Genomic DNA, 72,089 nt, shown 5'->3' on the forward strand with positions numbered 1-72,089 from the left:
ATTGTTGATTTGTCAGAATTATTTATATATTCTAGACACAAGTCCTTTATCAGATTTGCAAATATATTCTTCCATTTTCTGAGTTGTCTTTTCACTCAAATACTATCCTTTCAAGTACATTTATTAAAAAATTATGTTCAAATTTTCAATTTTTTTAATTTGGTTGCTTGTGCTTTCGGTATCATATCTAAGAAACCATTACCCACTTTAATGTGACAAAGATTTAAATTTATGCTTTTTTTTTAATAAGTTTGGAGTTTCAGTTCTTATATTTAATGTATTTAATTCAGGTGTATTGTTTTTGTATATTAAGTGGTAGTCCAAATAAGTGGTAATCCAAGTTCATTTCTTTGTATGTGTATGTCCAGTTATTGCAGCACCATGTTGAAGCCTATACTTCCCACACTGAGTGCTTTTGGCACCTTGAAAATGAAATGTAAAGTGATATTTCTGGACTCAATCCTATTTAATTGAGAATTATCTCCTTGTGCCAGTACTGTCATACATTCTTGATTATTGCAACATTGTGGTCAATTTTGCAATGGGAATTGTGAGTACTCCAATTTTGCTCTTTTTCATGATTGTTTTGACTTTTCTGGGTCCCCTGTATGTCCATATCAACTTTGCAGTCAGATTGTGAATTTATGAAAGACAAAAAAGGCAACTTTAATTTTGGTAAAGATTACATTGAAGCTATAAGTAAATTTGGGGATTTTTGTTATCATAAAACATTACATTTTAAATCCATGAACCCAGGATTTTTCTACATATTGAAGTATTTTTAGTTTCTATGATATTAGTTTGCAGTCTTATACTTCTATTATTTCTATTTATTTTACTATTTTTAGTTTTATTGTAAATGTACTTTTTCCTTTGTTTTAATTTCTTAATTATCATTAGTGTTTAGAAATATAAGTATTTTTTTATATTGATATTGTATCTTTCAACCTTGCTGAACTCTTTTATTAGGTCTAAAATGTATTTTTGGTATATTTTTTAGAATATTCTATGTGAAAAACTATGTCATTTGCATGGAGGGATAGTTTACTTCCTAGTTTCTTATATAGACAAGTTGTATCTCCTTTTCTTGACTAATCATCCTTGCTAGAACTTTCAGCACAATATTTATAGTGCTAATCTCAAATGGAAAGTATTAGTTTGTCATAATTATGTATCTTAGCTGTAGATTTTTGTGTGTGCTCTTTACCAGGTTGAGAGCTTTCCTTTTTACTCCAAGTTTGTTGAGAGTTTTAAACATGAGAGTCTTAGATGCTCATTTTGCATCTATTGAGATTATCATGTGATTTCTGTTCTTATTCTATTAATAGTATGTATTGTATTGATTGATTTTCATATATAGAAACAATCTTCCATTCCTAAAATAAATTCCATTTGGTCATAATACATTCTGAATTTTGTCTGCTGGTATTTAGTTGAGCATGTATAGGGGACATTGGACTGTACTTTTTTCCCCTTGATATCTGTCTGATTTTGATATCATATTTGCCACATAAAATAAGTTGAGAATCATTTCTTCTCTATTTTCTTGTAATAGTTTGTGAAAAATTGGTGATAAATCTTTAAATATTTAATAGAACTTGCAGTGAAGTCATAGGCTCCTAGACTCCCTTCATTGATGTTGTTTAGGCACTAGGTTGTGTCTGACTCTTTGTGACCACAAGGACTGTAGCCCACCGGGCTCCTCTGCTCATGGAATTCCCCAGGCAAGAATGCTGGAGTGGGTAGCTATTCCTTTCTCCAAGGGATCTTCCAAACCAAGCATTGTACCCTCATCTCCTGCTTCATAGGTGGATTCTTTACCACTGAGCTACCTGGGAATCCCAGATTTCCTTTAGGATTTTGTTTTTGTTTTAATTAGCAGTTCAGTATCTGTTCTTATTATAGGTCCTTTCATATTTCTTGTTTCTTTTTGAGTCAGTTTTGGAACTTTGTATACTTTTTTAGGAATTTGTACATTTTATGTAGCTTTTCTAATTTGTTGGCTTAGTTCATGTAACTAACACCCTATATGATGTGTCCCTCTATGAGCCATGTTGTGTAGGGCCACCACCCAAGATGGACAGGTCATGGTGGAGAGTTCTGACAAAACATGCCCTGCTGGGGAAAAGAATGGCAAAGCACTCCAGAATTCTTGCCCTAAGAACCTCATGGATAGTACAAAAAGGCAAAAAGATATACCACTGAGGATGAACTCCCCAAGTCAGTAGGTACACAAGATGTTACTGGAGAAGAGTGGAGAAATAGCTCCAGAAAGAATGAAGAGGCTGAGTCAAAGCAGAAACAACAGCCACTGGTAATGAAAGTAAAGTCCAATGCTTTAAAGAACAGCATTGCATTGGAACCTGGAATGTTAGGTCCATGAATGAAGTTAAATTGGAAGTGGTCAAACAGGAGATGGCAAGAGTGAACACTGACATTTTAGGAATTAGTGATTTTAATTCAGATGACCATTTCATCTACTATTGTGGGCAAGAATTCCATAGAAGAAATGGAGTACCCCTCATAGTCAACAAAGGAGATTAAAATGCAATACATGGGTGCAATCTCAAATATGACAGAATGATCTCTGTTCATTTCCAAGGCAACCATTCAATATCACAGTAAAAAAAGTCTATGTTCCAATCACTAATGCCAAAGAGCTGAAGTTGAATTGTTATATGAAGAGCTACAAGAACTTCTAGAACTAACACCAAAAAGAGATGTCCTTTTCATCACATGGGACTGGAATGGAAAAGTAGGAAATCAGAGATACCTGGAGTAACAGGCAAGTCTGGCCTTAGAGTTCAAAATGAAGCAGGGTAAAGGTTAACAGAGTTTGGCCAAGAGAACACACTGGTCATAGCAAACACCCTCTTCCAACAACACAAGAGATGACTCTGCACTTGGACATTGCTAGCTGGTCAATACCAAAATCAAATTGATTATGTTCTATGCAGCCAAGATGGAGAAGTTCTATAGAGCCAGCAAAAACAAGACCAGGAGCTGACTGTGGCTCAGATAATAAACTCCTTATTGCCAAATTCAGATTTAAATTGAAGAAAGTATGGAAGGACACCAGACTAGTCAGGTATGACCTAAGTCAAATCCCTTACAATTATACAGTGGAAGTGACAAATAGATTCAAGGAATTAGATCTGATAGACAGGGTGCCTGAAGAACTATGGACAGAGGTTCATGCCATTGTACAGGAGGCAGTGTTCAAAATCATCGTCAAGAAAAAGAAATACAAAAATGTAAAATGGTTGTCTGAGGAGGCCTTACAAAGAGGTGAGAAAAGAAAAGTGAAAGGCAAAGGAGAAAAGAAATGATATTTCCATCTGAATGCAGAATTCCAAAGAAGAACAAAGAGCGATAAGAAAGCCTTTTTAAGAGATCAATGCAAAGAAATAGAGGAAAACAATAGAAATGCAAAAGACTAAACATCTCCTCAAGAAAATTAGATATACCAAGGGAATATTTCATGCAAAGATGGGCACAATAAAGGACAGAAACAATATGGACCTAACAGAAGCAGATGATATTAAGACGAGGTGGCAATAATACACAGAAGAACTGTACAAAACAAGATCTTCACGGCTTATATAACCACGATGGTATGATAACTCGCCGACAGCTGGACTTCCTGGAGTGTGAAGTCAAGTGTGCCTTAGGCAGCATCTCTATGGACAAAGCTGGTGGAGGTGATGCAATTCCAGCTGAACTATTTCAAATTCTAAAAGATGATGCCGTGAAAGTGCTGAACTCAATATGCCAACAACAAATTTGGAAAACTTAGCAGTGGCCACTAGACTGGAAAAGATGTTTTCATTCCAGTCCGAAAGAAAGGCAATGCCAAAGAAAGTTCAAACTACTACACAATGATGCCCATCACACATGCTAGGGAAGTCATGCTCAAAATTCTCTAAGCTAGGATTCAACAGAATGTGAACTGAGAAATTCTAGATGTTCAAGCTGGATTTAGAAAAATGAGAGGAACCAGAGATCAAATTGCCAGCATGTGTTGGATCGTCGAAAAAGAAAGAGAATTCTAGGAAAAGATCTACTTCTCTTTTATTGACTATCCTTTTAAATCCTTTGACTGTGTGGATCACAACATACTGTGAAAAATTCTTCAAGAGATGGGAATACCAGACCACCTTACCTGCCTCCCGAGAAATCTGGATGCAGGTCAAGAAGCAACAGTTAGAACCAGACATGGAACAATGGACTAGTTCCAACTTGGGAAAGGAGTATGTTAAGGCTGTATATTGTCATCCTGCTTGTTTAAGTTATATGTAGAGTGTACCATGTGAAATGCCTACCTGGATGAAACACAAGATAGAATTAAGATTGCTGGGAGACATATCAGTAACCTAGATATGCAGATGACACCACCATTATGGCAGAAAGTGAAGAGGAACTTAAGAGCCTTGATGAAAGTGAAAGAGGAGAGAGAAAATGTAGGCTTAAAACTCAACGTTCAAAAAATGAAGATCATGGCATCCGGTCCAATAATTTCATGTCAAATAGATGGGGAAGCAATGGAAGTAGTGACAGACTTTTTTCTTGGGCTCAAAAATTACTAAAGATGGTGACAGCAGCCATGAAATTAAAAGGCGGTTGCTCCATGGAAGAAAAGCTATGACCAACATAGACAGCATATTAAAAAGCAGAGACATTACTTTGCCATAAATTTCTATCTAGTCAAAGGTATGGTTTTTCCAGTAGTCATGTATGGATGTGAGAACTGGACCATAATGAAAGCTGAGCACTAAAGAATTAATGCTTTTGAACTGAGTGAGGTTTTGGAGAAGACTCTTGAGAGTCCCTTGGACTGCTAGGAAATCCAACCAGTCCATCCTAAAGGAAATCAGTCCTAAATATTCATTGGAAGGACTGATGCTGAAACTGAAGCTCCAATACTTTGGCCACCTGAAGCGGAAAAGACCTGTCATTGGGAAAGAACCTGATGTTGGGAAAGATTGAATGCAGGAGAGGAAGGGGATGACAGAATATGAGATGGTTGGATGGCATCACTGACTCGATGGACATGAGTTTGAGCAAGTTCCAGGAGCTGGTGATGGATATGGAAGCCTGGAATGCTGCTGTCCATGCACAAGAGTCAGACTCAACTGAGCAAGTGACTTGAACTGAACTGAATACCCTATATTTTAAAATCTGTAAATTTGATGATTTCTCTTTTATTTCTAGTTATAATAAGTTGTCTTCTTTTATTTATTTCCTTATTTGTTGATGTAGCTAATTGTTTGTAAATATTCTTCATCTTTGCAGAGAGATTTGTTTCTGTTTATTTTCTCTCTTGTTTTTCTACATCCATTTTCATTTACATCTGGTAAAAATCTTTGTTTTCTTCCTCCTACCTGGTTTTGGTTTAGTTTGCTCTTATTTTTCTAGCCTATTAAGGTGAACTTAACTTGAGACTTTCATTTCAAGAAAGGGATTTTATATAGGAATTAATAATAGAATTTATAGCTATAAATTTCTTTATAGACATTGCTTTAACTTCATCCATAAATTTTGATGATTTGTGGATTTGTTTTCATATATCTGAAAATATTTTAGAATTCACTGTGATTTGTTATTTAACACATTATTTATTTAGTAATGTGTTCTTTAATTTCCACATACTTGTAGATTTCTCAGATTTCTTTTTGTTACTGTTTTTAATTTCATTTCATGGTGCCCAAAGAAAATGCTTTAAAATATTTGAATCCTTCAAGTCTACGGTTCAGTTCAGTTCAGTCACTCAGTCGTGTCTGACTCTTTGTGGACAAAGATTTGCCTTAAATCTTTCCCAATCAGGGTCTTTTGCAATGAGTCTGTTCTTTGCATCTGGTGGCCAAAGTATTGGAGTTTCAGCTTCAGCATCAGTTGTTCCAATGAATATTCAGGACTGATTTCTTTTAGGATGGATTGGTTGGATCTCCTTGCAGTCCAAGGAACTGTCAAGAGTCTTTTCCAACACCACAGCTCAAAAGCATCAATTCTTCAGCACTCAAATTTCTTTACAGTTCAACTTTCACATCCATACATGACTACTGGAAAAACCACAACTTTGACTACACAGACCTTTGTCAGTAAAGTAATGTCTCTGGTTTTTAGTATGCTGTCTTGGTTGGTCATAGCTTTTCTTCCAAGGAGCAAGTGTCTTTTAAATTCATGGCTGCAGTTACCATCTGCAGTGGTTTTGGAGCCCCCTAAAATAAAGTCTGTCACTGTTTCCATTGTTTCCCCATCTATTTGCCATGAAATGATGGGACTAGTTGCCATGATCTCAGTATTTTGAATGCTGAGTTTTAAGCCAACTTTTTCACTCTCCTCTTTCACCTTTTATCAAGAGGCTCTTTAGTTCTACTTCTCCTTCTGCCATAAGGGTGGTGTCATAGTCATAAGGGTTGTGTCAAGTCTACAAAGGTTTGTCTAATGGCCTAACATATAGTTTATTATGGGATGCATTTCATGCACTTGAGAAAAATGTATATTTTGCTGTTTTTGGGCACAGTGTTCTTATTTGTCTATTAGTTTTTTTCAAACCTTTTATTCCATTCTGATTTTAGATGTAGTTATTTAACCCATTATTTAAAGTGGAATGTTTAAATATCTATCTCTATTTATATATCTGTATCTCTCCTTAGTTTTGCCAGTTTTTGCTTCATGCCTAGGGTCTCTATTATTAGTTTCACTTATATTTTTAAGTGGTGTATCTTCCTAAAGGATTGGCCATTTTACCAATATAAAATGTCCTTATCTGTCTCTAGAAACAATTATTGTCTTAAAGTACTTTTTAAATATATATTCCTGTAGCCGTTTGAACTGTTTGGTTACTGTTTATATGGTATGTCTCTTTTCAACCTTTTGCTTTCTACCTATTTGGTTTTTTAAGCATTTAATTTAAAGTATGTTTCTTGTAGACACAATATAGTTAGAACTTGAACAAATTCTGCAAATATCTACATTTCATTTGAGGTTTTAGTTAAATTCATTAGCTGTGATTGTTTTTAAGTTATGTTTTACCTCTGCCATTTTGCTATTTTTTGTCTGTATCTTACATCCCAGTCCCTGGGAGTCTCAAAGAACTGGACACAATGGAGCAACTGAACAAATAGAATAGAATCAGTATATTTTAAATTAGAAGGTTAAAATAGACTTAGGGGTGAATTTGAAATATAGCATTGCTTATTTCCACACTTGTAGAGAACAGCAGCATACTATATCTCTCAAAATTAATATTCATTGTAACCTAGTATATAATCATGTTAAATAATGTTTAACAGTATAATGATAAAAGTAAAAGTATTCATCATTTAGCATAGCACAATAGAAGCCATTTTAGAACTACAGAAAAGTTCTCTTCCAAAGCAAGTAGATCCTCTAAACTGGAATGAAGTTCCAAACCAGTTACTTTGGTTTCATAGATATGAAACATATCTTAATTTTATCTTTGTGATTTAAACTCCTTAGTTTTAAGGAAGTTTATTTTTGTGCTTGTTGTTATCAGTATCGGGATCAAATCAATATGCTATATCATGTTTTAATTTCAAATTATACAAAGAATGTTTCCTAAATTTTCTTTCATTGTTGACAGAATTATATATATATATAAAATTAATCTAAAACTACTGTATATAGTGTATTATATAGAATGCATGTAAAGACAATTCAAACATCATTGTAACTATAATGATAACATTCCACGTATAATATATGTATTTATACACACGTATAATCTTATATCTATTTATTATAACATTGCTTGGTGAGTTATTTATAGCTCTTACCTTGGTTTTAAGAACAGAAATTATCTTTATTTTTCTTAAAATTATTGAAAGTGTATCTGGAAATTCAATGACTTGAAAAGAGTCCAGAGTCTGGGGGAAACAAATGAATAGAAAGAAGCAGACCTGGAGAACTAAAAGCCTAGGAGCTAGAAAAAGAAAAAAATATTCCATGAAGTTAGGAAGGAAGGGAGGTTAACAGGTAGATAGGAAGGAGAAAAAAATAAGGAAATTTATAAATGTAAATTTTTCCTATAAAAAAGTAACTTCTACTTGACTTTCAGAACTTCTCTTCTGTCTGCTGTGTTTAAAATAATCCCTATGCCAAAGGGGCATATTTTTGGGTGACAATTCTGCTCCATTTCACCTGAAAGTGTTTTGATATAGAAAATTAAATATTAAGTTACTTATATACTTTTATAAAAATAACTTTTCTACTAAACTACTGCTGTGAAATTGCTGTTGTCTTTTAATAGTGCTTAGAAAATTTTGTATTGGAATAGAACATTTGATTTTCTATTTACCCTACTGAAAAAGCTTTGAATCTAGTTTAGAAACCCATTTCCCAAGTGATGTTTTAATAGAAATTTAGGACTCAAGTTGTTTCTTCTGGTCAGGTGTTCTTTTTTTTTTTTTTTTTTTTAACTCTGACATTCCACTTAAAATTAATTCATTCAACAGATATTTACTAAAGGAACTTACTCTGTACCCAGCAATGACATAGGAATAGAATCTGCTAAGTTCCTAGTGCCAAGAGACCATTGTTTAAGAAAGAAAAAAAAACTTTCTCATACAGTCTCCATACATACATATTTAAAGTTCTCATCATGGGATTTTAATATGAAAATTAGGATACTTTACTGGAGGGAGAGTTGAAGACTTTGTTTCCTCTGGATTTCTGAGCCTTCCTTTGGCACTAGTTATCTATCTTTTAGCAGTACTCCTAACAACCCATTTCAGATCTGTCTTCACAGGTTTTTTACCTGTTGAGGAATCTTTGCACGTCTGACTCAAAGCACCTACCCTGTGGAAGTTTTGGTTCCTGACAGCAGCCACTAGAACAAAACAAAACAAAACAAAACAAAACACTTTAAGCTACCTAAGAATTTTGAAGTTTGTAGAACATGAAATAATGTCCATGAGAAGAGACTTGATCTATAAACTTTGGTATATTTATATGATGACACAGTCTCAAAAGAACATGTTAAATTGAAAATGAAAGCTAAAAGATGATTCATAAGGCTATAAAATGAGCAATAATATATGTATATATTAATATATGTGTGTGTAAAATGTAAGTAAAAGGATGAACAACAAATTTGTAATTTGTGATTAGCAGAAAGGGTTACTTTTAATAATTTCTTATTTGAGTGTAACTGCCTTACAATGTTGTGCTCTTGCTGCACAGTGAAGCTTATCAGCCATATGTATACATATATCACCTCCATCTTGAGCCCTCCTCCACACCCTCCCCAACCTCATCCCCCTGGTTCACCCGAGAGCACCTAGCTGGGCTCCTTGTGCAGTACTGCAGGCTCCCACTAGCTGTCTCTTTCACTAGTGCATGCTGAGTCTCTTCAGTTGTGTCCGACTCCTTGTGACCCTATGGACTGTAGCACACCAGACTCCCCTGTTCATGGGATTCTCCAGGCAAGAATACCAGAGTAGGTTGCCATTTCCTACTCCAGGAGATCCAGACCCAGGGATCGAACCCACATCTCTTATGTCTTTTGCACTGGCAGGCGAGTTCTTTATCATCATTGCCTCCCGGGAAGCCCATTTTACACATAGTAGTGTTTGTCAATCATAAACTCTCAGTCCATACCCTGCTTCCTCCTCCCCATGACCTGTGTGGTTTGATTGCAGGATTGTGAAAGGGGCTGCTGGGGATCAAGACACAGTCATTTTAAAATCTCTTAACTCTTCATTTCTACTTCTTCGAATCCAGGAAAAGAATCAACAGGTCAGGCAGGGTATCAGATGTGTTCAGTGGAGCGTAAGTCAGGAGTTAGGTTAAACTACCTGGTGATCTCATGCCCATAATTAGGTTCTTCCAGGGTTAGAGGGAAACAGGAATGGGCAACTGGAAAAGGGGAAAAAGAGTTTCTTACAAATCCACACTGTCAAAATCATCCCATTTCTATGGGATTAAGGGTGAAATTCCCTCTTTTGTAACTTCTTCATGATGACATAGGGCACTGTATTCTTTGAGTGGAAAATGTTGGCATTGGTCTCTAACAACTCTTTGCTGAAAATTTTAGTTACCTGCTTACATATATGTCAGAGAAAGCTATAATTATTTTGATGCCCATAAAGATACATTATTGTGAGCAATAATGTTAATATTGTGTAGAAATTCTCCTGAGGCCCGTTCTTAGAATTGTGCTAGCCAGAGATTCAGTATTGGTCAAGATGGTGAAACTGATGACATGGATACAGTCTGGTCATCACAGACCTAGCTCATTTCCTTTGATGGCAGTTATAGTATCTTTAAAGCAACATGGAAATGGGCATCAGACATAAAAGATGCTGTAACTCTGCTGTCCTGATCATTAACTGCTTGAGCCTGCTCTTTTGTGACTCTGGGAGGCCTGAGAGACTTCGGTTTTTCCAGAAACAAGAGGCAGAGGGCAACCTTTACTTTGGTGAAGGGTTGGCCCACAGGGTTCTGCTCAGTCAATTGGGTACATATGTACGTATGTATGTATATATGCATAATGGAGTGAAAATCTTGAGAATTTCCTGGAGGCATTTGCTAATCTATATGTGGTGGCAAAGAGGTTGAGCTGTCCTTTTGGAAAACTTGCAAGCATAGATGGACCAAATTGGAAAACAGGGTCAATTTGTGTTATTATTGCAAGGGCTGTATATTCATGACATTTTGAAACTTTGGAACATCTCAAACTGTTAACAGAGATTAAAGTAATTCTAGATTTCTAATTCTTGTAAGTAGCTGGTGAAAAGAAGCAAAACAGCATCCAAGGGAAAAATCATCTTTGATTAAAGGTAGCACCGTTTTTGACCTTAAAACATTTCTAGAAATGACATTTTGAATCCACCACATCATCACAGATAACAAGCAACAGGAAAACAGTTATTATTATTCCTTGGATTGCCACTAAATATCACTAATCTATGTAACCATTTTAAGAAGTTAAAATACAAGGAATATAAAGCCAGTGGGAAAGAAAAGGATAGAAATAATAAAGGTATGAGTAAAAATTAGTAGAATGAATAAAAATAATTGGCAGATGTCTATAAAAGTGTATATATGTGTGTTTGTATACATATATATATATATATATATTTAAAGAAAAGCACACAATATGAAAATTGTGAGTTTTAGCTTTACTCAGGGTCTTAGAAACATCCACTTAGTAGCTTTGAGTACACTGCTCAAAAGATGGAGGAGCTAGTATGTATATGAGTTTTTTTTTTTTTTTTTTGGATTAGGAAATATATATAGGCAAGCATATGCCTTGGTCAAAGATTACTGCTTATCACAAAGAACAAATATCTTAAGTTAATGATTTTAGTGCTTTACTATATTTGGGAATATGAAAGAAGCTGGGGTCATTGAAATTCCTACTGAGAATTTCAATGAAATTCCATCTAACCCTAGAGGCCTGTTTATCCAAAGCATAGATTGTCTCATCCTCTTTTTTGTTTGTTTATTTCATCCTGAATTCCTTTCAAGGTGCACTGTTGATGGTTAAATGCAATGGGTTGCAACTTAACCCTGGTATAACTGAATGATGAGTCTTGCTGTGTTCTTTTTCTATTCATGTATCATATATATATATATATATATATATATATGCAATAGAAAGAGAAAAAGGCACAAATATTTTTAATAAATGTGATAAATCCTTGGTGTGAGTGAACAAAACAAAGAAAACAAGACAAAAATAACTAATATTAGAAATGAAAAAAAATGACTAAATATCTACCTAAACATTACAAATACAAAAGAAAGTTATAAATGAAATTTATGCCAAGAGTGAAATTTTGAATTTATAGGAATGTAGAGTAAAATGGTCACAAGAAGAAATGGATAATCTGAATATTGTATACTGACTAATAAATTGAAAGAGTAATTAAATGGCCAGTATTTTTCAGTTCAGTTGCCTTCACTAGCAATTTCTAACAGATGTGCATGAAATTTTAAAAATACTGATATTTCATAAACTACTCCAAAAAACAGAAACAAAAAAAGGATATTTGTTTTTGCATTTTTTTTCAGGCTGGCAAAACTTTGGCACTAAAATCTAACAAGGAGTGGTTAAGAAAGTACTATTGTTAGGTAATCTTAGTCGCAGCCACAAATTTAAATCTATTAAGTGAATTGAGAAAGACATATCTATAAACAAACAAACAAGAACTATGCTCACTTGGTGTTTATTTCAGATATTCATGGTTCATTTAACTTTTAAAAAATTAATAACTATAATTTGCAACATTACAAAAAACTCATTATCTAAAGTTTTATCATATAGAAAAATATATTAAATTCATAATCTATTTGTAATAAAAAAAAAAACAAAACAGCAAAGTAGGAAAAGAAAGGAACTTTTCTAATCCTTTAAAAATAACAAAAGTACCTTATATCACTCCACGGAAGACACCAAACTTAAAATACTTAATCTCCCAAAAGAACATTAAAATCTTTACTTTCAAGTACAGGCTCAAGATGTGGGTCCTCAGTATCACTAATGCTGTTTAATTTCATTCTGGAAGTCTTAGAGCAAACAGGCTGGAAAAAGGTATAAAACCCAAAGGAACTAAAGAGAAGATGCCAGCTTTCATTGAGTTGGGTAATATGAATATGTGTTAGTAAATTGTAAAATTTACAAGCATATTATTAAAATTAAAATACTTTAGCAAACTTTCTTAATAAAATATTATATATTATATCCACAGCATACTCTATTGTAGTTAGAATTAATTATCATTCCATGCAATATAGAAATGAATAATAAAAAAAAACCATGGAGTTGAAAACACAGTTAAACAACAATGTTTGAAGTATGCATAACCAGCTAGTAAAACTATAAAAGAGGAGTTAAGAAGGTAAAAGTGAAAGTAGATCTAAAGGCTCAATTGGGAAGAGGTGTAATAGGGAAGATAAGGCACTTCTGGACTGCAGGCATCTTTGCTGTGATAATTACATGGCCAATCTCTTTATAATTATGTGCTAAGCTAATAATTTATATTTTATAAGCTTTCTTCTATGTATTATTTTACAAAATAAAGTCTAAAAAATAACTTGGACTCAGGGATAAGTTTGGAAATGTTATAATATGTAGGTAGACAGAAATGATAAAGTCAACTCCATTTCACAAAGACTACTTGATAAATTAACTGTATAAAGGGTATTTTGCCAATAGCTGTCTTAATTTAAAAACATATTTATATATATATATATACACACTCATATATTTTATATGTATATATACACAATCTTCTGCTGTAAGACCAAGTACCAAAGAGATACAAAATACAAGTAGTTCAAAGATTATTACTTTGATTTGAGATTTTATACCTCATATTTATAAATATTTTTTGGACAAACATATTTGCACCTTCTGGAAACATAGCTTGAGTTTAATTTGTGTCATCTGGGGAAAAGAAAGATAGACACTGAGGTATTATTTAGACATATATATTTGCATGAATTCTTTAATTTTAAGAAATTACATTATCTTTTGAAGAGAGTGTTTACCGCTAAATTGTGTTTTGGTTTTAAAAATGAATATGTTGAAAATAAGCTGTACTTAATATTCTAAAATAGTATTTCTGTTAGATTTTTTAAAAGAATTTATGAAACAATGGAGGCAATAACTTTATTGATAATCCATCTTACAATATGTTTTCATCTCCCAAACCATCATAAAAATAGATCAATGTAACATTAATAAAATTACATTTTTTGCTGAAAAACCATAGGTACAATTATATTTTTGCCTAAATTTGAGAAGTATATATACTATATATATATAGTAGCTACACAGGCTGTTTGTTTGTATTTAAAGAAGGATCAATATCCAATTCTTAGATGAGAGCATCTTCTTCTGAAGATGTGGTAGAGAATGTCAAACCTAATAACATGATCTATTATAAGTTTATCAAAAATATAATGGATGATAGCATCAAACTGTTTCATGATTGCCACTCACAGGTGGCCAAAGTTTCATAAAAAGATTATATATGGCACAGTACAGTCTTTTTCTATTTGAGGAGAAATAAAAAAAAAAATCTATTGGAATTCATTATATTGCTATCACCTATAAAAATAGTATTGGGAGGTTTCTAAAATCTAAGTTCCCTCACAGAATATTATTTCCTTCCTTTAGATGTCATTTGGTAATAATTATTTTGAATCATGCATGTTTGCCACAGTAGGAAGAACAACAAATGAAAGAGATTTCTACAGTAATTTGCTTATAATGTTCTGAAAATCAAAACAAAAATTTCATGTATGGCACCTAATATTTTAACATGTTTAAGAATCATGTTACTAGCTTTTTTGTTTATTCCTAACACAATTCACAACTCCCTTCTTTTGAAAATTAGGCTGTTCCACTACACAGAATGTTTCAGTGGCTGGCACTGGTATGAAATAGCTCTATTACAGATTAATATAGAAATGTTATATAATTAGAATTTGATATTCAGAGATCATTTCATAATTCTAAATTAGTAAAATATTAAGTATACAAAATATATTGTTGGCAATGCTATGCGGTGAGGGTTTGCTAGACTGCCATGGACACGACTTAATATTTTCCTATGAATCAAGCAGGCCTACTGTTTCAATTCAGTTCAGTTCAGTTCATTTGCTCAGTCGTGTCCAACTCTTTGCGACCCCACGGACTGCCGCTTGCCAGGCCTTCCTGTTCATCACCAACTCCCAGAGTTTAAGCAAATTCATGTCCATTGAGTTGGTGATGTCATCCAACTATCTCATCCTCTGTCATCCCCTTCTCCTCTCACCTTCAATCTTTCCCAGCATCAGGCTCTTTGCCAATGAGTCAGCTCTTTGCATTAGGTGGCCAAAGTATTGGAGTTTCAGCTTCAATATCAGTCCTTCCAATGAATATTCAGGACTGATTTCCTTTAGGATGGACTGGTTGGGTCTCCTAGCGTCCAAGGAACTCTCAAGAGTCTTTTCCAATACCACAGTTCCAAAGCATCAATTCTTTGGTGCTCAGCTTTCTTTATAGTCCAACTCTCACATCCATACATGACTACTGGAAAAAATCATAGCTTTGACTAGATGGCAAAGTAATGTCTCTGCTTTTTAATATGCTGTTTATGTTGGTCATAACTTTCCTTTTACGGAGTGAGTGTCTTTTTAATTTCATGGCTGCAATCACCATCTGCAGTGATTTTGGAGCCCCCCAAAATAATGTCTGTCACTGTTTCCACTGTCTCCCCATCTATTTCACATGAAGTGATGGGACCAGATGCCATGATCTTAGTTTTCTGAATGTTGAGTTTTAAGTCAACTTTTTCACTCTCCTCTTTCACTTTCAAGAGGCTCTTTAGTTCTTCTTCTCATTCTGCCATAAGGGTGGTGTCATCTGCGTATCTGAGGTTATTAACGTTTCTCCCAGCAATCTTGATTCCAGCTTGTGCTTCATCCAGCCCAGCATTTCTCATGATGTACTCTGTATATAAGCTAAATAAGCAGGGAGTCAACATACAGCCTTGACGTACTCCTTTCCCTATTTGGAACCGGTCTGTTGTTCCATGTCCAGTTCTAACTGTTGCTTCCTGACCTGCATACAGATTTCTCAAGAGGCAAGTCAGTGGTCTGGTGTTTCCATCTCTTTCAGAATTTTCCACAGTTTATTGTGATCCACACAGTCAAAGGCTTTGGCATAGTCAATAAAGCAGAAATAGATGTTTTTCTGGAACTCTCTTACTTTTTTGATGATCCAGTGGATGTTGGCAATTTAACCTCTCGTCCCTCTGCCTTTTCTAAATCCAACTTGAATATATGGAAGTTCACGGTTCACATACTGTTGATGCCTGACTTGGAGAATGTTGGCCTACTATTTGTTCATACATAATTAATACACATTCATCTGGTCTGTTCTAATACATTTGTAAAATACAGAGTTTGATTTCCAAAGCAAGTGGTTAGGAGTCACATGCTTCATTAGTTGAATCATATTTCATCAATAAAAAACAAAACTTACAAATAAAACTGATTAAGAGAAATTATGAGTTTTTATTATGGTCATCAAATTAAGTGAACATCTATGAGGGGAAAGCATACATAATTTAAACAAAAAGTAAAATTACATTTTTTGAGTTAACTATACACCTTAGGGGCTTCCCAGGTGGAGCTAGTGATAAAGAACCCACCTGTCAAGGCAGGAGATATAAGAGAGGTGAGTTTGATCCCCGGGACAGGAAGATTTCCTGGAGGAGCCATAGTAATCCACTCTAGTATTCTTGCTTGAAGAATCCCATGAGCAGAGGGTGCTGGCGCGCTGTGGTCCATAGGGTTGCAAAGAATGGGACACGACTGAAGTGACTTAGCACACATGCATGCATGCATACACCTTAGGGATATGTTATCAACAAAAATGTCTTTACTTTAGATTGCTGTCTAATTGTATGCCTTGCAGGAGTTAAAATTTAATCAAATTTATGTTTTTATGATAATTTAAACTAGGTTGCCACTAATTCCCCAAATATTTATTGAGTATATCTTATAGTTCAGGTGATTTTCTCTAGGTTTTAGAGATGAAGTTGTGAAGTCAGAGCAGTTACTTCTTTTCAGAGCCTATATTCTGATGGAAAGAGGAGAAAAAAAATGAGATGACTTCAGATAGCAATAATCTCTATGATAAAGTAAAATTATGTACAATGACAGTGCCTGCAGGTGTTCTTATTTAGATATTGTGGTTAATAAAGTTCTCTTTGAGATGTGATGATTACATGAGCTGAATTCTGTACTAGAAATTGACTATATCAAAGTCTAGAAAAAGAACTTTTCAGGCAGAGTGAACAATGGAAGCAAGAGCCATAACGTAGTAATTATGAGAACAATTATAAGGCCAGTGTTGGTAAATCCTAAAAAGCAAGGTGTGGAAATGGTAAGATATATACTGAAAGAGTAGACAAGGACTAGTTTACTAAAGAGACCTTTTTGTGACATGGCAACAAGTTTGAATTATTGTCTCTATATAATAGGAAGGGAATATAATCATCTGAGTGACATTTCAAATGCATTTCAGTTTGGTATGGAGAATAAATTGCAGACACCAGTTATAGGATATTACTCTGGTTTAGGCCAAATGTGTTTGCAATAGCTACAAATACTGCAATTGTTTAAAATTATCTTTGCCAGGGGCTGTTTATCTGGGGAGAAAATATCTTAGGAGAGAAATTGATTTGAATCTTTTTTTTCTTTTAGTTTCGGATTGTTTGAATGATATGTTTAGTCTATGCTCTATGCAATCTTTTGACAATACTTTTCAGCTTTTTATAATAAAGTAAAAAAATTAAACGATATATATATGCATATATATATGTATATGTGTATGTATATACACACATCTTGCTAACATTTTTAGGAGATAGAGTAGTTTATATAGTACAAGCTTCTTGTAGAATAAGCTAAAGGATTTTATGTTGGACTTCTTTTGGAAAGAATAACAGGCTCTTCAAAGAACATAAAGACAAAAAATATCTCAAACACTCTGTTTTACTCAAATTATTTTCTATTGATCCTTGTCTTAGGTATGGAAAATTGCTAATTTTTCTAACTCTTAGAAACCATCTTCAATTCTGTAATTGATTAGATTGAGCTTCTCAGATTTGTTTAAAGAAACATTGTTAGAAATATTTATTGATAGACATCTTCAAAAAGAGGATCCCATCTCCACCTATATTGAAACAGTTGTGGTAACCTACAACTTTAACCTTTAATGTGGTAACCTACAGCACTGTATAGCTTTAAAAGAAAGAATATAAGCCGAACTTCTCATGCATATTTCCATATGGGACAGTTTTTACTTCAAATAATGCTATTCACCCCTATCCCACAGAACGCCATTTGAGAAGGCACACACACACACACATACACACACACACACACACACACACATATAGGAAAGTCAAAGTGATAGTCACTCAGTCGTGTCCAACTCTTTATGACCCCATGGCCTGTAGCCTGCCAGTCAAAAATATTGGAGTGGGTAGCCATTCCCTTTTCCAAGGATCTTCCCAACCCAGGGATTGAACCTGGATCTCCCACATTGCAAGCAGATTTATTATAGTCTGAGTTACCAAGGAAGATATACATACATACATACCTATATACATATATACATAAACATATATATGTATACAAATCTTATATATAGAAATAAATATATATATTATTTTTTCTATAGCTGGCTTTATATGAATACTGTTTGTAGTTGCTTGAAATATAGGTTCAGCCGTGCTGCACAATAGGTGGTTGTTAAGGCCACCTCTCTGTTTTTAGGGAAACAATGATCATTTTAATAATAATTTTATTTACTGTTTATTGTGCTAGTTTGTCTTATTACATGATTTGATTTCTGTTATGATCTTACATGGTTTTCATATTATTCTGGAAGATAAAATGTAAAAAGTACCTAAAATTCAATAGCTAGCTCCATTTTCCATTCAACATTAAATATTCCCTTTTATATTAATTAGATATAGATAATAGCCCAAATGAATAATCAATGAGCAATCAACCAATAGATTAGCAATTTTTAGTTATGGACTTTATACTTGGGATTGGTATTATTCTTGGGATTATCTCACTGAAGGAAAAAAATGTGTGATATAGTCTAGGAAATATGCTTGCAGATTATGGGAAGTCCAAATGTTTTACAATATACTGAACAAAATCATCTTGGTTTTTTTTAAAGTAGGATTTATTCATCAATAAATGTATAAAAGCAAATAAACAAAAAGGAATACTTGTTCCTCACATTAATGTAGAACTTTTCCATTTCATTAACATTTATTTTCTACTTTCCAACAATAAAAGAGCTTAATGGTAATATTGTTGCACTTTTATTTTGGCTTTGACCTTTATTTAACATTTAATATTATTTTTAAAAATTGTAGGTTAACTATATCATGTTCTGTTGGACCTGCGTAATTTTTTCTTAGTCACATTTTGAGCTTACTGCTGCTGCTGCTAAGTCGCTTCAGTCGTGTCTGACTCTGTGTGACCCCATAGACAGCAAGCAGCCCACCAGGCTCCCCCGTCCCTGGGATTCTCCAGGCAAGAACACTGGAGTGGGTTGCCATTTCCTTCTCCAATGCATGCAAGTGAAGTCGCTCAATCGTGTCTGACTCAGCAACCCCATGGACTGCAGCCCACCAGGCTCCTCCATCCATGGGATTTTCCAGGCAAGAGAACTGGAGCGGGTTGCCATCGCCTTCTCCGAGCTTAGTGCTAAAACATGTTTAAAGCTAATAAGCAGAGAAAAACACATAAGAAGAAAGTAGAATAATCTTAGAAGCATAGTTTAACCCATCTCTTATGAAGAGAAGATCTCTCCATATGCGCTGCCTAACCTTTATATCTCAGTCACTAGTATGGGGCACCCCTTCTCTCTGCTATGGCTTGTCTCTTCGTATTAGTATTCAGTGGTTCTCTTCTTCCTGAATACACCGTTCAAAATTATGACATATTAATCACAGACATTAGGGATGGAAATGATCTATTACTGTAGGTCATCTAATACTCTCCAGAGGCCAATCCTTGCTGTATTATCCTGTGCTTTTCACGGGTTATTTGAAATGATTCAAGAAATGAAGATTTCCTCCATTTCCTTATTACGCAATCAGTTTCCCCATGGAATTCACTCTGCTTTGATACTCTAGCCAGTTGCTAACAAGGAAACCATTTCTTGACACATGGAAAATTGCACAGACTTGTAATACCTCAGGCATATTATGCTCTTTAACACTATTATTAATATGTTAACAGGTGGAAACTTATTATCATCTAACTGCTTGGGGTGTGAAATGTCTTATACTCATTTCATTTTCAATTCTTTGTAGTTTATAGTTACACTTGATTAAAGGTGGTACTGTGAACACTTCAAGTTGTTTTAATTCAAGATAAAAATACTGTGAACTACATTCAGAAATGTATTAGATATTGATTCTCACATGGCCTTAGCCTCTGTCTAATATGAGCCTCATGTCTAATATGTCTAATATGAATAGTTTGCATTCAAATGCAAAAATTTTGAAACAGTATGGGAAAAATCAATTAACAACCAAACTCTAGCCAAAATTAGTAAAACAAATGCTTTGAAAGAGCTATGGAACAGTAATAGGAAAATACTAGAAGGCAGCTTAAAATACTGATATATTAGGTTTCCAAATAGAGGTTTTGAGAAGATTGATGATGGGTACTATTCTTTTTAGGTTGTAGCTTGTCTGTTATTGTTTAGTTACTGAGCTGTGTCCTGCTCTTTGAGACCCCATGGACAGCAGCATGGAAGGCTTCCCTGCCCTTCACTATAGCTTAGCTGTATTGCTCTATAGTCTCAAGCCAAGTACATACTGGAAAAGAATGCTGACATTAGGGTTGCTGTTGTAAAAGACATATCAGTGTCTTACATGTGCATGGTTTACATTTTTACAAATACTTTTTCCTGATTTCTGGTGGTGTTGTTTTTTCTTTCTGATTTGTTCCTATAACTCAAAATGGAGTATGACAATCAAATAGCAAATAACAGTAGTACCTGGAAATAAATACAGTATTTTTATCCTAAGTAGTATTAAGAGGAAGATTGTACTTACACAATAAAACATTCTTTATCTTAAATATAAATAGAAAGTTGATACAGTATGTAGCCATTTAAAGGATGAATCTGTGATGATACTATCAGCTAATCTCATGTCTCCTTAGTTATGGGGTAAAATTATGTTTCATAATGGGCCAGTTGAATTTAATCTAATTTAGTCATTGTTAGCCTAAAGTTGGAGCCCAGCTTAGAGACTAATAGAAAATACAGAAAGAAGCAGGATAGATCTCATTCCCTAGAAAGGCTAGTCCTCCAGAAGCTGCCTTTTGCTGCAATAAATGTGACCTCCTGTCCTTATGTTGTGTTCTCAAATTTTCACTCTTAAGATTATATCATTCTCAAAATTTGTCAAGAAATTTTGTCTAACTGACCTTGAGGCATGCTCGTTTCCTCAGTGTACTGGGGAGAAGGAGGATTTGGTGTTTTTTCTGTTGCTAGGAATTAACTCCCTCCCACCAAGTCTATACGTGATTGGAAATCTCTGAATGAGAGGCATGAGTATAGAAAGTGGGTAGAGGTAACTGGGGCTTCTTTTCTGGTGACACCATCTTTTCTCATAGGGTTTTAATAATCTACTGTCAAAATATAAATATTATATAAAAGCTAATTTTGGAAATATCTGAAAATTTTAATAATTTCTTTCATTTGTATAGATATTTTTATTAATTGTTCAAAAAAATATAAGGCATTAACCTCAGAAGTTTTGTCCATAATGAAAGGTCATAGACTATAATCTCCTCTTTTGTAGTATATGAAGAATAATATCATGAAACTTATAAGGCTATTTTAAAGGTTAAATATGGCAATAAATATATGGCACATAGAATATATCTGGCACTTAATGAGTGCAGGTTATGTCTTATTCTTGAGATCTAAAAATACATGTTAGAGTGGTGTTGCTGCTATCAATACTACTTTTGATAACAACAATATTGTTATTCTTTAATTTTCTTGCATGTAGTGTATAGTAATGTGAAGTTGTACAGTCTGAATTTCAGAATAAATTTGATCACCACTGGTAATTTACTGTAAACATACACATGTTAGTATGTAGTACACTTAAAATAGATATACACAGATCCCATTCCCTGATATAAAATTCAATCTATGATAATATCCATATATAATGAATACTCATAACTGTTTATATTATTTGTTTATTGTCTTATCTTCCCCAGTTGCCTCACCTTGCAAAATAGAGGACAAAGATGGTAGTCACATATTTTATCTTGTTTAGCATTGTATAAGCAGTCTTTACCAGTGCCTGGCACATAGTAAGTACCTAATAAACTGTTGTTGGAAACTATATTGAGTCCCCAGCAACATAGGTTCAGTTCACCCTACTCTTCTGAAGCATTTTTAATTCATTGTCACAAGTGTGTTCATTTGGCACATTCCTTCCTTTTTCTCCCCAATCAACACTCACACAGACACATAAATACAAGCATACACAGACAAATATACACACTTACACACACATTACCCAGATTTTAAAATTAGCATATGTAGAAGACACAGATGTTTCTTAGTTGTTGTCTTTGCTAACTTTTACGTACTTCATGCTTATATTTCTTATTTTAAAGTATATTCATATTTTAATGAGCTATATAGATAATCAGCCTCTAATTTTATCAATTCTTTACTAGCAATGACTCTTAGATTCTTTATTTTTCCACTTTGATTGCCAGGAACTTAGTCTAAGCTCTCAACATCTTTATTTTATACTTTGGTTTCTGCAGTATCTCCTTCAACTCAAGTCTTTGCTGTATCTCTTTAAGTTATATTCCACTCTATCACATATGAATCACCTATGAATCCACATTGCTTACCAAGGATAGTGTCCTCCATGGACTCCCCTATTTATGTCTTTTGTTTTCCTTAAATCCATTAACAACAAGTGGTGGGAAGAAATTACAAGTTGAAAAACAGCATGAGGAAAGAGGGAGAACAAAAATGAGAATACTATTGTGAGAGGCACAGAGGAGAAAAACTGATGAGTGTTGGGGGGCACAACATATTAGGTTGGATTGCTGTTAACCTTACATACCCAAGAACTGACACTTGATTCACTGACACATTTGAAGCAGTAGGAAAAGACAGTCTTGTAAAACATGTCAGATATGCCAAAATAACAGCATCACTGTAGTAATAGTGGCAGTGACATTAAAAGCTCATTCTTTCCAGACACTTTCCTAGTGCTTTATCCCCATTATTTCATTTATATCTCTTCATAATCTTTTAAAGAACCTATTACACAATATATAACATGGCTAAATTTTGCCTTCTATTTGTTATAATTTATAGAAGAGATAACTGAGACATAGAGATATCAAGCAACATGACTGAGGTGAAACAGCTCCACCAAGCAGAACTTGTGGTTGAACTTGAGTTTGACATTGAACTTGAGTGCCTCACCACACTGTACTCTTTCTCCAATACCATAAGCGCATAGACTATTATTGGTGGATGAGTGATAAAAATAAATGAAAGTCTGTTACAGAAATTAAGTTCTAAGAAGAGAGGAGGCAGATACATTGAACAACACAAAAGGATAATGTGTCTGATCTTTAACTTTATAAAATATAAAGTCATTTGCAAAATTAAATAAAACCCACTAGAATCTTAGAAATATATTCCCATTTGACTCTAGAGAGTTAATCTATAGATGAAGGTGCTGAAACAATATCAAGGAGCTGTGAAAAGATTTGGCTTGTTCTGGAATATCTTGCATTTAGATTGGTAAAGTTAAAATTGTCTAATAATTTGACTGGAAAGTGGATTGGAGCAGGACTATGATTTGAATGAAATTTTGCCCATGTATTTAAGCTACTTATGATAAAGATTTCTTATCCAGAAACATGAAGCTTCTCTTAGTCTTTCTCACTCATACTACTCTACCAGAAACCAAAATATATTTTATCTGTTTTGTCAAGATAAACAGAGTAAAAGTTAGGTAGGAAAAGTAAAGTTAGGTAAAAATTCTGTATGTAATATCCATGATAAAAAGTCTCAATTTTAGCATTAGTAATTTATGCAGAAATGGGAGCTATTTAAATGGTTGATGATAAGTTGAAGAGTATTGTGTGGTTTAGACTGGTGAATGATGTTATTAGAAGCCCGTCTGGTCAAGGCTATGGTTTTTCCAGAGGTCATGTATGGATGTGAGAGTTGGACTATGAAGAAAGCTGAGCACTGAAAAATTGATGCTTTTGAACTGTGGTGTTGGAGAAGACTGTTGAGAGTCCCCTGGACTGCAAGGAGATCCAACCAGTCCATCCTAAAGGAGATCAGTCCTGGGTGTTCATTGGAAGGACTGATGCTGAAGCTGAAACTCCAGTACTTTGGCCACCTCATGCGAAGAGTTGACTAATTATTGGAAAAGACCCTGATGCTGGGAGGGATTGTGGGCAGGAGGAAAATGGGACGACAGAGGATGAGATGGCTGGATGGCATCACCGACTTGATGGGCATGAGTTTGGGTAAACTCCGGGAGCTGGTGATGGACAGGGAGGCCTGGGGTGCTGCGATTCATGGGGTCGCAAAGAGTCGGACATGACTGAGCGACTGAACTGAATCTTTATATTTAGTAGTAAATACTTTAATAATGATTATATACCAAGAAATAAACCTGTCTCCATTCATTTCTAGTGCTGTTATTAAACAGACAGTGACCATTCAAACAAGACAGAAGGGAATTGACCTGACATATAAAAAACAGTATAGTTTAATTAAAACTGGCTTGGATATTTTTTAGTAGAAATAAGTTGAACCTGTGGAATGGATTTTAAGTGGCATTTGAAAGAAAAAATAGACCAGCCCATAATTTGAATTTATCTATTAATCTTAAAGTTTTAGTATATTTCATTCTGTATAATCCAAGTATATTGCAAAAAAAAAAAAACAACTAAAATAACATGCAATTAATATCTTGTACTTAAATGTCCTTCTGGGAAATAAATTTTCATTATTTATTGTGATAAAATAAGCATTATTGGTAGTACAAAAGACTTACAAAAGTTGCTGAGTTATTATAGGCAACATGAAGTAGATTTTTTCTTTTGCCTTTTCAATTTTACTTGCCTTTCTGGGAATTTTTATGGGAATCAATAGTTTATATATTGCTAGAAGATACTTGTATTTCCTAATAGTGTATATAAGAAGATGTTATCAGCTAGATTCATTCAATGATAATCCTGCAATTAATTTTAATTTCCTTATCATAAATATGTATGTACAGTTGTAAGTTGTCTTGAATTTATATAAAAATTTGGCTTTTATCAGGTTCTTATTTTATGAATATCCTTTTAATAGAGAAACTAAGGCTTGAAGAGTTTAAATTGTGCAAAATCACACAGCTAATAAGAGAAAATCTCAACATTTGAGTTCAAAATATATGATTCCTATGTAAATCTCCTAACCACAGTGCTAGATTCATATGCATCTATCTTTATCTTTCAGTTCTCTAAATTTGTAAGGTCTCAAATGCAAAGCACACGTGTTGCTGAGGGGTTTTTTTGACATAGATTTTTTTATACTATAGATAGTAACAAATAATTTTTACATGTTTTAGTGTTATAATACCAGACATATAAAATGTGCATAGAGGAAACATAAATCAGCACTGAGGCAGAATTTGTGCTGGCTCATGACTTACTTCTTAAGGCCCATATGACTGATGGTATCTTTATAGTTTTCCATTTTAATAAAGATCTGTGCATCCTGTTATGAAGCAACTCCAATGAACCTATATATCTGAAAATTTTCTTTATTTTCCTTTTTAGATATATTCCCATGGTAATAATGTGAATACAAGGTCTATCCTTAAATGTTTCTTTGTAACTTAGAAATATCCTAATGTTTAATAAACTTCTCAGTCTCGGATTATACAGGGTTCATGCAAAGTAAATTGCAATTTCATCTAGAGAGATGTGAGTTCAAAAAGATTAATTCCTTATTATTTTTCTACATCAGCCTAAGTATTTTTCACTTCCCAGGGTGGCTCAGATGGTAAAGTGTCTGCTTGTAATGTGGGAGACCCAGGTTCGATCCCTGAGTCAGGAAGATCCCCTGGAGAAGGAAATGGTAACCCACTCTAGTACCCTTGCCTGGAAAATTCCACGGACAGAGGAGCCTAGTAGGCTACAGTCCATGGGATAGCAAAGAGTCGGACACAATTTAGTGACTTCACTTTTCACTTTTATTATTAAGTTAACTATTTGGAATGTGTTAGAAATATATAGAGAATAAATACAGATGGTTTTGTTAAATGGTCAATATATGATTATAAGGATCTTGAAACCCATAGCAATAACAATAATGATAACTATGACTTATTTAGTTCTTACTAATATTGCTACACAGTGGACTAAACTCCTCACATATTGAGATATTTCATCCATTAACTGATTATTTGTTGACTGCCTGCCATAGCCTAGATATTGTTGTAGGTGCTTGCAATATAGCAATGAAAAAAACAGGAAAGTTCTTGCCCTTATGTAATGAATACTCTGCTGGACCTCAGTACCTACTGAGGAATAAATAGCATTTTATCCTACTTTTTTTTTTTTTTTTGCTGAGAGCTCTAAGGTTTCCTCAGAAAGTAAGTCACTTTCCCAAATCACTTTGCAAAGCCAGAATTCAGCTCATGTTTGTTTGGTCCTCAATTACAAGCCCTAAAATACTGTTTAGTCATGCATCAGTATTATACTTCAGATGTTGTCTAAAATGCTAACCAAATACCTCATGTGTTAATACTTTGTCTTTTGAATTGTGCTTTACATTTGTCATCTCTGATTACTCAGTTCTTTTTTGGGCTTCATGTACTTTTGCCTATGGATGATATGGGCACACCCTATGTGTGCTGCCTTTATGATAAAAATATTGAGCAATATGAGAATCATAAACTACACAGGAGGCTGGATTATAGAAGCTGTTCAAAAGAAATGCTTTAATAGTGTAAACTTTTGTCTTTTTAAACAAAATAAACATATCCCAAAAAGTGAATACCTTGTTTGCTAAGTATTATTCAGGGTACAATTTAAATTAAGTAATTATTCAATAGTCTAGAAATCTATCTCATATAATGATAAATGTTAAGTGATGTCACTTTTTAGAAGGGAAAATAGAGACATTCTCTTTAAATAGTTGAGTAATGTGAAAGGAGTATATCTATCTATAAACTATCTAATATATCTATTTATCTGTTAAAGTAATTTGCTCTTTCAACCTCAGGAACCTAGAACTGAGTCAATCTTGTTGTTCAGTTGCTCAGTAGTGGCCAATTCTTTGTGACCCCATGGACTGCAGCACACCAGGCTTCCCTGTTCATTACCATCTCCTGGAGCTTGCTCAAACTCATGTCCATTGAGTCAGTGATGCCATCCAGCCATCTCATCCTCTGTCATCCCCTTCTCCTCCTGCCCCCAAAAGCCTCCCAGCATCAGGGTCTTTTCCAATGACTCAGCTCTTTGCAACAGGTGGCCAAAGTATTGGAGTTTCAGCTTTAGCATCAGTCCTTCCAATAAATATTCAGGACTGATTTCCTTTAGGATTGACTGATTTGATCTTCTTGCTGTCAAAGGGAGTCTCAAGAGTCTTCTCCAACACTATAGTTCAAAAGCATCAGTTCTTCAGTGCTCAGCTTTCTTCACGGTCCAACTCTCACATCCATACATGACTACTGGAAAAACCATAGCTTTGACTGTATGGGCCTTTTTTGGCAAAGTAATGTCTCTGCTTTTTTATATGCTTTCTAGGTTTGTCATAGCTTTGCTCGCAAGGAGCAAGCATCTTTTAATTTTATGGCTGCAGTCACCATCTGCAGTGATTTTGTAGTCCAAGGAAAAAAAATCTGTCCCTGTTTCTATTGTTTCCTCATCTATCTGTCTATTTGCCATGAAATGATGGGACCGGTTGCCATGATCTTCATTTTTTGAATGTTGAGTCTTAAGCCAGCTTTTCCACTGTCCTCTATTAGCTTCACCAAGAGGCTCTTTCGTTCCTCTTTATTTTCAGCCATAACAGTGGTGTCATCTGCTTATCTGAGGATACTGATATTTCTCCCGGCAATCTTGATTCTGGCTGGTGCTTCATCCAGCCCAGCGTTTCACATGATGTACTCTGCACAGAACTAAACGGGCAGGGAGTACACCCTTGACGCGCTCATTTCCCAAGTTTGAATCCGTTCGTTGTTCCGTGTCGAGTTCAAACTGTTGCCGTCAATTTTAGAAGTAAACAAAAGACTTTGTTTCTGTGTTCTTCATGCTCTGCCAGTCACAACCCCAAGGATGTGGTTAATATCTAAAGCAAAGTATTGTTAGGATATCTTGCTTTTGTTTCATGGGCTTCAGGTAGTAATCAGCTGCAATGTTCACTATAGAATTCATCAGTGGATTTTACTGGTGATGGAGAGGGTCCTTAGGCTTTACTAGTGTGATTTGAAAACTTCAGTGGTAAATAGTCATCTTGAGAGCATGTTATAAAGAGAATTCTGGGCTGTATGTTATTAACAGTCATAGGATAGGCTTTCCGTGGAATCTTCATTTTCAGTAGGAGCTGAAGGTAATTCTAAGAGTTTATTTCTGGTCTCTTACTGGGTAACAGGCAGCTTTACTGAGTAAACAAAAATGACAGAACTTACATGCAAAAATAAATAAATAATTGAAAAGATTAATTTTCCTTCTTAAACATTATTCCTACCATTTGTGACACTTACTTGCCTTTAATCTGCTTATATTGATGGAATTAATAAACTTCAAGTATCCTCACAGACCTATGCTGTCATTGAAATATCTGATACTTGGAAATAAGCATAAATCCTTTCTTGATAGATCAAAGTTTACATATACATGCATTAATAAAATTAAATCAGATATTTAGAGTGGATGAGTTGTCTACGAGATAAGAAGACAAACATTAGATGAGTTTATTTTTAAATTTTTTTAATGCCATTTTCTAGCTTTCACAGATTGTTTTTGTTTTTGCATTTGTGACACTATGATTTATAAGAAATATTTTTAAGAAAGAAATACATATTTGGTCTTAGTCCCTTTCTATCACCAGAGATCCTAAATCCCTGGAATTTCATAAATGATAGAGTAATAAGGGTGAAAAGAGTACCTTTTGTTATTCATAACAAGTCCCTTTCAACCAATACTGAGGTTATATTAATGAGGTAACTTTTGGAAAACCCTTAAGGAGGGGCTGGTTACCAGGAAAAATGATCCAGGGAAGGAAGAAGGCCTGGACACTGAGATCAGGGATGATTTACTCATACCTGCCCCTGAAATGAAGACTTCATGAAAACTTTAAAGGACAGGGTTTGATGTGTTTCCTGAACTTTGGTTGCTGAACCAGAATGCATCTAAAGGCTGGAACAGAAGCTCTTATATTCAAGACCCTTCCAGACATATCCCTGAGATTCTGTACATTTGGTTCCAGACCACTGCAATAAAGTGAATCTCTCAATAGAGTGAGTCACACGGTTTTTTGGTCTGTCAATGAATATAAAAGGTATATTTACCTTGTACTAATAGTCTATTAAGTGTTCAATAACAGCATTTCTAAAGAAAATAATGTGAATACTTAGTAAAAAAATCTTTATTGCTAAAAAATGCTAACCATCATATAAGCACTCAGTGAGTTGGAATCTTTTTGCCATTGGAGGGTCTTGCCTTGATGTTATGGCCACTGACTGATCAGGGTGGTTGCTGAAGGTTGGGGTAGCTGTGGCAGTTTTGTAAAATAAGACAGAAATGAAGTTTGCTGTGTCTATTGACTCATCTCCTTGTAAATAATTTCTCTGTGGCATCAGTGCTGTTTGATAACTTTTTAAAAAATTTAATTTATTTATTTTAATTGGAGGCTACTTTACAATATTGCAGTAGTTTTTTTACTATACATTGACCTGAATCAGCCATGGGTGTACATGTGTTCCCCATCCTGAACCCCCCTCCCACCTCCCTCCCCATCCCATAACTTTTATCCACAGTAGAACTTCTTGAAAAATTTGAGTTAGTTATCTCAAAGTGCTGCTGCCTTAACTTTATCAATTAACATCAATTAAGTTAATATAATAGTGTAAATACTTTGTTTTCATGTCAACAGTCTTCACAGCATATTATCAGGGATAGAGTCCATCTCAAGAAACCATTTTCTTTGCTCATTCATAAGAAGCAACCCCTTATCCATTAAAGTTTCATCATGAGACTTCAGGAATTCAAGTCATATATGCAGATTCTTTCAAATCTAGTTCTCTTGCTATTTTCACCAAATATGCAATTATTTCTACCCCTGAGGTCTTTATCCCCTTCAAGACTTCAGGAGAGTTGTAATCAACTGCTTCCAAATTTCTTTTTGCGTTGATTTGACCTCTTCTCATGAATCATGTTATTAATAGCATCAGGAATGGTGAATCCTTTCCAGAATATTTTTATTTTCCCAGATGCATCAGAGAAATCATTATCTATGGCAGCAATAGCCTTATGAAATGTATTTCTTTAATAATAAGGCTTGAAAGTCAAATTTATTCTTGATCCAAGGGCTGCAGAATGGATGTTGTGTTACCAGGCATAAAAGCAGAATTAATCTCATTGAACATCTCTATCAAAGCTTGGAGTGACTAGGTATATTGTCAGTGAGCACTATTATTTTGGATTTTTTTTTTTTGAGAGTAGGTCTCAATAGTGAGCTTTACTCAATAAACCACATTATCAACAGATGTGCAGTCATTCTGTCTTTGTTACTCCACAACCAAAGTATTTTTAACATAATTCTTGAGGGTGCTGGGATTTTCAGAATGGTCAGTGAGCATTGGCTTCAACTTAAATTCACCAGTGGCATTAGTGCCTAGCAAGAAAATTAGCCTGCTCTTTTAATGCTTTGAAGGCAGGTGTTGATGTCTCTTCTCTAGATGTGTAAGTCTCAGATGGCATGTTCTTCCAGTAGAAGGTTATTTTGCTTACATTGAAAATTTGTTGTTTAGTGTAGCCACCTTCATGAATTTTCTTAGTTAGATCTTCTGGATAACTTGCTGCAGCTTTCATATCAGTACTTGAGGCTTCATTTTGCATTTTTATGTTATGGAGGTGGCTTCTTTTCTTAAACCCCATGAACCAACCTCTGTGAGCTTCAAACTTTTCTTCTGTGGCTTCTTCACTTCTCTCAGCATCCATGGAATTGAAGAAAAGGCCTTTCTTTGAATCAAGTTTCTTCTTAATGGGATGTAAGGCTGGTTAGATTTTCTGTCCAGATCACTGAAACTTTCTTGTTGTCAGCAATAAGACTGTTTTGCTTTCTTATGTGTGAAGAGACCTAACGAGAGACCTAACATTGGCTTATCTCAACTTTCAACATGCCTTCCTCAGTAAGCTTAATCATTCTAGCTTTTGATTTGAAGTAAGAGATGTGCTACCTTTCCTTGCCCGTGAACCCTGGCAAATGCCCTAGTTTCAGTATTGTTGTGTCTTAGGGAAAGGGCAGCAGTTGGCTGGTAGAGCAGTCATTAAAACACATTATTAAATATTGTGCCACCTCAAAACAATAATGATAGAAACATCAAAGATCACTGATCACCATAAGAAATATAACAATGGTGGAAAAGTGTGAAATATTGTGAGAACTATGAAAATGGGACACACATACATAGCAAGCAAATGCTGTTGGAAAAGTGGCCCCATAGACTTATTCAATGCAGGGTTGTTACAAACCTTTAATTTGTAAAAACTGCAATATCTGTGAAGTGCAATAAAGCAAAGAGTGATAAAATGAAGTATTCCTGCATCTTTTAATTAGCCTACTCACTTATATCCTTGAATATCCTTTGTAATAAAGCAGTAAGTTGATTAGTAAACTGGTTTCCAGAGTTCTGTAAACAAATCTAGTCCAAGGCTCCTCAATCTCTGGAATCTCATGCCAGATAATCTGGGGTGGAGCTGATGTAATAAAAATAGAAATAAAGTGCACAGTAAATGGCATAGGCTTGAATCATCTTGAAAGCACCTCCACAATCCAATCCATAGAAAAATTGTCTTTCATAAAACTGGTTCCTAGTGCTAAGAAGGTTGGAAACCTCTGCTCTAAAGAGCTATTAGAACCCAGGAAGGACCAATAAAAACCTTCAATTCATAACTTCTTCAGTCAGAAGAACAGGTAGCAACCTGAACTTGTGATTGGCATCTGAACTGGGGGCAGTCTTGTAGGACAGCGGCTTCACCAGTGGAATCTGACAGTAGGTTGACAGTCAGAACTGAGCTAAATTTATAGGAAACCCACTCAAAGTTCACTGTAAACTGTAGAATTACTTGGTGGTGTTGGATAATAAAGAGAAGAGAATGGAAATACTATATTTTGTTTTATGGCTCTGTATTCTTTGTCAAGATCATAGTTTGACTCAAACTCTTCTCTGCCTCTTTCTCCACTTATTTTTGCCTCCCAATTCACTTCCCAGTTTTCTGCTACTCTGCAAGTATCTACTGCTTTTCAAGAACATTTGGTTTTTTTAAAAAAAAAATCCTAAGCTTATGTTTTCCAAATATGTCCTTCTCTTTTGGTTGTGAAACATAAGTATAAAGCTAAAACTCTCAAATATTATAATGCAAATCATCTGAGGACAGTTTAATATGAAAAAAAGAAAAAAATTAACAAATATATTTTATGCAAATGTGTTTAAAGTTGGTTGCTTTTACATTTTAATTCAAAAAGTTGATAAATAAATGTTTTATAGTACACTTTTGATTTATGTTATAATAAACTCATATTTTTAATTTAAAAATTACCTAGAGAAAATAATATGAAAACATTGAAATTCACAAGAAATCTTATTTGTATTTTTGATATTTTGGCTGAGAAAAGAGTAGTATGATTCAATGAGGATAATAGTCTCAACTTAAAAAAAAAAAAAGATTTCCACAACAACATTCTTTGCAGTTTTTATAACACCTATGCATTCTTATTGCCTCCCTTCTGGTTCTGTTTGGAGCCGTGCCAGTGTCATAAACTAAGAGAAAAAAGCAAAAACAGTGCAGTGGAGTTTCTAGTAAAGGTAGAGTAAATATTTCGGACAAAGTTTCTCTGCTGAGGACAAGTAGAATAATAGAAAATGGAGAGATGGTATAGAAAGCAACAGAATTAATAAGTAGCTATCAAAAGGAAGATTCATGTCAGAATGTTTTTCTCTATGGATATGTTCCAGTTCCTGAATGGTTGATAAAGAGTTGAACAATTCTTCTGAAAGCTTCTTTGAACTAAGAGGGAAAGGATAGATGTCCAGGATGACGTCATGGGGATATGGAAGAACTGAATGTTGTACCCAGCAGTTATTGCAGCTTAGTTTTTTATTCTTTCATATCTGGAATTGAATTGAGGTAATCTTACTGCTGGTCTCTCTAGAGACAGGCAGAGCAAATATTAATACTCTCTGTAGTAAAATGTTATCATCTGAAAACTCAAATAATCTATAAACATTAAAAACAAGCAAATCAAAAAAAATAAAAAAAACTGGTACACAGTAGAAAAATCACCAAGAACAGGAGTAGAGAACACATAATGAATAAAAGCAATAAAAGCAGTAGAAGATAGAAACAAGCCCACTAAGTTTCAAGTGGTAAGGTTATTAGACACAGACCCTGAAATAATGATCTCTCTCTGTCAAAAGAAGCTAAAGCAAATATTGAGTACTTAGAGAAGACTGGAAAATTTAAAATACCAAAGAAAAATATAGAATTTCAATAAATTCAAATGGAGAAACCAGTAAGATAAGTTCAACACATGCTGGACACAGTTGAAAAGAGAATTAATCCAAAAAGAATATCTAAGAAGTAAATGTCCAGAATGAAGCACAGAGAAGCAAAAAATGAAAATTATAGAATAATGGAATGTGACATAGATCACACAGAAAGCAGGCCTACCTTTCTGAAATTGTAATCCAAGGAAAATTGGATAGGAAATGGGGCAGAAGTAATATCTGAAGATGGCTCTGAACTGAACAAAACTGGAAAAAGGCATCAAGTTATCAAGTCACGGAAACGGGAGCACTACAAACCTCAATATGATAAAAATAAATTGAAAATCAGTTTTATATTTAAAAACTGCTGAGATAAAAATATAAAGAACCAGAGTTAAAATCCATCAGAGATTAAAGACATGAGACATGTTATGTTCCAAAAACAGTATGATTAACAATTAGATTTTCAATAAAAATGATGGAAATCAGAATACATTGGAATGGCATCTTTAAATGATGAAAGAATACAAATTTCAACAAAATTTTTACTCAGCAAAACTGTAATTCAGAAAAGGTAAAAATAAAGATGTTTTTAGAAAAATAATGAGAAATGAGAGAATTTATTACAGGAAGATGCACAGTAAAACACTGAAGAAATTATTTAAGACAGCAGGAAATTACACAGAAAAAAGAATACCAGGAGGGAAATATCTGGGTATATCTGTAAGAATATTAACTTCATTAAACAAAAATAATGATGTCATAAGGTTTAGCACAGCTTACAGTAATAGATGATAGGCACATGAGTTAAAAAAAGAGTTCATAACTAGAATAAAAAGAGGGAGAGATTGAATAGTAAAAGCTTTCAAGCAAAAAAGTTGAGAGATGGAAAATAAGAAAATAGAAAAATGGCATATATAGAGAAGATTGAAAAACATGGCATATTTAAATTCAGTTATATAAATATATATGTGTATATATATGGATTATGCAGATATGCAGATGGTACCACTCTAATGGCAAAAAGTAAAGAGGAGCTAAAAAGCTTCTTGATAAGGGTAAAAGAGGAAAGTGAAAAGGCTGGCTTGAAACTCAATATTAAAAAACCAAGATCATGGCATCTCATCCCATAACTTCAAGGTAAATAGAAGGGGAAAAAAGAAAAAAAGTAGAAGCAGTGACAGATTTTATTTACTTAGGCTCCAAAATCACTGTGGACAATGACTGCAGCCATGAAATCAAAAGGCTCTTGCTTCTTGGAAGGATAGTTTTGACAAACCTAGACATTTTATTTTATTTTTTATTTTTCTCATTTATTTTTATTAGTTGGAGGCTAATTACTTTACAATATTGTAGTGGTATTTGTCATACATTGACATGAATTAGCCATGGATTTACATGTATTCCCCATCCCAATCCCCCCTCCCACCTCTCTCCCCACCCGATCCCTCTGGGTCTTCCCAGTGCACCAGGCCCGAGCACTTGTCTCATGCATCCAACCTGGGCTGGTGATCTGTTTCACCCTAGATAATATACATGTTTTGATGCTGTTCTCTTGAAACATCACACCCTCACCTTCTCCCACAGAGTCCAAAAGTCTGTTCTATACATCTGAGTCTCTTTTTCTGTTTTGCATATAGTGTTATCATTACCATCTTTCTAAAGTCCATATATATGTGTTAGTATACTGTAATGGTCTTTATCTTTCTGGCTTACTTCGCTCTGTATAATGGGCTCCAGTTTCATCCATCTCATTAGAACTGATTCAAATGAATCCTTTTTAATGGCTGAGTAATATTCCATGGTGTATACGTACCACAGCTTCCTTGTCCATTCGTCTGCTGATGGGCATCTAGGTTGCTTCCACGTCCTGGCTATTATAAACAGTGCTGTGATGAACATTGGGGTGCACGTGTCTCTTTCAGATCTGGTTTCCTCAGTGTGTATGCCCAGAAGTGGGATTGCTGGGTCATATGGCAGTTCTATTTCCAGTTTTTTAAGAAATCTCCACACTGTTCTCCATAGTGGCTGTACTAGTTTGCATTCCCACCAACAGTGTAAGAGGGTTCCCTTTTCTCCACAGCCTCTCCAGCATTTATTGCTTGTAGACTTTTGGATAGTAGCCATCCTGACTGGCGTGTAATGGTACCTCACTGTGGTTTTGATTTGCATTTCTCTGATAATGAGTGATGTTGAGCATCTTTTCATGTGTTTGTTAGCCATCTGTATGTCTTCCTTGGAGAAATGTCTGTTTAGTTCTTTGGCCCATTTTTTGATTGGGTCATTTGTTTTTCTGGAGTTGAGCTGGAGGAGTTGCTTGTATATTTTTGAGATTAATCCTTTGTCTGTTGCTTCATTTGCTATTATTTTCTCCCAATCTGAGGGCTGTCTTTTCACCTTGCTTATAGTTTCCTTTGTTGCGCAAAAGCTTTTAAGTTTCATTAGGTTCCATTTGTTTATTTTTGCTTTTATTTCCAATATTCTGGGAGGTGGGTCATAGAGGATCCTGCTGTGATTTATTTCGGAGAGTGTTTTGCCTATGTTCTCCTCTAGGAGTTTTATAGTTTCTGATCTTACGTTTAGATCTTTAATACATTTTGAGTTTATTTTTGTGTATGGTTTTAGAAAGTGTTCTAGTCTCCTTCTCTTACAAGTGGTTGACCAGTTTTCCCAGCACCACTTGTTAAAGAGGTTGTCTTTTTTCCACTGTATATCCTTGCCTCCTTTGTCGAAGATAAGATGTCCATAGGTTCGTGGATTTATCTCTGGGCTTTCTATTCTGTTCCATTGATCTATATTTCTGTCTTTGTGCCAGTACCATACTGTCTTGATGACTGTGGCTTTGTAGTAGAGTCTGAAGTCAGGCAGGTTGATTCCTCCAGTTCCATTTTTCTTTCTCAAGATTACTTTGGCTATTTGAGGTTTTTTGTATTTCCATACAAATTGTGAAATTGCTTGTTCTAGTTCTGTGAAAAAATACCATTGGTAGCTTGATAGGGATTGCATTGAATCTCTAGATTGCTTTGGGTAGTATAGCCATTTTGACAATATTGATTCTTCCAATCTATAAACACAGTATATTTCTCCGTCTGTTTGTGTCCCTTTTGATTTCTTTCATCAGTGATTTATAGTTTTCTATGTATAAGTCTTTTGTTTCTTTAGGTAGATATACTCCTAAGTATTTTATTCTTTTTGTTGCAATGGTGGATGGTATTGTTTCCTTAATTTCTCTTTCTGTTTTCTCATTGTTAGTGTATAGGAATGCAAGAGATTTCTGTGTGTTAATTTTATATCTCGCAACCTTACTATATTCGTTGATTAGCTCTAGTAATTTTCTGGTAGAGTCTTTAGGGTTTTCTGTGTAGAGGATCATGTCATCTGCAAACAGAGTTTCACTTCTTCTTTTCCTATCTGGATTCCTTTTACTTCTTTTTCTGCCCTGATTGCTGTGGCCAAAACTTCCAAAACTATGTTGAATAGGAGTGGTGAGAGTGGGCACCCTTGTCTTGTTCCTGATTTTAGGGGAAATGCTTTCAATTTTTCACCATTGAGGGTAATGCTTGCTGTGGGTTTGTCATATATAGCTTTTATTATATTGAGGTATGTTCCTTCTATTCCTGCTTTCTGGAGAGTTTTAATCATAAATGGATGTTGAATTTTGTCAAAGGCTTTTTCTGCATCTATTGAGATAATCATATGGTTTTTATCTTTCAATTTGTTAATGTGGTGTATTACATTGATTGATTTATGGATATTAAAGAATCCTTGCATTCCTGGGATAAAGCCCACTTGGTCATGGTGTGTGATTTTTTTTTTCCTAGACAACATTTTAAAAAGGAGAGACATTCCTTTGCTGACAAAGGTCTAATTAGTCAAAGCTATGTTTTTTCCAGTAGTCATGTGTGGATGTGAGAGTTGGACTGTAAAGAAGGCTGAGGGTTAAAGAATTGATGCTTTAGCATTGTGGTGCTGGAAACGACTCTTGAGAGTCTCTTGGATGGCAAGGAGATCTATCCAGTCAATCGTAAAGAAAATCAGTCCTGAATATTCATTGGACGGACTGATGCTAAAGCTGAAGCTCCAATACTTTGGCCACTTTATGCAAAGATCTGACTAATTGGTAAAAACCCTGATGCTGTGAGAGATTGAAGGTAAAAGAAGGGGGAAGTAGAGGATCTAATGGTTAGATAGCATCCCCGACTCAATGGTCAGGAATTTAAATAAGCTCCAGGAGATAATGGATGACAGAGGAGCCTGCCATGCTACCGTCCATGGGATCACAGAGTCAGACACAACCTAGCAACTGAAGAGCAACAACAACAAATAGATGAAATGTTTCAATTAAAACACAAGGATTTTCAGATTGCAGAAATTAACTTCTATAGTAACATGTCAAAAATATAAAGATATACAGTTTGAATTAGTGAGTTGTTAAAAATGAGAGAGATTATCAAAAGAAGAGGAAACAAAAGGTAGTTCATACAAAATACTTAAAAGAAATTCTGAGTTATATTAATGATAGAAATATTATAATTAAAGGTAAAAGAGATAAAGGTAGACAGTCCATATCAATTCTAATTCACTGATGAGATATAGTATGTCTAAAATTATATAAATTATTTAGCATTCAGTAATATATAAAAAGGAACATTTATAGCACTCCAGCAGAAAAAGCAGGTTTACAAAGATAGTAGAACTTTTTATAAAATTGGATCAAAAATCAGTCATGCTATAGAATATTTGAAAAACAATTAGCCAACTTGATGTAATGGATATTATATATAAAATGTTACACCTAACAAATACAGAAACAAGCATTCTTTTAAGTACACTCATTTACAAATATTACACAGATACTGGGTTGTTAATAAACTTTTACTTCAGGCCAAACAATAAATATCATAAAAAGAAAATGTTTTACCCACAAATTATTTTTATAAAAACAAGTTATAAAGTTAAATAAGGAGACTCAATATATTTGGCAACTAAGGGAAGTACTTTTAAATAACTCAAAGGGAAAAGTCATAATATAGACTAGAACAGATTTTAATCTGAATGATAATAAAAATAACACACCAAAACTTGCAGAAAAGTCTTTGCTTAGAAAGAATTTTTATCTTCACTCCATATATTTGAAAAGAAGAAAGACAGAATCAATGAACCAAGCATCCTTCTCAAGAAGTTATTTATGTTTTCCAAAAATAGGAGAATTAAAGTAAAACAATAGAGTTAATAAACCAGAAAGAATAAAAGAACAATAAAAATTCCATAAAACTGACAAACCTTGCTGTGTTTAGGGAAAGAAAGACAGAGAGAGCAGAGAGAGAAAATGGGCAACTTCAAGAATAATATTCTTAGAAATTCCAACTAATTGACATTCTGAAAAAGACAAAACTATGGAGACAGTAAAAAGATCAGTGGTTGCTGGGATTAGGAGTGTAGGGTGAAGGGTATAGTTGTGGAGGACCAGGAATTTTTGGGCAGTGTAAATATTCTCTCTGATCCCATAATGGTGGGTACAATGAATATACATTGTCCAAATTCACATAATAGAGTGGGCTTCCCAGGTGGCTCTGTGGTAAAGAATCTGCCTGCCAATGCAGGAGACACAGGTTTGATCAGGAATATCCCCTGGTGGTGAAAATGGCAACTCACTCCAATATTCTTGCCTGGGAAATCTCATGGGCAGAGGAGCCTGGCAGCGAACAGTCCATAAAGTAGGGAAGAGTCAGACACGTGCACCAAACTAAAAGAAGAAACAAAAGGAATGTAACTGAGAAGGAATCTCCTTTATCCACATATGATAATATGTATATACAAACAAAAGAATACAAATGAAGTATTAAAATCAATAAACTACTTTAGCAAAGTTTCTGGTTGCAAGTTAAATCATAAAACTCAATTGCAAAGAAAAAGAAATTCTAAAACAATGTCATTTAAAATAACATAAAACATATCAAATAATAAGTCTAGCAGACAAAGAGAAATACCTCTTTGGAAGAAACTACAAAACATTATTGAGAGAATGTAAAGGAAATATATTGATGTGTCTATCACGTTTATGGAGTGAAACATTCATTATTGTAAGGATTCTAATTTTCCCTAAGTTCACCTTTAGAGTCACTGCAATCTCAAAAATTCCAGTAGTGGAGTTTTATGGAATATGATGGACCTACCCTAAAATTGACATGAAAATGCCAAATGCTAATAATAGCTATTACACTCTGCCTTGAAGAAGAAGGGCAAAAGGGAGGACATGCTCTACCAGAAAACAGGACTGATATCACATTACAGTAAAGGAAAAGTGTCATTTCTGCGAGAATAGATAAATATCAGTTGAACACAAAATACTACAGTGAATATGCAGATTTGTGCATATATGGACCCAATTCAACTGTGAGTGGTAATGTATTGCAATAAGAAATAAAATTGTCTTCAGCAAATGTTGGTGCAGCTGTTGATTTTCCATATGGAAAATAGTGCAACTTGATTGCTCCCTTGTACCATATATTAAAACATTAATTCCAGGAAATTATAAATTTAGGTGGGAAATAACAAAACTTCTAAAAGATAATATTGAGGAATATCTTTATAATGGAATGGGGCAATATTTCTTAAATAGGACACACAAAATGTAAACCATAAAAGAAAATATTGATAACTTGGACATTAGGTTTAAGAACTTATTTTCAAACAATGCCAGTAAAAGGAAAAAAACAGTTCACAAAGTGGGAGAATTTTTTATAATACATAAACATATAAAGGACTAGTATCCAGAATATGTAAAGAACTGCTACTACTTAATAAGAAAATAACCCAAAAGAACTTGTAAGAAATATGGGAAAGATACCTCATAAGATATCCAGGTGTTGAATAAAAGTCTGAAAAAATTCTCAAACCTTACTGGTATTCAGGGAAACCTGATGAGATACCACTATGTATCCATTGGAATGGTTAAAAGGTAAAAGTGTGGCAAAAGTGTAGAACCCTGGGAGCTCTCATACATTACAGAAGAGAGAGTAATGGGAAATCAATGTGGTGCTCTCTCCTAATTGCGAATGTTTGCATACTCCATTTTCTAGCAATTATATCCCTGCTCAGTCGCTCAGTCGTGTCCAACTCTCTGCAACTCCATGACTGTAGCCCTCCAGGCTCCTTTATCAGTGGGATTTTCAAGGCAAGAATACTGGAGTGGGTTGCCATTTCCTCCTCCAGAATTTATACACCTAGATATGTAGCAAAGAATAATAGGTATAAGAGACATGTACAAGAATATTCACAGCAACATTATGTAGAATATTTGGATAAATGGAATTGTCATGCATGCAAATAATAGAGTGCCATAAATTAAGGAAAATGAAAGGTCTATAGCTACACTGAGCAATATGACTAAATCTTACAAATATAATATTGGTTGGATGACACCAGACATAAAAGACTATGATATCATTTATATATATTTCAAAATTAAGCAAGTGGGTATTAGAGTTTTAAGCTTCATTTGTGTAAAATATAAAGAATATATAAAGTGGCTGCTATGAAATTCAGTTATCTTTTAGCTGTTGGAAGTGGATAGTTGGGAGGGAGTATGGGACTGGATTTCTAGATTGCTAGCAATGCTCTATTTCTTAATCTAAATGATGAATACATAAGTATTTATGATAAAATGTTATGCTATATTTTTTACAAGTGATATTTTGCAATAAAAAGTGTTAGAGAAAATATATTTCAATTTCAGTATATTCTTTCAGAAACACCTAATAGATTGTTGGGGTGAGGACGATCTGAAAAAACTGTAAATACTAACAAAGCAGAGCTGTGGTCAAGGTTACCTCCATAAGTGACAACATATTGCACCAAGGCAAATTACTGGTATCTAGACATGTCAATCAGGTGTGCAGTTCTGCAGAAACAAACATTCACAGAGCAGCTCTTTTAGCACCACTGCTCTGGACAAAACAAACTAAAAACCAAACCAAATCAACAAACAAAACTCAGAGAAACTAAACTTATGAAGACCGTTCTGAGCTTTACATTCTGTTAGGAGATGTCTTTGCACAGTTGCATGCAAATCTCCTACATGGTCTCTCCAATTGGCCATCTCTAAGCATCTCTAATGTACCTACCAAACAGAGCTTTCAAGGATGGGGTCTATTGGCTTTCTTGACCAGTATTTAGTTGATGACTAAGACTGTGCCATGGTTGGGATGGTGGTGATTAAATTGCTTGCTAAACTAATTGAAAAAGTTTCATTGCCTGTTAGCAACAGTTACAATAAAAAGGCCCTCTTGTCAAAAGATATACACGGATTTTTAAGATCAAATAAAGTCAAATGTTGCCTGCAGTTGTTAAAAGTTTAAAAAATCTGGTTTTGGCAGAACGTCTGGTTCAAATCTCAGTTATTAGGGAAGGTTATATGTAACTTTATATAACAAGCACATTTGAAGTATTTGGCTATTAAGCTCCATTAAAATACTAGAAAGTATACTGGACTTAATGGTAAAATATATCTAATAAGGTTAACTCTACAGTATCAACCTTTTAGATATTATATCACCCTTAAATTTAGGCTCGACTTTATTCAGTGATGTTCTCATGCTGCTATGAAAATTTTCTCTCTTAAGATTATAAAATTCCAAAATGACTTTCTGCATAAAAATATCAATTATTATTTAGTTTCTGCTCAATATTTTGCTCTCATTTTTTTCAAATTCCTATTTAGGTTGTCTTTGATTTTGGAGACTCTCCTTTCTATTTCCTTCACTGTTTGTTTTCTTTATGACACTCTTATAGCAATGAAACCGTTTTTGCCTGCTAACCCAATTGCTTTTATTTTTGTTGTTCAGTTGCTAAGTCACATCTGATTCTTTGTGACCCCATAGACTGGCGCACCAGGCTTCCAAGTCTTTCATTGTATCTGGGAGTTTGCTCAAACTCATGTCCATTGAGTTGGTGATGCCATCCAATCATCACATCCTCTGTTGCCTCCTTCTCTTCTTGGCCTCAATCTTCCCAAGCATCAGGGTCTTTTCCAATGGGTTGGCTCTTCACATCAGGTGATCAAGTATTGGAACTTCAGCATCAGTCCTTCCAATGAATAGTCGGAGTTGATTTCCTTTAAGATCAACAGGTTTGATCTCCTTGCTGTCCAAGGAACTCTCAGGAGTCTTCTCCAGCAACACAGTTTGAAAGAATCAATTCTTTGGAGTTCAGCCTTCTTTATGGTTTGACTCTCCCATTGATAACATGACTATTGAAAAAACTATAGCTTTGACTATGTGGACCTTCCTTGGCAAACTAATGTCTTCCCTTTTCATATGCTAGGTTTAATAGGTCTAGGTTTGTCATAGCTTTCCTTCCAAGGAACAAACATCTTTGAATTTCATGGCCACAGTCACTCTCCACCGTGAATTGGAGCCCAGAAAACAAAATCTGTCATTATTTCCATTTTTCCCCAACTGTTTGCCATGGAGTGATGGGATTGGATGCCAGTTTTCTGAATATTGAGTTTTAAGCCAGCTTTTTCCCTCTCTTTCACCTTCATCAACGGGCTCTTTGTTTCCTCTTTGCTTTCTGCCATTAGGGTGGTATAATCTGCATATCTGAGGTTGTTGATGTCTTGATTCCAACTTGTGATTCATCTAGCCTGGCATTTTGCCTTTATTATAATTTTTATTATTCCTGTATTTTTCTGATTATATTATTTGTGTGTGTGTGTAATTGACTTATGAGCACCTACATTTTGTCTTAGGTTTTCTGTTAGCTCTATTTTCCCTGAGTCCCAGTCACTCCATAATTTTAATTACCACTTATTACTAGTAGCTACCAAGTGAGTATTTATACCCTAGATAACTGTAGTAAACAATATATGCATATTAGCAGTTTTTACTCCTCAAAGATATCCCGATACTTGGCGACTGCTAGGGCTACCTCTTTCATTTATTCACCCTAAGATTTGTTGAAAGCAGTTATTGTTAGAGAAGAAACTTCTAAATTATTTTAGCAGTGACATTAATGTATGGGAAAGCATGTTTATGTAGGAAGAAATAATTTCAACTAAGTAAATGGCCTAGGGAATATAGATTCCAAACGAATGAGTAACTGTTCAAAACCAAGGATCAGCATAAAGGGATAATTTCTGTTTTCCTTTATTTGAATTTGTTGGCATCTTATTATTATTTTATCTCCATTTATTTCATCTAAAAATCTCATTGTTTTTGTGTATGAGTCATGATTCTTTTTATTAACCCCCCAGAATAGGAAATCTTAATTTTTGATCTTTCACCAATATAAATATAATGAAAGTATGAAAGAACTGTATTATATTCAATACCTGAACACAGAAAAGAAACAAACAAAAAAAGGTCTTTTTTTTTTACTGTGAAAAATGTTATATATTTGTAACTCCTCAGAACCCTCTTAAAATATATATTCTTGAAAGTGAAAGTCAGTTGCTCAGTTGTGTCTGATTCTTTGAGACTCTGTGGACTGTAGCCCACCAAGCTTCTCTGTCCATGGAATTCTCCAGGCAAGAATACTAGAATGGATTGCCATTTCCATCTTCAGGGGAATCTTCCCAACACGGATCTAACCCTGGTCTCCTGCATTGCAGGCAGATTCTTTATGAAATATGAAAAAAAAAAAAGTTTTGGAAATGAAAGGTAAAAAGACTTCATGTCTGCTTATATGAAAATTATTTAAATATAAATTGAAAGTTACAAAAAATACCTTCTCATATTCAAGTGCAAATGGAAATGTTTGTGAATATTGTTGGTTTCATAAATTATTAATCTTCAAGACATGCTAAATATTTATGACATACTTACAGTATAGAAATCTTTGCCCCCCATCCCCAATATGGCACTCTCATAATGTAACTGAGAGTACTTAAATTTGAACAAACACCAAAATTTCCTGCAGGATTTGTTGCACTCAGATCACTGGGTCCCACTCTCAGAGTTTCTGATACAGTGGTAGATCTGGGGAAGGGACTGAGAATTTGCATTTCTAGCATATTCCTAGTTGAGGCTCCTTAGAAGACCACCCATTGGGAAGCTTGGGCATATAATATTAATAATACATTAATAATACTTTCTTTCAGATCTATTTTAAAAACGTTCTATATGTTTAACATTCCACATCAATAGATATATGAAGAAAGTAAAAAGTGTAGCTTGATTTAGGGCCAGCATAATGCTATTCCTTTCACAGAATTTTAATTTAAACCTTGACCAAGCCATTTGCACATTTAAGATAAAATCATTTACACAAAGCTTCAGGGAGTAATTTTATTGTATTAATTCCTAGACCAACATACTTACTGAAATATCACAAACTTTCAAGTCTCTTCATTGGAAACAACACTGTGCAAAGGACAACTTATTTGGAGAACTATTTCAGAAAGAGCTCCAACATCATGAGTGATTATTATGCACAGCAGGTGTAAATGAATTATTTATCAAATATGTTTTCATTATTTCTCAGTGAAAACATTGAAGATCTTTTTTCAAGCACTCAATTTCAACAGTCATTTGTACACAGTGCAGGTCTTTACTTAGACAAATATTTATGGATATGCTTTTATATGAAAAATGAAAGTTATTACAAATACAAACACCATACCACATTCTGAAAGCTTAAAGTGAATAATTAGTAAATAATTATTCCATTTGCTAAATAATTTTCTTCATTGCTCACTTTATTTCATTTTATATTTTAACATTTGATACATTATAAAGAATTTATTATATACCTTTTTCTTAGAAGAAAACAGTTAACCTAAAATCATAAGCAATTTATGCAACTTCATATTATAAAGATGACAGATATTGCAGTGATGTTGCAGCTTGCAAGTAAGTGTCAAAGAAGAGATATGCTTAGGGAAGCAAGGATTTTAACTATTTCTGTAAAGGTCTTCCATACATATGTATTAATGGTATGGAGGCTATTGCTCACATAGATTTATTAGACTGGTTCAAAATTGGGAAAGGTATATGACACAGCCATATATTGTCAACCTGTTCATTTAACTTATATGCAGAGTACATCATGTAAAATTCCAGCTGGATAAATCACAAGCTGGAATCAATATTGTTGGGAGAAATATCAACAACCTCACATACGTAGATGATGCCACTCTAGTGGCATTAAGTGAAGAGAAACTAAAGAGCCTCTTGGTGAGTGTGAGGGTGAAAAAGCTGGTTTGAAACTCAACATTAAAAAGAAAACTAAGATCATACATAGCAAGCAGTCCCTTCACTTCATGGGTAATAGAAGGGGAAACAGTGGAAACCATGATAGGTTCTATTTTGTTGGGTTCTAAAATCACTGCAGATGGTGACTGCAGTCATGAAATTTAAAAACATTTGCTCCTTGGAAAGAAAGCTATGACAAACCTAGACAACATATTAAAAAGCAGAGATATCACTTTGCCAGCAAAGGACCCTATAGTCAAAGCTGTGGTTTTTCCAGTAGTCATATATGGAGTTGGTCCAGAAGTCTGACTGGTAAAGAATTGATGCTTTCTAATTGTGGTGCTGGAGAAGATTCTTGAGAGTCCCTTGGACTGCAAGGAGATCAAACCAGTCAGTTCTAATAGAAATCAACCCTGAATATTCATTGGAAGGACTAATGCTGAAGGTGAAGCTCCAATACTTTGGCCATTTGATGTGAAGAGCCCACTCACTGGAAAAGACCCTGATGCTCAGTAAGATTGAAAGCAATAGGAGAAGGGGGCAACTGAGAATGAGATGTTAAAACAGTTTCACTGATTCAATGGACATGAATTTGAGCCAGCTCCTGGAAACAGTGGAAGACAGAGGAGCCTGGTTTGCTGCAGTCCATGGGGAACAGAGTCAGACATGATTTAATGACTGGACAGTGACTAAAAAGCAGCAACAACAAATAGGTTAGTCATCTTTACATACTCCCCATGTCTTTTGGGTATTATCAATTCTATTGTTTCTACTTCATATTAGAAGTAGAAACTTCTACTTAGAAGTAGAAACTTCTACTTCTCCTTGAATGTAAAAGGAAACAAAGCAACAATAAAAACATTAGTTACATGAAATTGGTGGCACTTTCTAACTGCCCATTTTACTGTAGAAATGTAGGCTTTAAACAAAGAGCTTGACAAAATTGAGAAGAAAAAAAATCAAGATTCAACCATTTTCTCCCAAGTAAATTGGTTGTTCTAAGTCAAATATATAGCTCTAGAGGCTTTCTTACTTTTAATTTCAATATATCGCATGATGCTTTAAAGTGTAAAAACCTAGCTGACTCAATTAGTCATGTTAATTGACCATTCTGTGGTAAAAAGTTCTAATATGTGTGTGTATTTATGTGTTAGTTGCTTAGTTGTGTCTGACTCTATGCGACAATATGTAGCCTGCCAGCTCCCTGACCATAGCGTTCTCCAAGTGGAGTGGATTACCAAGCCCTTCTCCAGGGGATCTTCCCTACCCAGGGACTGAACCCTTGTCTCTTCAGTTCAGTTCAGTTCAGTTCAGTCACTCAGTCGTGTCCGACTCTTTCAACCCCATGAATCGCAGCATGCCAGGCCTCCCTGTCCATCACCAACCCCCACTTTTCTCTTATGTCTCCTGTATTGGCAGGTGGGTTCTCTATAACCAGCACCACCTGGGAAACCAGGTGTTCTAACCACAAATGTTCTAACACAGTTTAGGTTTAAAACAAAGTCTGAAGAAATCTGACAGTGATCATACATGTAAGAAACTACTTACTAGTTCTGCATCATTTAGTCATCCACTAGACAGAGGCAGCAGATTTGAACAAACGAATAATATTTGTACAAAATTTGATTTGAATGTTAAATCTAAATAAATGTTAAATTCAGAAAAAAGATGCCCCATGTCCAAGGGCTAAGGAGAGGCCCAAGCAAAATGGTAGGAGGGGCAAGATCGCATTTAGAATCAAACCCCACACCCACCAGAGATGCTCCCAGGGCTCAAGTAAAATCTTTGTGCACACCAGGAGACCCCACAGAAACTGAGCCAAACATACCTTTGAGAGTTTGAGTTTCTCCTATGGAGGTACTGGTCAGCAGTGGCCTGCCACAGGAGCAGGGGCTCTGGGTGCCACAGACCGGGGTATGGCATAAGCCCTCTTGAAGGAGGTCGGCCTTAACCCCACCATAAAGCCACCAGAACTTACATAGGACTGGGGAAACAGACTCTGAGGGCACAAACAAAACCTTATGTGCACCGGGACCCAGGAGAAAGGAGCAGTGACCCCCCTAAGAGACTGACTTAGACTTGCCTGTGAGTGTCCAGGAGTCTCTTGTGGAGGCGTGGGACAGCAGTGACCTGCTGCAGGGTCTGAGGCACTGAGTGCTGCAGTGTGTGCACAGGACCTTTTGAAGGAGGTCACCATTATCTTCATGACCTCCACCATAGTTTGGCCTCAGGTCAAACAACAGGGAGGGAACACAGCCCCAGTCATCAACAGAAAATTGGATTAAAGATTTATTGAGCATGGCCCTGCCCATCAGAACAAGACCCAGTTGCCCCTCAGTCAGTCTCTCCCATCAGGACCTTCTATAAACCTTTTATCCTTACCCCTCAGAGGGATAAGGATGGCAGAATGAAAACTACAATCACAGAAAGCTAATCAAAGTGATCATATGGACCACCACATTGTCTAACTCAATGAAACAATGAACCATGCTGTGTAGGGCCACCCAAGATGGATGGGTCATGCTGGAGAGTTCCCACAAAACATGGTCCACTGGAGAAAAGAATGGCAGACCACTTCAGTATTCTTGCCTTGAGAACACCATGAATGGTATGAAAAGGCAAAAAGATAGAACACTGAAAGATGAACTCCCCAGGTTGGAAGGTCCCAATAAGCTACTAGAGAACATTGGAGAAAATAACTCCAGAAAGAATAAAGAGATGAAACCAAAGCAAAAATAACACCGAGTTGTGGATGTGACTGGTCATGGAAGTAAAGTCTGATGTGATAAAGAACAATATTGCATAGGAACCTGGAATTTTAGGCCCATGATCAAGGTAAATTGAAAGTGGTCAAACAGGAGATGGCAAGAGTGGACATTGACATTTTAGGAATCAATGAACTAAAAAGGACTGGAATGTGTGAATTTAACTCAGATGACCATTATATCTACTACTGTGGGCAAGAATCCCTTAGAAGAAATGGAGTAGCCCTCACAGTCAACAAAAGAGACCAAAATGCTGTACATGGGTGCAATCTCAAAGACAACACAACGATCTCTATTCGTTTCCAAGGAAAACTATTTAAAAATCACAGTAATCCAAGTCTATGCCCCAACCAGTAATGTTGAATAGCTGAAGTTAAATGGTTCTATGAAGGCCTATGAGACTGTCTAGAACAAATACCCCAAAAAAGATGTCCTTTTCATTAAAGGGGACTGGAATGCAAAAATAGAAGTCAAGAGATACTTGGAGTAACAGGCAAATTTGGCTTTGGAGTATAAAATGAAACATGGCAAAGACTAACAGAGTTTTGCCAAGAGAACATACTGGTCATAGCACACACCCTCTTCCAATGACACAAGAGAAGACTCTACACATGGACATCACCAGATGGTCAATACCGAAATCAGGTTGATTATATTCTTTGCAGCCAAAGATGAAGAACCTCTATGTAGTCAGCAAAAACAAGACTGGGAGCTGACTGTGGCTCAGATCATGAACCCTTTATTGTAAAATTCAGACTTAATTGAAGAAAGTAGGGAAAACCACTAGGCCATTCAGGTACGACCTAAATAAAATCCCTTATGATTATACAGTGGAAGTGATGAAAAGATTGAAGGGATTAGATCTGATAGAGTGTCTAAAGAACTGTGGACTGTGGATGTAGGTTTATGACATTGTATATGAGGTGGTGATCAACACGATCCCCAAGAAAAAGAAAGGCAATAAGGAAAAATGATTGTCTGAGGAGGCTTACAAATAGCTGAGAGAGACGAGAAGCTAAAAGCAAAGGAAAAAAGGAAAGATATATCCATTTGAATGCAGAGTTCCAAAGAATAGCAAGGGGAGATAAGAAAGGCTTCTTCAGTGATCAGTGCAAAAAATAGGGGAAAACAATAGAATGTGAAAGACTAGAGATCTCTTCAAGAAATTAGAGATACCAAGGGAAGATTTCATGCAAAGATGGGCACAATGAAGGACAGAAATGGTATGGACCTAACAGAAGTAGAAGATATTAAGAAGAGGTGTCAATAATACACAAGAACTATATGAAAAAGATCTTAATGCCCCAGGTACCCACGATGGTGTGATCACACACCTAGAGCCAGATATCCTGGAATGTGAGGTCAAGAGGGACTTAGGAGACATCACTACAAACAAAGCTAGTAGAGGTAATGGAATTCCAGTTGAGCTCTTTCAAATCCTAAAAGATGATGCTGTGAAAGTGCTGCATTCAATATGCCAGCAAATTTGGAAAACAGCAGTGGCCACAGGACTGGAAAAGTCAATTTTTCAGAAAGGCACTGCCATTCCATCCTAAGAAAGGCACTGCCAAAGAATATTAAAACTACCACAAAATTGCCCTCACCTCACACACTAGCAAAGTAATGCTCAAAATTCTCCAAGTCAGGTTTCAACGGTACATGAACCATGGACTTTCTAATGGCCAAGCTGGATTTAGAAGAGGCAGAGGAACCAGAGATGAAATTGCCAACATCCATTTGATCTTCAAAAAGCAAGAGAGTTCCAGACAAACGTTTACTTCTGCTTTCTGACTTTGCCAAAGCCTTGACTGTGTGGATCACAACAAACTGGAAAATTCTTCAAGAAATGGGAATATCAGACCACGTTACCTGACTCCTGAGAAATCTGTATGCAGGTCAAGAAGCAACAGTTAGAACTGGACATGGAACAACAGACTGGTTCTAAATCAGGAAAGGGGTATGTCAAGACTGTATATTGTCACCCTGCTTACTTAACTTATATACAGTGTACATAATGAGAAACGCTGGACTGGATGAAGCACAAGCTGGAACCAAGATTGTTGGGAGAAATATCAATAATGTCAGGTATGCAGATGACACCACCCTTGTGGCAGAAAGTGAAGAAGAACTAAAGAGCCTCTTGATGAAAGTGAAAGAGGAGAGTGAAAAAGTTGGCTTAAAACTCAACATTCAGAAAGCAAAGATCATGGCATCCAGTCCCATCCCTTCATGTCAAATAGATGGGGAAGCAATGGAAACAGTGACAGACTTTATTTTTCTGGGCTTCAAAATCTCTCCAGATGGTGACTGCAGCTGTGAAATCAAAACACCCTTGCTTCTTGGAAGAAAATCTATGACCAACCTAGGCAGCATATTAAAATCAGAGACATTACTTTGCCAACAAAGTCTGTCTAGTCAAAGCTATGGTTTTTCCATTAGTCATGTGTGGATGTGAGAGTTGAACTATAAATAAAGCTGAGCACAAAGAATTGATGCCTTTGAGTTGTGGTGTTGGACAAGACTCTTGAGAGTCCCTTGGACAGCAAGGAGATCCAATCAGTCCATCCTAAATGAAATCAGTCCTGAATATTCATTAGAAGGGCTGATGTTGAAGCTGAAACTCTAATAATTTGGCCCCCTGATGCAAAGAACTCACTCATTGGAAAAGACCCTGATGCTGGGAAAGATTGAAGGCAGGAGGAGAAGGGGACGACAGAGGATGAGATGGTTGGATGGTGTCACCTACTCGATGAACATGAGTTTGAGTAAACTCCAAGAGTTTATGATGGACTGGGAAGCCTGGCTGCATGCTGTAGTCCATGGGGTTGCAAAGAGTCGGACGTGACTGTGCGACTAAACTGAATTTGAATATTTGATGTACCTCTTAGAATTACTAACTTGTTAAAAAAAGGTTTTCACTACCAATCTAATCCTGGTTCCTCATACTGAATTCAGAAGGGGAATTAGTTTAACGTGAATGTAGAAAATGTTTCTTAAAGCAAGGACATATTTCCTTCCTTTTACATAAGTAGTAGCAACTATGAAATTATGTACACAGTTTTTTTTTTTTTTCAATCTTTAGTTACAAGTAAAAAATGGATAGTTAATATCTGTAGTATTAGGAGGAGGAAAGGGAACATGTTGGTAGGGTCAGTATATGAAGTGTGTTTTTTTCATGTCACCGTGGAATGCTTTAATCTAAGTATGTAGATAAAGGAATCAATTCCAAGGGACTCTTCTGGAGTCCACACATTAGAAAAAAATGTTGGTTTTTTTGTATCAACTGGTATTCTGTTAAGTAATAAGTCTGTGTCCTGCTGTTTACATAGCAACAAAAATATGGTGTCTGTTTAATTGTCAGATTGCTCATTATCACTTGTATATGGTATGTCTGAGAAGGTTGGAGAATCTAAATGCATTGTTCTAAGAGGAAACATTTCTGATATCACTATTAGTTGACTGCTGCCACCTGAGAGAAGATAATTAAATTGGGGACATTTTCCAGAATTATAACCAACAAAATGTGCTCTTAAGCTATCCAAATGGAACCTGACACTTGACCAGCAGTTTTGCTAAGGAGGGAGAAATAAAAACCAGCAGTATGAAAGGAAAATCTTGTTATCTAAAGAATATGGAGGGTTTTATTCTCTCTTGAGAGTAAGAAGATATGAAGATGGGACTGTAGGTTAGCTATTCAGCTCCACACAAAAATTTAAAATTCTTCAATTATTTCTTTCTAAAAAACATAAAATTAAAAAAAAAAAAACAGAAATCAACAGCAACAAAAAAGAAACAAATTAAAAAAATAGGAGGGACAGAAGGGAAGATGAAGAAATGTTTGGAAGTGGTAAATAGGAAACAGTATTTTCAATAACAGAAATCAAGACAAATCAACTGGTAGTATTAAATAATAAAGAGATGTTTCATACCCTTTATTTCCTGAGGAATATGCATGAAACTTTATATTTGATACATAAGGATCTAAGTTAAAAATATATGAAAAATTCTTTAGAAATCAGATTTTTCCCCCACAGAATTATTGCCTTCTCTGATACAAATGAGTACTTTGCACATACACATAAAAAGGAACATTTTTCCTAGTTGAGTTATTTTCATTGTGATATGAAACAAGACATTTGTATGGATTCTGATGTAGATTTTTGAAAACAGAAAAATATCAGACTCCCATCAGCTGGATATTTAAAAAGGATAGAGAAAATGTCAAACTTTTGCCTGATTCTACAAGATTCAATTATTAAAAAGATACTCAATATATAATTTGTTAGTAATATAAAGAATAACAAAATTGTAAAAAATGACCACTTCTCTAGTCTAGTCTTAAATAAGAAAATAAACTAAAAAAGAATCCTCATAAGCTGAATTTTCCTCACTTTGGTCAGAGTAATTATGAAGAAGACTGCATGAAATCTAAAATGGAATTGGATTGTGAATAGATTATCACTTTTAACTGAGTCAAAAATCTGAGTTTGTCTTAAGTTTTGGACAAAGTGATAAAATTATAGATACATTGCAACATTCTATCTCATGCTAATATTATATAGTATACAGAAGATAAACATATTTGTTAATGTAATTGTTTTCTGCTCTGCGTACTTCATGGTTTCAAAACCATGGTTTCCCATATGGTAATTTATTTCTGTCTAGCAGATATCACTTAATAACATTGAACATCACAGAAGACTAGGGGTCAAAGAAGCCTATGAAGTCTCTTCTATTGCTCATCCTAGCATCACTCCTTCCCTTAAAAAAGAAAACAAAAACCAGTTAAATCCTTTGACTTAAAGTAAATGTAAATACCTTAATGTCTTCCTCCCCCCCCCTCCCCGGCCTCCCACAAGTAGAGCATATGGCTGATTCATCTCAATGTGTGGCAAAAACCACTACAATATTGTTAAGTAATTAGCTTCCAATTAAAATAAATAAATTAATTAAAAAATAAAAGTAAGGAAGAGAGAAGGTCCAAAGTCTAAATTTCAGCAAGTATTAGCTTGTGGTGCTCTCTCCTTCTGTGTGTTTTTCTCTTTCTCTCTATCCTTTTTCCTCTCCATAGACTGACAACAAAAATCTATATATAAATATATACATACAAATATCTACATATACACATACATGTGTTCATTTGAAAGACTATAATTCAATATGTAATAGGAAAAATCTAACAATGAGAATAATCAAATGGAAATTTCAGATAAATATTGTTTTAGTGATTGGTATTAAATATTAAGAAAGTGGCAACCCACTCCAATACTCTTGCCTGAAAAATTCCATGGATGGAGGAGCCTGGTAGGCTACAGTCCATGGGATTGCAAAGAGTCAGATACAACTGAGCGACTTCACTTTCATTAAATATTACATCTGATCAAGAAACCAAAATACAAGCAAAAAATATTTAGGCAACAGTTATCATAGTTAAGTAAACAGTAAAAACATTCAAAGAAAAGGTAGGATTAAATAAGATATTAAGAAAAACTATATTTTATGATAAAAGCATTCAAACCTATGAAAATGAGAATATATTTGTATTCCCCTGGAGGAGGACAACCCACTCCGTTATTTTTTATTGTCAACATTCTCCACCAGAGTTACACTTGTTACAATGGATGGACCTACATTGACACCCAAACATCATAATCACTCAAAGTTCATAGTTCACATTATGGTTCACTCTTGAATTGTACATTTTGTGGGCTTGAACAAATGTGTAACAAAATGTGAGGCTTGCCAGGTCCTTAGTAGTAAAGAACCCATCTGCAAATGCAGGAGACTTGAGACCTGGGTTTGATCCTTGGGTCAGGAAGATCCCCTGGAGGAGGGCATTGCAACCCACTCCAGTATTCTTGCCTGGAGAATCCCATGGACGAGGAGCCTGGAGAGCTATAGTCCATGAGGTCACGAAGAGTCGGACATGACTAAAGTGCCTTAGCATGCATGCATACACATAACAACATATTATGTGGTATTATGGTATTTTCAGAAAATACAGAGTAATTTCACTGCCCTAAAACCTCCTGTGGTTAGTCTCCTCATCCCTGCTTATAAAGCTGCTATAAATATCCATGTGTAGGTTTTTGTAAGGACTTAAGACTTTCACAAAAATTTTTAACTCATGTGGGTAAATACCGGGGAGTGGGATTCCTGTACTGTATGATAAGAGTGTGTTTAATTTTGTAACAGCCTGCCAAACTGTCTTCAAATTGGCCTTGCCATTTTGCATTCCAGCCAGCAATGAATGGGAGTTCTTAGAGTGCTGCTTCTTCACCCAGCACTGTTGTTGCCACTGTTTCAGATTTTGGCCATTTTAATAGGTATGTTCTCACTATTATTTTAATTTGTAATTTCCTGGTGACATTTGACATGAAGTATATTTTCATGTTTATTTGTCATCTGTATATTCTATCTCTTGTTGGTGAGGTGTCTGCTAAGGTCTTTGGCCTATAAGGCTTTTTTTTTTTGTTGAGAGCTACTTGCATATTTTGGACATCAGTCTTTTATCAGATATGTCTTTTATAAGTATTTTCTCCCAGTCTTTGGCTCGCCTTCTCATTTTTGACATTATCTTTCACACAACAGACATTTTCAAAATTTTAATGATGTCTAACTTATCAACTATTTCATGGATCATGTCTTTGTGTTGCATCTAAATGTCATTACCATACGCAAGGTCTCATAGGTTTTCTCCTATGTTAGCTTCTAGGAGTTTTATGTTTTGTTTTTTACATCTGGGTCTGTGATCCATTTTAAGATTGTGTACCTAGTCACTCCTTATTATTTTGCCTTCCTTTATTTTAGTTTCCTTCTGTGCTCAATATTCTTCCACGTGAACAATTCTATTCAGAATATACTTTACTACAAGCTTGATGGTGATTAATTCTCCCAAGTTTTCCTTTTTATTATTTACCTTGTTTTTGTCTGAGAATATCTGTATTTCATTTTCATTCTCTGTAGATGTTTTTGCTGGATGTGGAATTCTGTATAAATAGCTTTATTTATTTTTCAGATTTTTGAAGAATAGCATTCCATTGTTTTCTGGATTTTGTTTTTCTAGTAAGTCAATTTCATTCTAGATTTCAGTCCTTTGAAGATACCCTGTCTCTTGTCCTTGGCTGCTTTTAAGATTTTGGTCCATTTTGAAATAATTTTGTAAAGGGGATAAGCTCTGTGTCAATACACTTTTATTTTTATTTTTTGGCATCTGGATGTTCAGTTATCTAGCACCATTTTAAAGTATATTTTTCTCTTAAAGCATAGGCAAAACATGTAGGTGAAATCTGTCAAATATTGACAGAAGCCTATTTTAATGTTTTTCCTTTCCAAACACAAATTTGTAGAAGAACTTTCAAAAGAGAACTTAATAAAAATTTGAACATAGGTAAATTAAACGTTTGTCAGGTACAAATAACAAAATCATTGCAAATTGGCTTAATGAAATAGAAAAATTGCTTGCTTACATAACTGAAAGCTATGCTTAGTTTCAGATAAGGATAAATTCTGGGTCTCAGTGTATGTCACCATGTTCTTTTCTGGGTTTGTTTCTCATTCTGCAATCAGTTACTTTTCAAAGAAGTCCGTTCTGTAGTAACAGTAAGTAGACTGGCTTACAGCCTCAAAACTCTTCCTCACTAATTCATATTAGAATTTCAGGACTAAATTTGGCCCAATTATAATCATTTGCCACATTTAGAGGTGTGCAAGACAGTGATTCATGTAGCCCCAGTCACACGCTTGTCCCATTGGTCTTGAGGGAAATTTATAATGTTACAAAAGTTTGGAGAGGAATCTAGGAAAAAAAAATATATAAAGTCAACTATATGATGGTAAATACTTGTGTATTCATGAAGGAACATGTGTGAATGTTCAGCATGATACAAAAGAATGAAAATTAGCAATATTACCATTTATATTTTTATTACATCACATTGTTCTAGCTTTACTAAAAGGGCTTTACATTTATAAATTTGTTCTTGCCATCTTGAGTAAACATGAGTAAGCTTGTCTTTTGAAGGGACCCAAGATGTTTTATAAGCTCTGGGGATGTCTAACCTCTAGTTGGGAGTGTTATTGTGCTTTCCTATCCTCGTTTAAAGGTTTTATACAATCATTCTGGTCCTTAATCAGCCTCATTCTTTTCAGACTATATTATTTTTTAAAAAAGATACTTTACTCTTTTTCCAACAACAATCAAATTCTGACACCAACTTATAATATTCAGAACTTGTATTTAGTGAATTAGTATTGATTTTAAAACAGAATATTCTTGGAAGTAGAAAGCCTTTGGTTTAGCATAGAATAACTAGTGTTCCAAGAGAGAAAGCTTTCACTAAAATGTTGCTAAATGTACTTAAAAAGCCAAGATAATGCTTTAGATGACTGAAACCTTAATGTACTGTTGCCATGTTTATCATGGTTTTGCCATTCCATATGATTTTACAGCTTTTGGATGGTCACACATGGATAGATAGTGATGTTTCTGTGTGCCCAACTCACATTTATTACCATACCCAGTATTATTCTTGTTATGCAGTATTCGAAGAGTATCAGGAATGGCATTACAGTGCTTTAACCTTTTACATTAGTAAATGGAAAGTTGGGTTCACTATCACTTTCAAAATAAATGATTTATTCACAACATTTGGTCCATTAACTATAGTAACAAGTTTCACAACCCTGTAATAATAGACACTATTATCTGGTCTGATGGTTGCATGCTCAATTTTGCTTTAATAGAGTTGTTATCCACAGCATATCTCTTTGCTGAAATTTCTGATAGATTGTAAGTAACTAAAGGGAAACCAATATGGTTTTATGAAAAAATTCTGTGGGCTAACATGTCACTCATGGAATAACAACCTAGAGTGGATGACAGTTCTCACACCAGCTGCTTGACATCTGAACAGCTGCCAATGCCCTAGGAAATGTCACACTATCAGATACAGGCTCTGAGTGTGTGAGGAGCAAAAATGTATCTGGTAGAGGCCAGCACCCCAGGCCATGACTAACACCCCAGGCCCCATCATCCCATAAGCTTGAAGCTGGGGTTGAGCTGTCAGTTTAATAAATGAATAGCCTCTTTGTTTTGATCAGTATTGTCAAGGCTTATTTCAAAAAGGTACTCTGATTCCCCTCACAGTCTAGCCCAGCCAAAGTCAATTGGTACAATTTCAAGGTGAATTTATTCATTCTTTATAAAGTTCTGTGCAGGAATATATCAAGACAGTTGAATAAATTGAAATAAATAGACTTGGAGTTACATATTCTCCCAGTAATTGAAATAGTTTCCCCCCAATATATTTATAGTAATAATTCTACCTTTATGAAACCTAGTCCAGCTACAGAAAGGAAAACACAGAATTACCATTTTGATAACATATTTGGAAAATGCAATTGGGGCTAATATGTTGATAAGGGCATCTGAAAGTTGTCCTTGCCTTTAACCATTCCATGTTAAACTTTGAGTAAAGCGCTAGCTTTACCACTTAACAAGGATGCCTGATTAGCCTGCATTGATGTGCAAATATTTACCTTGAATTTGGACATTTCTAAATAGAAATGCATAAACACTAGCTCTTTCTGTTTTACAGTACTTTGGATTTGAGTTGCATACACACTGAACTAAACATATACACTGAACTACAAAATATCAGCATTGATGTGCATCTGAAATGAGCAAATCTAGTTAATTTGATGCACAGAAACAATTTAACATATGTCACCTGTCATCTGTCACCTGTCCTAATTGCAGTTTTTAACAGTATATGACAGTTGTGACTTACAGTGTCAAAGCTCTTTTTTTCCCTTTATTTTGTGAACAGTCAGAAGCTACATCATAGTCAGAAAAGGTGACTGTAACAGAAAAAGCTCTCCTGATTATAGTAGACAAACCTCCCCAACTTTATCTGTGTGTGATGGAGAGAGAATTAGTATCACATACTTACAGCCTGCTGCTCTTAAAAGGATTTTCAAAGTATAAAATATCTTATCTGAAAGTTTGGTTCCCCTTAAAACCATCAGTAAGTCTTGGGAAATGCTACATTCTGAGGTTTGAGAAGGAAAATGCTTTGACTTGATAATGAAGGACACCTAGGAGTGATTGGCGTTTGCTAACTGAAAAGTCAAATAACTGAGGTATAATGGTAAGATGGGGTTTAGGGAACAACTTAGTCCAATGCTAATCCTTTGAAAACTTGAAGCAATGTCTATGATTTCTTTTCTTCCTCTGACAAGCAATCTATAAAAGTGATCAAACTGATCAACTGAGAACGCTGTTCCCCTTCCTTTATCTTTTTTATCTTGCTTTTTTAAAGCAAATTGAAGCTCCTTCTCCTGTCCATCAGGGTGCATATGAGCTCTGAAGTGTGACCCATGGGCAAATAAGCATTTCTTACCCACTGTCTGGAACATTATTATTTCATAAAACATAAACAAAAATGAGTGAGTTACATTCAGGCTCAGGAGATGTATGGCTTGAATAATATAGATTTTAGAAGAATATTTTTACCTCTAGGTCATTTAAAAAAATATACAGCTAAGTTGCTATTGATTAAAAGTTGTCTTTCAAAGCTCTTTCAGGATAACCCAAATGAATGTGCTGAAAATCTCAGCTCTGATTTTTGTAGATGGATGTCTAAACACTCATAACACATAAAACAGTATCTTTAATGATGGTGAACAGATATCATACCTATTTCAGAGTTTGAGCCTCACCTTAAACAGAAGGGAGCCTGTGGGCCTGAAAGAAATAGCCATGTTGCTTTGCAATTAAAAGTTCTCCTGTTGGCTTCAATTGCTTGTTGGCCATCAGTACTTTAATAAAGGAAATTATGTTGAGGAAGAAAAGACTGTTAAGCTCTGAGAACTAATTGAGAACATGAAAATGGCAATCACCTTCCATTTCTAGAGACTGAGTTGTGTCTGCACACAAAATGATCCCTTGAATAAACAATGAGACTAGTATTACCTCAGGAGACCATGTCTAGAAACATACATGAGTTTCTCAATACCCATGCTTCTTGCCTTATATCTTAACCTGAGAATAAATCGTTATCATTTTCAAGGGATGTTTTTAGACAGTGTTCATATGAAAATTTTATTCCTTTCCTTTCCAGACAAAGGACTTTGAGTAGCCTGAGTCCTAATGCTGTTGGTTATCCAGTTTCTCTGTAATGTTGATGGAAGCATCTATTCTCCCCATTATTTGAAATATCACAAAGAACCTCTAAAGCAGCAGTCAGAAAACATTTTCTGTAAAGGGCCAGATGGTAAATATTCTAGGATTTGTGATCTCTGTTGCAATCATTCACCTCTGCTATTGTAGTGTGACAGCTGTCATATACAGTATTTAAATAAATGAATGTGGTTGTGTTCTATTAAAACACTATATAAAAAAATAGGTGGTGGGCTGGATTTGGCCTGTGACCTGTAGTCCTCTAAATTCTGCTCCAGAATAAGAAACATCTAACTAATGAGAATCTATTGCTCTTGTTCACATCAATATAGTAATACGAGCTATTGCTATCACCCCTAGAGTTGGGATAATTCCTGATGAATGTTTGTATTAATCTCTTAAACAATACAACCCCTTTATTAATCTGATTAATCTACTCTTACCATTGTACAACAGAATAGCAGTCATACATTAGAGCTTAATGTTTAGTTACATGTTACAATATAATTTCTCTAATTTTTACAGTGGCTTCACTGTATGAACTACATAGTAGAGATTACAGTGCTCTCTGTCAGGGAGCCGAATAAAATCAAATCAACCACTAGATAAAGTATTTAAATTTGTGATGAGCATTTTATAGGAAGAAAACTGGATCTTGAGATGAAAAATAATGGTGGTAAGGTTCTGCTGTATATTCAGTGTCTTAGAAGCCTCTTACCTGTTTCTCTTTACTATTTAGGAATAAGTGAGTACCAGGGTGGGGCCACGCCTCAACGTGAGTCCAGTGGCAAGAACAATTAAGTAAATTAGGATATTTTAAAAAGATGACTAATTTTCTGAATTGGCAAATATGATAAAATTCAAAAGACAGAAAAATAAATAAAGTAGCAAAAGTAAATTTTCTTCCCCACATGCCCCAAACTAAGTAGCTTCCTTTCCCAGGTACAGTGCTTTTACTATTTTTTTTTTTTAATTCATTATATGAATGAACTTAGGTTCTAGAAAATGACTTGGAAAAGAGATAGAGAGATAGAGATATACCAATCTCCTGCCTTTATTATACATTGATAATATCAGTGTCAGGGGAGAGGAAATTCCCTCTCTACCCTTCTTGAATTCTAATCAATTGGACCAATAAGAAAACTGACTCGAGTATCAGGAGAAGAATAAACAAATTTTAATTTGTGCCCATGGAGGCCTCATAGAAATAGGACCTAAAAAGTAGCCAAAGCAAGCAAATTTTATACCTTTTAGACAAAGAAACAATAAATTTATGAGGAGTTGACAGGATGAAGAAATTTAGGGTTTGGGTGCTTAGTGAAGATTCTATATAGAGTTTGGGTTTGGGGTAGTAAATTAAAGGAGTAACAAAATTTGTTTATACAGGCTTCTTAGCCCAGAATTCTCTATTCTGGTGGTAAGGGTTTGTTTCCGGCTTCTGGGGAAAGAGAAAAGAGAGTCAAAATGTCCCTCTTAACGTTGGCCTTCTCTTAAGTAACATTAACTGAAAATAATCAATATGCTATATTTCGGGGTGACCTGCCCTGGTCCCCAACAAGTATATACAAACTCACTAGTACATTTAGAGGTTAAATATTTGTAATGGTTTGTTTTTATACAGTGAAAACAGGCATACTTAAAGCCACGTGAGGTATCTGTATTAGAAGGCAATCTTCTCTGGGTCTGTGAGTAGACGCACTGATCGCCATTTTATTCTGGACTACTTTGTCAAGGAGGTTTGTGTGGCAAATAGCCCATGGAGGATCGAGATCACGATTCCCTGTGGAAGGAAAGCCGGGGCAGTTATTGGTCAACATAAAAGATTCAGATTCCTAAACTCAAGATTCCTCAGCTGTGATGCAGCACAGAGGACAGAGATTGTCCATTTGAGTCCTTCCTTTTCACCCTGTGGGACTGGAAACTGATGGAAACAGGCAACTCAGGCTGCTGTGTCTCATGATAAAGTGAAAAAGTGGCTCATTTCTGCCTCAGAAATCTCCAGTCTTCTGCCAGCTTCCATGAAACTGTGGCAGGCTAACTCTTTTCTCAGAAGTAGGGGAAAATCTCAGACCCTTCATAGTTCATGATAATCTGTAGCAAAAAGTCCTAACATTGAAATTGGTGGGGGGGGGGGGTGGGTGGGCAAAGATTAAGTAAATTGCAAATACATTTTAATAATTACATGAACATATTTGAGAGTGCCTCTTTCTCTTTTTTCAATCTCACTAACAAATTGTGTTATCCAACCTTTGATAATTTGCCAGTTTGCTAAGTGAATATGGAATATTAATGTAGTTTTACTTTGTATTACACAGTAAGCAAGTCTAAATATTAACCAAGTACTTAATAGCTACGGAATTGTCTATTTTTATCATCCAGTGATTTTTCTTTTAAAAAAACTGATTATGTAGAGCTTTGTAAGTATTAAGAATTTACTTTTTTTCTATCATACATTACATGTATTTCCTTCTAATATTCAACTATTTCTTTTACTTTAAGATTTTTCATGTGAGTCAAAATTTTAAAAACTTGAAGTGAACAAACTTATCAGTCTTTTCCGTAGGGCTCCTGGATTTATATAATATGTGGCCTTTCCTACTCAGATTATGTAAAAATCTTTTATATACAACTATGTGAGTTTTGCTGCTCTTGGCAATTTTCTGAATTTAGTTTGTGCATCTAGATCTTTGATCTATCTGCAACATGTTTTCAAACACAGATTAAGATACACATCCATCTTATTTCTTTTTCTGGATTGGAATGTGTTGAAAGAACCAGTACCATGTTAGAAATCTTAATTGAGATTTGTAATAAAAAAAAGAATTTCCTCAAGAATAACTTAATCACACACTTGAGATAAACTATTAACTGAATTTGCTAAACCGTTAAATTAAACATTTCAACTAATTACCAATATACTATTGAATTGTAAAGTTTACTTTGGCCAGGAGGCCTTCTTCACAGAGGGAGGGAGTTGATATATGTTCTCTAGTGAGGTCATGCTTTAGGCCTGTTATTTTGATCATCTTTCTCTCCTTTCCTCTTTTCCTCTACACCTCCTTTTCTTTCCCCTTCCTTCCTTCCTTGCTTCCTCCTTCCCTTCCTTCCTTCCATTTCATAAATCAGACAAATATGCCTCAAAGACCAATTATTATTATTTATTACAGTGCTATCCATATTTTATAAGCTTCACATTTTTTAATCTCTGAGATTCTTCCTTTCCTTCTGTGTCTTTCCTTTCTTTGGCATTTTACTCCATTCTGCTGCTAATTGTTTTTTCTTCCTTGTGTCTTCTGCATGTCTACTCTGCACAAAGCTCTTTACTGCTGCTGCTTTTTAGAAGACCTCTATCCCCTTCTGGGCTCTTATTACTCTCTTAGTTATTCCCTAAATACTTGTAAATTTCTCTAAAACTTTCTGTGCTATTTCCTAGGCAAAAATAACTGCAAATAATCTAAAGATTTATCTCTCTTGTTTTGAGGGGTGCTTTTTTCATTTAAAGTTTTTTTTTTTTAAGTCAATTACCCTCATAATATAATGGTCATCTGAATTAAATTCACCCACTCTGGTCCATTTTAATTCACTAATTCCTAAAATGCCAATGTTCACTCTTCCCATCTCTGTTTGACCACTTCCAATTTACCTAGATTCATGGACCTGACATTCCAGGTTCCTGTGCAATATTGTTCTTCACAGCATCAGACTTTTCTTCCATCACCAGTCACATCAACAATTGGGAGTTTTCACTTTGGGTCACCACTTCATTCTTTCTGGAGCTATTTCTCCACTCTTCTCCTGTAGCATATTGGGCACCTACCAACAATGGGAGTTCATCTTTCAGTGTCATATATTTTTTTGCCTTTTCATACTATTTATGGATTTCTCAATGCAAGAATACTGAAGTGGTTTGCCATTCCCTTCTCCAGTGTACCACGTTTTATTAGAACTCTCCATCATGACCCAACTGTCTTGGGTGGCCCTACACAACATGGCTCATAGTTTCATTGAGTTAGACAAGGCTGTGATCCAAGTGATCAATTTGGTTAATTTTCTGGTTTCCATTCTGTCTGCCCTCTGATGGATAAGGATAAGAGGCTTGTGGAGGCTTCTTGATGGGAGCCACTGGCTGTGGGAGAATCTGGGTCTTCCTCTGATGGGCAGGCCGTTCTCAGTAAGTCTTTAATTCAATTTTCTATTGATGGGTAGGGCTGTGTTCCCTACCTAGAATTTGGCCTGAGGCCAAAATATGGTAGGGATATTGGTTGAGCTAAGTCCTCCTTCAAAATGACTTATGCTGGGACTGTTGTATTCAGTGCTCCTGACTCCAGGGCAGGCCACCGTTGACTCATGCCTGTGCTAGGGATACCCGGACACTCACAGGCAAATCTGGCTCAGTCTCTTGTGGGGCCACTGCTCCTCATAGTCAAGTGGGTAGCTATTACCTTCTCCAGGGGATATTCCCAACCCAGGTCTCCTGCATTGCAGGTGAATTCTTTACCAGCTGAGCCACCAGGGAAACCCCTAGAGTGGAAGTGATTACACAGTGGAAGTGACAAATAGATTCAAGGGATTAGATGTGAAAGATAGAGTGCCTGAAACTATGAATAGAGTTTCATAACATTGTATAGAAGGCGGTGATAAAAACAATCCTGAAGAAGAAGAAATTCAAAAAGTCAAAATGGTTGTCTGAGGAGGCCTTACAAATGGTTGAGAAGAGAAGTGAAAGGCAAAGGGGAAAAGAAAATATATATCCATCTGAATGCTGAGTTCTGAAGAATAGCAAGGAGAGATGAGAAAGTCTTCCCAAGTGATCAATGCAAAAAAATAGAAGAAAACAATGGGAAAGACTAGAGATCTTTTCAAGAAAACTAGAGACACCAAGGAAATATTTCATGCAAACACGGGCACAAATAAGGGTCAGAAATGGTATGGACTTAATAGGAGCACAAGATGGCAACAATACAAAGAAGAACTCTACAAAAATGATCTTAATACCCCAGATACTCACAATGGCATGACCACTCACATAAAGCCAGATATCCTGGAGTGTGAAGTCAAATGGGCCTTAGGAAGCATCACCGCACAAAGCTAGTGGGGGTGATAGAATTCCAGCTGAGATATTTCGAATCCTGAAACATGATGTTGTGAAAGTATTTCACTCAATATGTCAGTAAATTTGGAAAACTTAGCAGTGGCCACAGGACTGGAAAAGTAAGCTTTCATTCCAATACCAAAGAAGGGCAATGCCAAAGAATGTTCAAACTACTGCACAATTACACTCATCTCACATACAAGCAAAGTAATGTTCAACATTCTCCAAGCTAAGCTTCAAAAGTATGTGAACCGAGAACTTCCAGATGTCAAGCTGGATTTAGAAAAGGCAGATGAACCAGAGATCAAATTGTCAACATCTGTTGGGTCATTGAAAAACAAGAGAGTTCCACAAAAATATCTATTTCTGCTTCATTGACCACATCAAAGCCTTTGACTGTGTGGATCACAAAAAACTGTGGAAAATTCTGAAAGAGTTGGGAATACCAGACCACCTTACCTGCCTCCTGAAAAGTCTGTATGCAGGTCAAGAAGAAACAGAACTGGACATGGAACAACAGACTGGTTCCAAATCAGGAAAGGAATACATCAAGACTGTATATTGTCACCTGCTTATTTAACTATTTCCTTTCCAGCAGGCCAACTACTTCTTCATCTACGTTTTTAATCCTTCTCAGGCCAAATAAACCCTTGTTCCTTATTACCTTTGATTTTGATAGCAATTAATCACAATGTGAAATCTAATTTTATTAAAGGCTATCTCTGTATTTCCTTTCAGTTGTTTTTTTCCATGCAAAGCTATAGGGATATTATGGAAAGAAAAAAAAGAGAAAAAGCAGAATATGTACTTTCTAAGTGCAGGTTGGTCTAGTAAGAGACACTTGGCTCAGTCGAACTGGGTCATCTCCATTTGAAAAACAAGGGAGTTTGATCATATCTGTTGTTTAGACTACTGTGCTGTCTAGAACCACAGTGTTCACATCAAGGTCCCCTGACTACATGTGCAGGCTCAATTGTACACAATAGTGTCATTATACATCATAGATACCATGTATACTGAGAAAATGTTGGCAAAGTGTAATAATAAGTGATTTTATGACAAATTAGTATGTTAAATGAATGTCCAACTAATAGAATAGTCTTGAAGGAGATTATATTTTTCAAATAGGCACAGAAGCACCATATGGAGCAATAGAATTCCTGCTCAGCCTCAGAAGCTGGAGTGAGGGACTCATCAACTATTTACCCCAGATTGCCTCTGCTGTTATCTTTGTATGTATTGGGGTTCCTTGTAAGACTGCATTCGAATAAACGGTTATACTGACACTGAACTGTGTAAGAGACAGGGAGAGAGAGAAAGAAATCTTTTGAAGAGTCCTGGACTAGATAATCCTTAATGCCATTTCTGGTTCTAAAAGTCTTTGATTTATGACTTATTGATAATAAATAAATAAATGTACTTTTAATAATTATTTTTGAAAGTCAATATTTTAATCTAACAGTTAAGCTGAACTGTTAGAAAAGATCCCTTCCCTTGAGTAGTCTCCAATAGGAACTAAATTATTTTAAGAGAGATTGCAATGGGATAGTAGAAACATAAGATTTTAGGTTTCTTAAAAATTAGGAGTTTTCCATATATAATGATGCTTCTTTGTAATCTACTCACATTGAAACTAAAAAGTAGCTGGCTATGATGAAAAGTTATATTTTTATTATTTTCTAAAGGTAAAATAAAATTCAAGTGATAACCTATAAATGCATTAGCTTGTGCTCCTGATGGTAATTCAGGTTTGAATTAATATTTTTCTAGTTTGTAGTAAAAGGAAATACATTTGTTGCTGTACTTTTGCTCTCAGAAAAGTTTTCTAATAAGAATTATTTCTGTTTCTCAAGCAATATTTTAAAGTAGACTAAAAAACTTTTTGTAAATGGCATCTAAACGTGTCCTTAACTTTATATTAGGAGTTAGGTTTTGTAACCAGCAAATATGCTTCCATAAAGAACTAAAACAATTATGACTTTGTTAAAATATAGTAGAAAGAATCTCAGTACAATAGACAAGTAACAAAATAGAATAAGAATTAGTGTTTTTAAAGGACCAGTATGAAAATATTGTATTCTGAACAGTGAGAGTCTGAACTTTTTGTAACATTTCTGACATAAATTTTGCAATATTAATGAAGATACTTAAAATGCCTATGTATGAAATTTATTATCAAGAAATACTTAGAGATAGGAATACATAAGAATGAAAAATATATTTATCATATTAGAAAAAAAATGTCAGCAAAACAGAAAAGTAATATATAGAATATATGGAAGAGATACATTATAGCTATTAGAATAAAATTTAAGCAATATTTAAAGACATGTAACATGTTTATTGTAAGTAAAAAGAAAGGTTATATTTCATGTAACCATTGTTTTGTTTAAATTCCATACATATAGAATTTAAACTCAAGACATACAAATGTTTAAATATTTAAACATGAATTTAATATTTAAATTTGTGTTTAAACATGAATTTGTTTAAATTCCACACATATATTTAAAACTGGAGAAAAAAAATTCACCAGAATATTTTCAATAATCAAATACATGATTATTAAAGATCATTTTCTTCTTCATTTTCTTTACTTTTCAAATATGTAATGATAGATATTTATTTACATTAAGAAAAATAATTTAAATAATTAAAAATTGAGATTCTGCATTATGAATTCACAGAAAAAATCTGAATGTTATAAACTGAATGCTTGTGTCTTCTCTAAATTCATGTGTTGAAGCCCTAGCATATGGTGGCTTTAGGAGGTGAGGCCACTGGCAGATAACTAGGTTTAGATGAGACCATGAGAGTGAAGGCCTCCTGATGGGATTCATGAATGCCCTTATAAGAAGAGGAGGAGCTGTCTACGCTCTATAAGAATATATCAAGAAGGCAGTCAGCTGCAGGCCGGAAGAAAGCTCAACCATTGTGGCACCCTAATTCTGGACTTCTCAGCCTCTAGAATTGTAAATGGTAAATGTCTATTATTTAAACCACCCAGTCCATGGCATTTTTGGTTATATAGACCAAGCTAAGACACCAAGCTAACTCATCATTCAGAAAACTAAAATCATGGCATCTGGTCCCATCACTTCATGGCAAATAGACAGGGAAGCAATGGAAACAGTGAGACAATTTGTTTTTTTCAGGCTCCAAAATCACTGCAGATGGTGATTGCAGCCATGAAATTAAAAGACGTTTCCTCCTTGGAAGAAAAGCTATGACCAACCTAGACAGCATAATAAAATGCAGAGACATTACTTTGGCAATAATAGTCCATCTAGTCAAAGCTAGCATTTTTCCAGTAGTCATGTATGGATGTGAGAGTTGGATCATAAAGAAAACTGAACACTGAAGAATTGATGCTTTTGAACTGTGGTGTTGGAAAAGACTCTTGAAAGTCCCTTGGACAGCCAGGAGTTCCAACCAGTCAATCCTAAAGGAAGTGAGTCCAGAATATCCATTGGACGAACTGATGCTGAAGCTGAAACTCCAATACTTCAGCTACTTTATGTGAAGAACTGACTCATTGGAAAAGATCCTGATGCTGGGAAAGGTTGAAGGTAGGAGGAGAAGGAGATGTCAGAGGATGAGTTGGTTGGATGGCATAAATGACTCAATGGACATGAGTTTGAGCAAGCTCAGGGAGTTGGTGATAGACAGGGAGGCCTTGTGTGCTGCAGTCTATGGTGTTACATAGAGTTGGACACAACTGAGTAACTGAACTGAACTGAAGACATTGGGTTTCTGTTACTTCTCAGACATTATTCTTTAAAAAGCTTATCATTTATGTAGATCAGCACAGCATTTTTACTTATAAAGCTAGATTTGCTCTGCATCTCCATATCACTGCACCTGCTAGTCATTAGCATACAAATCTGCGTTTATGGGTCATAGTATGAGAAATAATGAACTAGGGTATCCCTTGGATGTGGGAAGAGAACAGGGCTCATGTTTTCATAGGCAGGGAAATTGGATTTCTTCTTATTCCTCTTTTTCTCCTCATCTTCCTCCTCTTCTTTTTTCTTTGATTTTCTTCTTCCTGTACTTAGACAGTGAGTTAGTATGAATTACATTAACACTATAGATTTTATCCATTTGTTTAACTTTTTCTAACTCCTTCCGAATCTGTACAGGAGGTTTTGGAACCCTGAGTGTAGTCTTAGTTCCATGAGCTCTTCTTCCTTCTGCTCCCTCTAGGCATGTGCTACTTGATCATCAGATCATTGCAGCATCAATCCATTTCAGTCTTCTGCCACTACTCTGAGAGGCGTGATCATCTCTTGGTCTGCTTGGAATAGGAAGCGGAACAATTCATCAGGCTCCACACCTCCCACCTTAGGTTAAGGGGGGATTTCCCCCCATCTCTTATGAGTTCTTTTGGATGATCTAATAAATAAATTCATACAAGATAGATTAACAGGAGAGAAAAAAAAAAGACAATTTAATTCAATGCCTGGAAATCTCATAGAAATGGAATCCTCAAAGTGGCCAAAACAACCCTATCATTTTTGGGCAAAGAAATGAAGATTTAGCAAAGTAACTTGTGCTTGGGATAGCAGCCTGTTGAAGAAGTAAGAAAGTTTGTTTGTACAGCTTTCTTAGCCTTGAATTACCTTTCCTGGCTTCCTTGAAACATCTTATAACCCTTACAAAATGGTTTCCTCTCTTGTTTAAGGGGAATCCTATTACTTAAAGTAAAAGAGTCCTACCTAATATAGGCATTTAACTTATTAAAGCATGGTCACTGGATTCAGTAAAAACATTATCTAGAATATAAGAAAATATTTAGTGCAAAGATATAGACCATACACAGACAGTCGAAATTAGAAGGAGCTGAAGATCATTGGAATGTAGTATCTGAGAAAGGCTTAGAATAAGGGGTCCTTAAAATTTAAGAAAAGTTTCTGTATGTGAAGAGGATAATATAGGTCATTCCAGGAATAGGAAATATGAACAGAAACATGGAGTTTAAATAAAGCAAGAAGAAAAGAAGTACTTTTTAAAAAAATTGGAACATGTATACAGATTGTTTGGAATAAGCTTGCATATTTTGTGAGGCACAAAAGGAAGGCTTTAGAATCTGGCTTTAGACTTGATGCAGTGGGCTTTGTGAAAGGTGGTGTATTTTCTCCTTACTCTTTTTTTTAAACAGACAATGACATAATTAAATATGCTTCTAGGAAGATGAGTCAGGTAAGAAAATTCCAGATGATTAAAGAGCCTAGAGCCCAGATGGAAGAGATGGATTAGGATGCTGTGTCAATTAAGAGACATTTAGCTTTAGGTCACAGAAAAAAATAAAACTAACTTTATGGTTTAAGAAAGGAGGGGAGAGAGAGAGGGAAAGCGAGAGAGAACAAATTGAATTTATCAGGTCATGTAACTAAAACATCCATATGTGGAGTTGCAGTTAGAAAGTGATGATTTTGGGGACTCAAATGATGCCATTAGGACTAAGTTTTCTCTGGAATCTGCCTCACTTTGTGCTGGCCTAAACCTAGAGCTGTGCACTGTCACATCTGCCAGTTCCACTTCTCTTCTCTGGATGTAAAATTGCCTACAGGAGCTCCAACATCAATTTCTCTGAGGCTCATATCTCACAGTAAAGATTTGGACACCTTTCTAGACTCATCCCCAACGTATTGGACTTCATTCTCATCGGCCAGCATAGATCATGGGCTGGATCGCATGTCCTGGATCCCAGAACATCTGCTTTGGTTGGAGGATGCAGTCCTTTGATTGGTTATATTTGGATCAAATGTTGATCCACATGATGTAGAAAGATATAATATTTAACTTTGATTTATTGTTCAATGCCATCTATTTTGTTCCCAAACTACCTTTCATAAATAATTTCATGTTTTGTGATGAGGAAAGCAATATCATTTGTAAGATGAAAATAATTTACTGAGTTTGCGGTCACAAAAATGTATTTAAAAAACACAATTTCAGACTTAAGATTTTTTTAGTATAGTGTTACTTTATTAAGTATTCCGGAACACACTGCATATGACATATTTCTTCCTACTTCAGACTTTCATAACATAACCCCTTGAAATCAGGAGCTTATAATGGAAATATTGATGCTACCTTAACTCTGCTAACGTGAACTGTGCTGCTGTGATAAGAGGAAAATGTATGTTTGCATTTGGAAGACTCATCATCTTTCCAAATCATGATTAGTAGGTGGCAGGACAATATAACACTGAATTGTATGCAAAGATAGCCCAGATTTGAAATATGAATCTCTTGTCAGTGCAAGAGATGAAGATGACAGTTGTAATCTCTTCAGATTCATAATTTACTAAGTTGTAGGCAGGTTAGCAGTGATTGATCATCTCTGGGCAGGGTGTTAGCAATTTTAAAATCATTTTATTACATTACACAAATAAGAAATTTAAAAGTTTTAGGCTGTCCTTATCTCTACTGTAAGCAACTCTAGGGTACAAGCTTACCTGTAGAAACTATATGTATAAAGAGCATGCTTATATCTATATCTATCTATCTATATATATATATAGCCTATCATTTTGTATATTATATATTACACAGTGGATTGTTTAGGTATGAAAAGTATTCCATTATTGTGAGGATATAAAACACTTACTACAGAAAGAAGTGTGGCAAAGAACTATATAGGTTTTGCTACTAAATAGTAAAATGAAATTTCTCACTGCCTCTATAGTCAACAAAGAACATTTTGAGATGAAGTTATTCAGGATATAGTAGCAGAGGCAGAAAGGCAGAACTTGCTCCCTATTAAAAAATAAGAAACTATTGTGGTCTATCGTCGCAAGGGATGTTTTCTATTCAAAACCATCAAGGAAAGGCGTATGAAGACAGCTGAACAATGTAGATAAAGGGGTCCTCAGTGATGGCTTTGTATAGGCTTCTGCTTTATTGTTAACTATAGAAAGCATTGTCAAATTGGTGTGGCTTAGAACATAGCAGAGGGAGTGTCCTTGGAAATATCAAAGGACATTTCCTTTTCCTTCAGGAACCTCTCATTTTACCATGTCTCTGATTTACTTGCAATTTCAATTCTTAAGTGTGATTGTGTGATCAATCAGAGTAATAGTCTCAGCTAAGCCTGTATCACTTTGAAAGCTTACATGAAGGATGGCACAAGGCACTGGGGAGGATTCCTCCCCACACCTCCAGCTTTCTATAGCCACAGTCCCTACCTGTATAGAGGAATGTACATCTATGAAATACAGATCAATTTGCTATAGACAGAAAGTGTAATTATCCTCCTGGCATTTCTTCATTCCATGGAAATCAAGTCGATATCCAAGATCAAGTCTGACTCAACAAAAGGGAGATTTTACAAAGATTTGTGTGATTTAAAATTCAATATTTATATGAGACTGCTTGCTTCTCAGCTTGACACGTGGCAGAACAGAGTGTCACACAGAATAAGGAACAGATTTTATAAGAGACAACAAATCAGGAGTCTGCAAGAAGTGATTGTGCCCTCTGCCCCCAGTCTCCTATCCTCTGCAAAGA

The sequence above is a fragment of the Odocoileus virginianus genome, chromosome 3 (genome assembly GCF_023699985.2).
Source record: "Odocoileus virginianus isolate 20LAN1187 ecotype Illinois chromosome 3, Ovbor_1.2, whole genome shotgun sequence".
Lineage (NCBI taxonomy): Eukaryota > Metazoa > Chordata > Mammalia > Artiodactyla > Cervidae > Odocoileus > Odocoileus virginianus.